Raw genomic sequence first — 72,089 nt, forward strand, 5'->3', positions numbered from 1 at the left:
CCATTTGAGAAAAATTCCCAACACTTCATCTTTGCTCTTCATTGTATACACCCATACTCTTCGGGAAAAATCATCAACAAAGGTTACAAAATAGTGCTTCCCACCCAATGAAGGTGTTTTGGAAGGACCCCAAACATCAGAGTGTACATAATCCAAAATGCCTTTAGTATTATGGATCGTTGTACCAAATTTAACCCTTGTCTGTTTCCCTTTAACACAATGCTCACAAAACTCCAAGTTGCAAGCCTTTACTCCTTTTAACAATCCTTGATCTGATAGAGTTTTCAAGGATTTTCCTCCAGCATGTCCCAAGCGCATGTGCCATAGCTTGGTTGCTTCTGCCTCTTTGTCGTCACTGGATGTCACTGTCGCTGTCCCAATAACTGTACTGCCACGATAGCGGTACATATTATTATTCTTCCGATTAGCCTTCATTACCACTAGTGCACCGGAGCATACTCTCATCACTCCATTTTCTGCAATGATTTTGAACCCTTTTGATTCTAGGGCTCCTACAGAGATGAGATTCTTCTTCAAATCCGGTACAAATCGAACATCTGTTAATGTTCTGATCATTCCATCATGGTTCCTTAATCGTATTGAACCAATGACATATGAGGTAAGAGGGCTGTTATCCGCTGTGTGGATGACTCCATATTCTCCTTCTTGAAATTCCACGAACCAGTCCCTGTTGGGACACATATGATAGCTACAAGCCGAGTCCATCAACCATATGTCTGATGATGTTGATGACTCTGTTGTAACTAATGAGAAGTCTGAATCATCACAATCAGCTACATTTGAATCCATAATGGCCTTTCCATTGTTATGTTTGGCCTTATTCTTCAACTTCGGACAGTCTTTCTTCCAGTGCCCTTTTTCTCGACAAAAGGCACATTCATCTTTGCTGGGTCTGGATCTTGACTTGGATCTTCCCTTCTTTGTCCTCGTTTGATTTTGAGGACGACCCCTCACAAATAGTGCTTCTCCTTCTCCGCCCTTCTGTTTTTCTCGCTTTCTTTGTTCATAGCTGTACAAAGCCGAACAAACTTCTCTGAGAGAAACTTCGTCATTTCCATGGAGTAGAGTAGTTTCAAGGTGCTCGTACTCATCAGGAAGTGACGCCAACAACATCAAGGCCAAGTCACCATCATCATAAGTTGTATCCATATTTTGCAAATCTGTGACCAACTTATTGAAACTGGTGATATGTTCATTCATCGTGGTACCAGGAACATAGGTGAAGTGAAACAGTCTCTTCTTCATGTACAATTTATTTTGACTGTTTTTCTTCAAAAATTTATCCTCCAGTGCTTTCCATAATTTACTTGCAGAAGTTTCCTTTGTGTATGGATATTTCTGCTCTCTAGCAAGGTAGGATCGAATGGTACCGCAAGCAACACGGTTGATAATTCTCCAATCTTCTTCTCCAATAACATCTGGTCTTTTTTCTTCAATGGCAAGATCTAGCCTTGTTGAAAAAGGACATCTAGAACCTCACCTTGCCACATCCCAAAATGTCCTGACCCGTCAAATATTTCGACCGCAAATTTCGCATTTGACACAATTCTTGTCATAAGCGAAGATGCCAATGATGACGTATTGTTGACACTTGATGTAGATTCTTCTTGTTTATTGTCTCCCATCTTTGACACAAATATTATTTAATAGCTGACGACACAAATCAAGATTATTTCCTTTCTGGTGTGGAAGATCAGACTAAGCTGCAACCACAGAGCATACTCAGACAGAACCTTGACTCAGTTACCAAGATAAATCTTTTCTGATGTGGAAGATCAGACTATGCTGCAACCACAGAGCATACTTAGACAGTACCTTGGCTCTGATACCAATTGTTGCGGAAGCCAAATGTATATAGTGTGAATAAGTCACAACTACTATACCAAAAATTATGACAGCCACCAAATAATAAATAAGACAATAAAGCAACAATAAAAGGAACACCAGAATTTACGAGGTTCGGCTAATTTTGCCTACTCCTCGGACACAACCAATATTTTATTCCACTCCAAAAATACAAGTGAAATAATACTAAAGAGAGAAAATACAAATGCCTTAAGAAGATAAGAAGACAAATGAGAGGTGTGTTTAAATTCTAAACATTAGGCCTTCTTTTATAGGGGGAAAATCCCCCCAAACTCAAGAGCCCGCCGATGTGAGACAAAGAATTTGCCAAACTTCAACAGAAGATTTAAGTCAATGGAAAGCTCTTTCTTCAGGGCATTGCTTATGCGTTCTGTCCATCTCCTGGCACTTGAATTTGAGGCAACAATTGGATCCAATGCCATGTTTATTTGCTAGCTATTATTTGGTAAAACAATGACCAAGGTATATGTATATATATAGATGGTGTGTGGGAAGATTTTGATGTCACGTCTTGTTAATGAGTTTTGAAAATTGATGAATAGTACTATATAGTAGATTATCAATGATTAGTTTGTTGCTAATTTAACAAGAAAGGAGCCTAAGAAAAGTAGTGGAGATAGGGAGTTTCTTGCTTTTTTTTCCTTTTGCAAAGTAGATAGATTGTATGTTTCGGTAAGAACTCTGAATTTTAAACAAACTATATATTTCCTTAGATAAACAGGCTTATTTCACATCTGATGTCTCAGCCAACCGAAATCAACCATTTAGGCTTGTCTGCTAGGTTGGTCTACTTTTAGAAATAGGGATAAACGTCGTTTTAGAAAACGTCAAATTTAGGTGTTTGGCAGGAAATAACAGTGTAATTGTAAGTTAATTACGACAAGTCTACCCCTACAGAATATTTATTTAATTTAATTAAAATGTGAGAATATGATACTCCACTATGAATGTAGATATTAGCTAATTGCTTTTCGTCTACCTATGTTAGGATGTAACGACCCGACTGATTATTTTGAGCAATTGCGTTAGATTCGGCAGTTTGAGGTCACGAGTAGCTTTACACAGTGTATTATGACTTGCGTGCATCATCGATTCGGGTTTCTGAGAGGTTCAGAAAGGATTTTTAGGAGTGACTCTCATTTGAGAAGCTTGAAGTTGAAACCAAGGTTTGACTTTTAGGTATTTAACCTCATATTGGAGTTTCGATGGTTCCGATAGGCTTGGATGGTGATTTTGGACTTAAGCGTGCGTCCGAATTTGGATTTGGAGGTCCGTAGGGTAATTTGAAGCATTTCGGCGAAAATTGGAAAGTTGAAGTTTTGAAAGATTGAAAGGTATGACCGAAAGTTGACTTTGGTGATATCGGGGTCGGAATGTGATTCCGAGAGTTGGATTAGCTTCGTTATGTCATTTGGGACTTCCACAAAAAATTTGACGTTATTCCGGATTGATTTGGTATGTTTTGGCACGAGTTTCGGAAGTTGGAAGATTTGAAGGTTCATAAGATCGATTCGTGGTGCGATTCATAGTTTTGACATTGGTTGATGTGATTTGAGACCTCGAGCGGGTCCGTGTTAGGTTAGGGAGCCTGTTGGTATGTTCGGATGGGCTACGAGCCATTTCTTCAGGTTTTAATATTGCTGATTCTGTTATCTGGTTTCCTTCATCATGTTCGCGTCAGTGCATCCACGTTCGTGTAGTGTAATTTGGAGGCAGGCAATATTGTTCTTCGCGTTCATGAAATGAAGCCCGCGATCGCGAAGCTTGGAAACCTTGCCTCCGCGTTCGCATTCTCCCTTTTGCGACCGAGTAGTGTTTTTCCTTGAGGCAGTGATAATTCACCTTACGCGATCGCATTCCTTTATCCGCGATCACGTAGTGTTTTCTCTGGGCAGCTGATCATCTCTTCTTCGCGATTGCATTCGTATTCCGCGATCGCGATGCTTGTTACTTGGGCAGAATATAAAAGTACTCTATTCCGAGGGTTAGCCATTTTTATCATTTTTGGAGTTATAGAGCCCGGTTTTGAGCGATTCTTCGTGGGATTTTCAAGCAAAACATTGGGGTAATTGTTCTTCACCCGAAATTTATTACATTCCATGATTCTATCTTTATTTTTCTCTTATAATTAGTGTTTTAAGTTGAGAAAAATGGGGATTTTTGAAGAAACCTTTTAAAATATAAAATGATGATTTGAGGGACGAATTGGTATTAGAATTTGATAATTTTGGTATGGTTGAACTCGTATTGGAATAATTGTTCGGGTTTTGTGAAAATTTGTCGGGTTCCGAGGTGCAGGCTCGGTGTCACGACCCAAAATCCCTCTGAAGGAGTCGTGATGACACCTAGTCTCTAAAACTAGGTAAGCCTAACATTAACAGGAATAACGACAATGTTTGCTAACATCGAACAATTTTGAAATAGAAATCTTTGTACAATTTACAATCCCAAAATTGGTAATACAAGTCATAAGCCTTTCTAGGAGTAGTTAACATAATAAATACATCACTGTTCCGGAACAAAAGGAAATAATGGAAATAAATACAATAGAATGTGACTTAGGTGCCTGCGAATGCCCAGCGGGTGTACCTTGAAGTCTCTAGTCACACCAAGCATAAGTCTCAAAACCAACCCGATCCGAAGTATCTGGTTCTGTACAAAAAGATGTGCAAAAACGTAGTATGAGTACACCACGATAGTACCCAGTAAGTATCAAGCCTAACCTCGGTAGAGTAGTGACGAGGCCAGATCAAGACACTACTGAATATATTTTCTCATTGATTTCCTACTTGGTTCAGAAACTGTAATTTTATTTTACGATATATAAATAAAATCTCTTGAACATCCTAATTAGCATTAGTCATGGATATTATGTATCGGGTAGCACGTGAATTTTGCCGTGCGAAGTGAGATGGAACATGTGGGCACAAGGTGCCATGTGTGTTAAAGGATTTGAAGTTGTGATTTATGATATGAGATTACAAGAAGTGAGACTGTTGATACCGTGTATTAGAAATGATTTGATTGGTTGAGTTTGAGCACATTTATACTACACCTGTACCCCACTATGTTGCCGTTTAATTCTTTGGTTATTTCTCATTGCCGTTAGTGTCCCAATTATCTTTACTACTGTTTGTCATATGAATTCTTCCTGCTATTGGTGTTATATTGATATTCCTTCCTTGTTAGCTTTATGTCATATCTTGCACGGGTTTATATGTTCGGTAGGTGTCTTGACCTGGCCTCATCACTACTTTACCGAGGTTAGGCTTGATACTTACTGGGTACCACTGTAGTATACTCATGCTACGCTTCTGCATATTTTTGTGCAGAACCAGGTACCTCTGATCGAGTTGGTTTTGAGATTTATGCTTGTGCGGCTGAAGACTTCAAGGTACACCTGCTGGACGTTCGCAAGCTCTGAAGTCATCTTCTATTGTAATTATTTCTATTATTTCCTATTAATCCGGAAGAGTGATATATTCATAATGTATAATTACTCCTAGAAAGGGCTTATAACTTGTACTACCAGTTTTGGAATATTGTATCATGTTGAGATTATTGATTTATTAGAAGTTTTTGATTCATGTTCAATAGCTGCTAGTAGCATTCGTTATAATTCAGTATGTGTTAGGCTTACTTAGTTTTAGAGACTAGGTGGTGTCATCACGACTCCTTCGGAGGAAATTTGGGGTCGTGACATTGGCACTTCTCTCTCTCTCTCTCTCTCTATATATATATATATATATATATATATATATTCTCTTTTTTTTGACTTTTTATTTCATTTTTTCCTTTTAATCTTATTTTAAAAAAGTTCACCTCCCATAACTTACACCTCTTAATGGAGGGTTTCATAAATCATAAATTGGAAAATGAATGCAACAGTTGCAGTCGATGGAATGTTTTTTTTTATTTCTCACCCAGTATCCGGTACTCACATTGGGGCCCGACTAATCCGGATTCGTGCCGGAAAGTCCCACATTGGGAGATAAAGCGCTCCCTAACAAATGTGACTTCATACCCAAGAGCTTGAACTCGAGACCTCTGGTTAAGCACTCGTACTATCATTATTTCCATGATGGAATGTTACCATCATGGAAATAATGATAGTAATTAAAAGTTAGGAACTAATCCTTCTCTCCATCCCATTTTCCGGTATGGGACTTTTTTCTTCATAAATAGCGCAAAAAACATACCTAACTGAGAAGAATTCTCATGCCTTGTGTATTACGAGCAACAAAAAATTTGGCATCCTTTCAATTTTACTTCTCTATATCACCAGATGGTGCTCACTCATGAAACCACATGTATGTGTTTGTTAAATTTTTATTCTTTATCTTTCTATTTCATCATTGTATGATTTTACTGTTTTGGTTTTTTCAAATTTTTAATTGGTTCTATCTTTTATTTTTTAAAAATAATTTTATATCATATGTTTAACATAATATCATAAAATAAAAATTATTAGTATGTGTGTGTGTATATATATATATATATATATATAGTGGAAGTTGTGTTGGATTTTTGTTTGCAATGTATGTATGTATTCCTATATATTTTTAAATAACTGAATATTATAAAATTTTAAAAATGTTGTTTTATATATATCTTAGTTTTTAAGTTTATAAAATACTATAAGATTAAAGATGAGGCTCACAGAGTTTTTTTTTTGTTCTTACAGATATTAGCTTAAGGAATTTGGCTAACAAGTTATGCATGGATGTTATTTTTTAGTTCTTACAAATGTTATCTTAAGGAATTTGGCTAACAGGTTATGCATTGCAATTGCTTTGTTTGTGATCTTACATAACATATCATATATATGCAGATTTGTATACTTCTTTACCTACTGCCAATTGACTAAGGCTTTTGCTTTCCAGGGTTTACTGCTACCTGACTCATGCAGGGGCAGATATCGTGTGGTAATAATGGGTTCAATCGAATCCATAACGATGCGGAATAAAAATTCACATAAGAATTTCTTAAAATTGTAAAAATAGTAGATATGAACCCATAACGTTAAAAATATAATGGGTTCAATGCTAAAACATTAAAAGTTGAACCCAAAGAGTCCAAATCTTGAATCCGCCTTCATATGTGGGTAAACGACTTCAAATATGAAAATTCTTTTATTACCTCGGATACAATTTGACTTCTTATTTTCGTTATGGAGAGGAATTCTTTCTTCTCTGTATTTATTTTTGCTTAACATAATATCATAAAATACAAACTCTTTCTCTCCCTCTCTCTTTCTATATATAGTTGTGTGTGTATATATAAAGAGAAAGAGAGATAAAACTAAAAGTTGTGTTGGATTTTTGTCTGTAATAGAGAACTTCTTGGTTGTTGATAGGGATTAATGATGATAAAACCCAAAAAAAAGGAACAATTAATTGTGTTACGACTAACAGCTTGTATTGTACTATACTATATCGTTTGATGAATATAATATTTGGATAGATTGTATTGTTTGCCGTTGTTTCATGATATCACACACCAGCAATAAACTTGCAATATTATAAAGAAAAATTATAATACTGGATAAATTATTATATAAAAAGTAGGGTAAATGATAAAATTAAATTATTTAATAATAATAAAGGGTGAGATGAGAGAAAAAGATAAGGTAACGACGCGACCACACCAAATCGGTCGTTACATAAAGTGACGCTTTTCGTCGTTACGTAACGACAGATTTAATGATATGATGCAATAAAATTTGAGTAACAATCAAAACAAACATCGTATTTAAAGTAACAATATGATACAATACAATAGGTAGCAACCATCCAAACAAGCTGTAAGAATATGCAAAAGATGAAACTGATCAAAGAGTACTACTTCCACTATCATTCATTTTATGCTCTTGAGAATACATTTTGTTGAAACTCACTTTTGCTATTACATAAAATTTAATATTATTCCTAGAGATAAAATACTAGAATAAGAATGTCACGGCCCAAATCCTAACCTGTCGTGATGGCGCATATCGTGGTATTAGGCAAGTTGACATTTATGAATAACTCAAACACTTTTAACAAAAATAAATTTTTAAAGCAGTTTAAATAGAAACTTTTCATAAACAAGATAGGAAGATCCAAACACAACGTAGAAAACTCCCAAATCGGGGTTTCATAGAGTACATTAGCATTTAAATGTCACAAGTTTGGAATACACTGACTGTTGATACCCAATTTTCCCATAATATTTTAAAACTATGCCTATGCATCAATTAGTATTTTTCATATAATTTCTACATTTTTAAATATTTTAACTAATTTTTTCCAGCATTTATTTTATAAAACAATCACTAAATTATATCATAAAATAGTTTTAGTAACTTTTGTGGCTTAATTTTATCATTTGCATTCGTATTACGTTTCAGTTATTGTACAAATAGCCACATCTGTATTTTTAGGATGCAATTGCAATTATTTTGCAAATATACCCTATGCATGCATTATTTGACCGGAAAATAATCTTTTATATTTTTAAAATATTTCCATGCATGAAAATTATTTTTTATAATTTACTAACCATTTTTAAAATTGTTTTAGCAATTAATTACATATTTAACAAATAGCCCCTTTTTCATTTGAAACGTAGCCTATTAACTAGCCCAATCTTAACCTCTTAAACCTGCCCAGAAACCCCAGGCCCAATACCCATCCGCCTAACCCAATACCCGGCCAAATCCTGGCCGTTGATCATTTTGATCAACGGTCCAGGTTCCCCCTTTCCAAAATTAAACCTAATGACCCCCCCCCCTAAACCTCTCATTTCCCTCACCTCCCCCGCTGTCACCTAATCCCCTCTTCTCTCAAATGCTCTCAAGTCCAAACCCTAATCGGACCTCGCCATCACTCATCTATGGCCATTCATGATGGTTCCTCATCACCCCCAAGCTTCTAATGGCCTCTCCTCTACTGGTATCACCATCTCCAGGGTCCTCAAGGGACCAGGGTTAGTCTGTTTGCATCTATGGCCCTTTATCGCCTGTTTCAGGCTGTTCCGGTTTGATTCTGTGTAAGATCTTCCTATATCGCCTTAGATATATGGGTTTCTAATCTTGCTTCTTCATCTCTGTGTTGTTCTTCTCGAAACCCTAATTTCTTCCTTCTAAACTTCTTAGATCTGTACAGATCTGAGATGGTTTGGGCCTATTTCATATGAGTTTTACAAGAACTTGCTGATTTTTACAAGAACCCTCTGATTTTCGAATGGTTTTTCATTTTTCTAAACTAGGGTTTCCCGGAAATTTCTTTTTCCAAAATATTTGATAATTTTGAGTGTTTAATCTTCTATTTCTTATATGTTTTAACTGATTTCATAAGGTTGCTCTAACTTTAACTCATTTATACTAAGAGCCCTAATTTTTTTGACATTCTTTGTTTGGTTTCTGAGTACTTGTGTACTGACTTTGTTCTTGCCTTGGTTCTTGTGATTTTTCTTTAACCAATTAGATGTCTTGTAATTTTTTATCCTAATATGCTATGTTTATTCTGGCTATATTTTCTCTTTAAATCAGGGTCGTTTTAAATTTTTGATTTACCAATTTGCTTCGTTAAACCTATTTGTTGGGTCCTGAATATTTCTTCCTTATCATTTGAATTGTCTGCGATATTTGCCGACTCTTTTTGTGATTTTCTCTTTTAATTAAACCCTTGACTATTCTGAAGTTCTTATTTTGGTTTGATTTGAACTATTTTCTTTAACAAAACCTTTGATTCTTACTTCTCTACTCGATTTGATTGAACTTCTTGCCTTAATTAGTTTTCTCTTGCCTTATTTGAATCAACGATGTTATTTGCTGATTCTTACTAATTGTTTCCTTAATTGAACTCATGTGCATTCACCCCTAATTACCTACCCTGTACCCAAGTCTTACTTGATTTCCTTCCTTAAATATCTGCCCTGCTTTTACCATTGAGTGATTTATCCCTTGATTAAGGGAAAGACTTACTGATTTTACGTGTATGACTGATTATGTGAATTTCCCTAATTGCTACATAATTAATTCTTTACCTTATTTTGTTTAACTCTTGACTACTATATATGTCTTTACCTATTCTCACTTCTGAATACGAACAATAGTTCAGAAACTACCACTTTTACACTCTAAAAGGCTCTCTCTGCTACTTGTGATCTCTATTATTCTAACCGGCTGCAAGCCAAGGTTGGAAATTGCATAATACCTTTCTCACATCTTGTGTTTTCTTTCTTTAACTAGGTATACTTCTGATTAATTTTAAGAATCTAAACCTATGTGTTTATTTACTGCCTTAGTTCATATGGCCTGAGTCCATTATTGCTTCTGTTTACTGCTTACCCAGCATGCCTAATACTGCCTATTCAAATATGTGATTAGCATGTTTCCACTTTACTTTCTTGTTTGCTATCTTGTGTAACATCTCTACATATCTAGCATGCCTAAACTCTACTTTTGTGTAATTAGCATGCCTTCACTTGTTAATACTTGCCCAACATGCTTATTTAGGTCTTTGCCTGTTCTGCCTCACTCCTGCTAAGTTAGTTAATCTCCTTAGAGTGATTCTAGCTGTGCTGTTTAGATGTCCTCGACATGTTTCTGCTGTGATCTTTGATGCATGACCTGCATTCTATCTAACCCACTAGTTCTATAGAACCCCTCAAAAACTCTATGTATCCTGTTGTTTGTATGCTCCATTAAAGTGTACTCTCTATGTTCCCAACCCCTCTTCCCTTGTGTGAAAGTTGTTTGCCAAAGTACTTCCTAAAGCTGTTTGTTCTATGACTTGTGTTCTCATTGCAAATTGTTTTCATACTTTCCTCAAACTATTTTTTATCACTAAATCAGTATGGGTTTTCAAAAATTCCTTTCCTTCCTAAAACCTTTCTTTACATTGTCTAATAAACTCTTTCAAATCATTATGCACTTTCACTTACTCCTAGATTATTTAAGTCCTGCCCCTCTGGTATGTGTACTGCTTAGATACCCTTGAGATCTCTCTAAACTCTGGCATATCAGGGCTGGCACTTCCACACTGCACAATAATCAGTTATTATTTGAGAAAGTTCTAGGTGTGAGCACTGCTCGGGATCCTTGAGGTCCTTAGGGAACTCTGACACACCTAGACATGAAAATGGCTATGGAACTTTGGGAATTTGAGACTACTGGAAGCTTGGAAATCACTTTGGGCCTACTTCAGGCTCCCTATAGGTTAATTTCTGTTCTATTTATGTAATTCATTCAATTCTTGGTCTGTGTTAATTATAAACAAACAGTGGTGCGATTAGTGAAAAAAGGAGTGTAGTCGTATATTGTGGGTAAAATTGGGTAGATAACCTACCTATAGGGTCTATTTTGATTCAAATGTGTTTGTTAGATAACATGCCTATAGGGTCTGCTTTGGTTTCAATGAATTCTGCTTGCTTTACTTTTATATAATTAGACATCATGCCTATAGGGTCTAAATCAGCTTTAATAAAAATCAGGCCTATAGGGATTTCACTTTGGTCAAATAAATTCTGCTTGCTTCGCCTTGTTCAATTAGAAATCATGCCTATTGGATCTAAAACCAGTTTAGTCAGATTTAAAATCAGCTCAACTCGTTCCTGTAAGTTCTGAATAAAATCGACTAACCTACTCATTTCTTTAATAGTCGCCAACACTACGTTAAATAATATTACTAGAAAGCACGCACATAGGATCTCAAATTGTCCGTTTATAAATTGTTTACTGTTTTACTGCATTCCTGATCAATAATAGATACCATGCTCATAGGACATCAATATTATACGCATAGGCAAGCCTGTAGGGCGATTTAAAAATCCTGCAACTGTAAAAACTATGTTCTATTATTTGTGACTGCTCATATTCAACAGGTCTAAAATCAGTAGGCAAGCTGAATAGGTCTTTGACACTTTGGTCCAACTTAATATTGCATATTCTCTGCTCACCTAGATATCTTGTTTTGGAGTTCCTCTTAAATATCTGAAAACTGTTGCTTGAGACGTGCACTCACTTGTTCTGTTTGTGGAGGTAAAATATGAGCCTTTAATTGTTCCCTCTTTAAATGCAGTCCTAATTGTTTTGGTTGACGCCTAGATTTTCCCCTTCAATTACCTTAGGATGGTCTAGAACTACCTAAATTAGAGGTCCTAAATACCTCCAGGTCCACAAGGGAGGGATAGGTAGTACACGCATAGGATATCTTTCAAGGTTGCTAAAACGCTTTAGGCTATGACCAATGGGAGGGAATTGGGTAGTAAGGATATGATGACTATGCGCTAATGTCATGTGTAGCCCCTCATTGAGGAGTGATTACCGGGCATTGTGTGGATATGATCTTGTAGGCTAACCAACCTAGGACCCCTCTTTCCCAACTCCCATTGTTTAAATGAATTTACTTTTCTTTATATATGTGCAACTTGTTCAAACCTTTTCCCTTGTTTTCATTACTTGAATCAGACATGTGTTTAGAATGTGAAAACATGCCTCTATTTGAGAATAGGTGTTGAAATCGTTTATTTGTTAAAATGACTAATTCACATAGATTAAGTTCGGCTGAGACCCACCATTGTGGACCGCGAAGGGTGCCTAACACCTTCCACTCAAGGTTATTTAGAGCCTTACCCTAATCTCTGGTGATGCAAACTAGTTATACGAGTTAATTACTCTAGGTGCCCTAACACACCATAATCCGTTAGGTGAAAACTCTTCAAATACCCAATTCCCAAAAGGAAACGAGTTATTTTCCCCATGAATATCGAAAACCGTACTCCCCGCAAGGGAAAAGGGGGCGCGACAATGACTAAGAAAACCCGAAACTAAATACAAAGAAGGAACGATATGGAAGGAGAAACAAGGACTGCGAGCGTCGGGCAACAACCTCGAAGTCTCCAAAGGTCAATTGGGCAAACTATCAACACCCACCGTATTTGAAAACACCTGGATCTGCACACAAAGTGTAGGGTGTAGCGTGAGTACAACCAACTTAGTAAGTAACAAGACTAAATAAAGAACTGAAGATAGTGACAAGCTACACAGTTATAGTTCAATTTCAGTAGTCTCAACAAAAGAGAGTAGACATGCTTTCAAATCCGGCAATTTAAGTCAAATCAGTTTAGACGTGTCAAGTTCAAGTAAAATCGGATATAATATCTCTTAGAAATTTCAAAGCAGTGATATATGGCAATTAAGTGCAACAATAAGGAAATCAAATGCATCATCTCAGAGCAATAGTCACTCAGTCCTCCCATTCACCCCAAGCTCACAATCACTCATTCCCTCACAGTCACTCATTCCTCTCACTCGCTCGACACTCGGCTCTCGCACTCACTAGGTACCTACGCTCACTGGGGGTATGTACAGACTCCGGAGGGGCTCCTTCAGCCTAAGGGCTATATCAAGCCAATCATGGCGTAAATCAATGAAACATGCTGCGGCATGCAGCCCGATCCCATAAATATCCTCGCAATGAGGCCCTGGCCTCACTCAATCATCAACCTCTCCAGTTTCTCGGGCTCTCAGAAATCATAAAAATCAGCCGAAACATCAATGATATAGTGTATCAATAGGGAATAATAGAGACTGAGGTATGATATGTGAGTAAAAACGAGACTAGGTACAAATGGCAATTAGCAAGTAAATTCAACATGTAACACGGCCTCTGTGGGTCCCAACAGTACCAACATATAGCCTAAACATGATTTCTAACATGATTTACAGTCAAATTTCTATAACACATGGAGAGCATATAGCAAACAACAAGTTATTCAACTTTATAGTTCCATGGAATGGGCCAAGTCACAATTCCTATAGTGAACACGCCCGTCACCTAGCATGTGCGTCACCTCCAAACCAGTCACATAACACAAAATCCAGGGTTTCATACCCTCAGAACCAGATTTAGAACTGTTACTTACCTCAATCCGTGCCAATCTCTACTCCAATACACCTTTGCCTTGTGAATCGGTGTCCAAATGTCTCGAATCTAACCACAAACAGTACGGTACAATCAACACGTGCTAAAGGAATAAATTCCACAAGAAAATACGAAATTATAAATAAAAAATCTGAAATCGGCTCCAAGTCGGCCCCGGGCCCACGTCTCAAAAACTAACAAAAGTCACAAAACCCGAAAGCCCATTCAACCACGAGTCTAACCATACCAAATTCATCAAAATCCGACACCAAATCATCACCCAAATCCCTCAAATCAACTCTCCAAATCCCTAGCCTCAAACCCCCAAATTTCACCTCAAGACCATACAATAAATTAATGGGGAAACAAGATTATTGATCAAAGACGAGTACAAGGAGCTTACCTCAAGAATCCCCTCGAATATCCTCTCAAGAATCGCCAAAACCTGATCTCAAAATGTTAGAAATGGTGAAACTCTCAGAACCCTCGTTTTAAATAGTCTGTCCAGCAATCTCTCTTCTGCGACCATCTTAGCCGCTTCTGCGGCTTCGCAGGAGAGACTCAAAGTCCGTTTCTGCGTCTTCTTCTGCACCTGCAACCCAACCTTCCACTTCTGCTAACTCGCTTATGTGAGCAACGCTACGCTTCTGCGGAGCCTAGCTCCACTGCCCTATTTTGCTTCTGTGGTCCTATTGCCGCATCTGCAGTCACACAGGTGCGGGAAAGCCTTCGCACCTGCGACCACCTGCTCACGTCCCTTCAAACTCCGCATCTGCAGACCTCACCCACACTTGCGAGCTCGTATCTGCGTTCAAGGCTTCACAGGTGCGGTTATACCAGCAGTCCTCAACTTCAGCAACTTCTCCAATTCAACTCATGATCCGTTAACCACCCGAAATCAACCCGAGGCCCCAGAGACCTCAACCAAACATACCAAGAAGTCTTAAAACATCATACAAATTAGTCGACCCTTCAAATCACCTCAAACAACATCAAAAACACGAATCACACATAGATTCAAGCCTAATGAACTTTGGAATTTCAATTTCTACAACCGACGGCAAAACCTATCAAATCACGTTCGATTGGCCCCTTAAATCCCCAATTTAAACTCCCAATTTCAAGCCCTAATCTCCCAATTTCTTCTCAAATTTTCCCACTAATATCATGATTAAGGAAGGGAATAACTGCCATAAACATAAGATACAAGGTCCAAGTAGCTTACCTCACTAAAAACATTTGATTCCCCCTTGAAATCACTGTTTGGAGCTCCAAAATCGACCAAAAATGATGGAAGAATGACCAAAATTCGTGAAGGGGAGCTTATATACTTTCTGCCCCAGGGATTCTGCACCTGCGATCCCATAAGCGCACCTGCGCTTTCGCTTCTACAGAAAATATCCGCTTCTGCGGATTTCACCTAACAACACAGCCCTCGTATCTGCAGTCGCCTTACCGCTCATGCGGCATCGCAGATGCAGTTTACCAAGCCGCACATGCGGTCCTCCACCCACCTGTGCCTCTTTTTTTCTCCTACGGAGCTCGCACGTGCGGTCCCTAATCCGCAAGTGCGGATATGACAGAAGCAACAACACTAGCTGCAATTTCTCAAGTTCAAACTTTCCGAAATCATCCCGAGGCTCCCGGGAGCTCAACCAAAAATACGAACAAGTCACTTATCACCATTCAACCTTATTCCAACCCTCGGAACACTCAAAACAACATCAAAACACCAAATCACCCTCGGATTCAAGCTTAAGGATTTCTAAACTTCCGAATTCCACAACCGATCCAAATACCTCTCAAACCTCATCCGAATGGCCTAGAATTTTGTACACACATCACAAATGACACAACGGACCTATTCAAATTTTCGAAATTCCATTCCGACCTCGATATCAAGATTTCTACTGCCGACCGAAAATGCCAAATTTCTAACCAAACATTGTTTTGAATTTTCTTTTTTTCATAACCAAACATTGTTTTGAATTTTTTTTTTTTTTGAAAAAAAGGAAATTTCTTATGTCCAAACGGTCTCTAAATTGCCAACACTTACTTCTTTCTTATTTTTTATTGATTGTCTGGTTCATATTATTATACTACATAATAAGTGGCTTTGGATGCATATGTATATATGTAACTGGGGGTGGCAATTTGAGCCTAAACCCATTTAATTCGTCCAATCCGTCCAGAAATTAATGGGTTGGATTACAAATATTTTAGCTCATGGGTTAATTTGGGCTGTGCCTAAGTTAACTCATTATATTTTATAGCTCATTCTGACTCATTAAGCAGCCCAAATACAACATTTGACACTCACCCAAAACAAAAGGTATCTCAACCCAACTTATATAGAAATTTATTTAGTTGCCCCAATTTTACTTTTTTTTTCAATTTTATGTTCTTTATTTTTCTACACCATCCACCCACCCTGCATCCCCTCCCCTCAAAATTTTTTTTTTTTACTTTTTTTTGTATTTTTAATTTTCTATTTTTTTTCTGCACCCCCCAGCAAAACCCCCTCTCCCCTCAAAATTTTTTTTTTTTGTATTTTCAATTTTCTGTTTTTTTCTGTACCCCCACCCCCCACCCTTACCCCCTGCGAGCCTCCCACCCTCCCCTCAAAAAAAGTATTTTTTTTGTATTTTTAATTTTCTATTTTTTTCTGTCCCCCCTCCCACCCCCACCCCACGACAAACCCCTAAAAAAAATTATTATTTTTTTAATTTTTAATTTTCTATTTTTTTTCGTTTTTTCTGCATTACCCACCCTTCCTACCCCCAACCCACCCCCAAATTTTTTTTAGATTATGCATTTTAAGGTAAAAGACTTTTATTTTTATGCAAGATGATCATGGTTCTAAAATATGGGTTAAATTGGGCGGGTTGGGTTATTACCCATTGTTTAGCCCATCTTGACCCAACCCATCTTAGCCCAAGTACACTTTGGGTTGGGTTGGGCAATGACCCATTTATTAACCTAACACATCTTGACCCGCCCAAATTCAGCCCAACCCGCCCATTTGCCACCCCTATATGTAACCTTACAAATTACTCCCTTCATTTTAATTTAGATAAGATAGTTTGGAGTTTAAGAAGGCGAAATGACTTCCTGGCCACTTAAACTTGCATCAGTTTGTAAAGCCGATATATAAACTCTTGAGTTTTCCATTTGAACACCTTTACTTGAAAAAATGGCTACTAATAAACACTTTTGATGGTGCGTGTTGTTCAATTGCTGCTGACATAGATTTAATTTAATATTTTATATAGCCACGTCATCCATGTAGACACATGATTTTTGACCCTCCCCGAGAATTTTTACATTTTTAGTTTAAATATTTAATTTAGGACCAATATAGCTATTTGGACTATTTTACTTTATTTCGTCGCAAAAGAGAAAATTACAAAAAATATATATATAAATTTTAGTTTATGTATTTCTCATAAACTTGAAAAGATACAAAAAAATTGTACTTTATTTTTGTACTTTATATAATTTCGAAAATTACCAAAAAATATAGTTCTATTAATGTTTTGTAGTCATTTTAATTTTGAAAAAATATAAAAAATATTACTTCATATTTTTATTTTTTATATAAAAACGAAAATTACAAAAAATAGTTTTATTAATATTTTGTAGCTATTTTAATCTTGAAAAAATATTAAAAAAGATCTAGTTTTGTTTTAAATATTAGTCTTATTTTTGTAGTTATTTCATTTATATAGGACTAGTTGAGCAACGTCGTGTTCTTATTCTCGGGTCCGGGCAAAAGAATAATATTCGGGTTCAAACTACTCCGTTTTAGGCCTAATTTCGGACCTAGCCCATAATAATCCGAGTCCACCACACATGGGGGGACACGCGTAGGGAACACGGACGGAACACCGTACACGGGGAACCCCACCGCGCATGGGGGACACAAACCTTGGACCCCTACACACGTGGGGTCCATTTTCCTTGGCAAGGGGTACTAAATACACGGACTTGAAAAATTTGAAGGGGAGTTTTGGTCTGAAAATTTTGGAGGACTATTCATCTCCTTCCTCCTTTAGAAGAAAAAACAGAAGAAAAACCTACAGCAACCCTACTCAAAATACCACCACCAACACCCCAAAACCATCCATCAACAAACACCACCTCCGTCAACAACCCTCCCAGCAGCCCCCGATGCCGGAACCACCACTTGACGTCCCGTCCACCATCCATCACCTTCCCACCGCGAAACCACCAGTCCGGACTCCCTCACGTCCAAACACCACCTCCCAAACAGTCCGTCACCTTCCCGTCTTAATCCAAAAAAAAAACCAGACGCACCCCTCAACCCCACGGACCAGCAGCAAACGCCACCACCAAACAGTCCGTCAACCACCCTATCCCCCAGCTCGCTAGCTGCAACTCCACCAAGACAGCCATGGCTGCTGCATCATCTTGCCCAAACGACCCACCATAGCTTCCTCCTCGCCCCCAGCAACGAACCAGTAACGCCATATCAGGCGACTATCCCGTTGCCACTCGCATGCCCAGTTGCTGCGTTGTCGCGTTGTTGAGCATCTGCGGCAGCGTTTCTTCTCCTTCCCAAGTCCAGCTACGACTGCGTTTCTACTGCTTCACCAACAGAAGCGTGGTGTCCTTCCCCATCTCCACGTCCAGCATACAGTAACTTCCGTTTAGCCCCATCGCGTTCAAAGGACCTCTCGAAAAAAAACCCAGTAGCATCCACGATTCATCCTCAGTCCGTTCGCGCTCGAGTTTCTGGCGCGAGCTGTTCCGTTTGAGCTTGGATGACTATTTCCATGGGTTCCCATTCGAGGTTCTCCGTTGAGGTCGAGTTTGAGGGCTGGTCCATGGCTCTGTCCGTCTCTGTTTGTTCAGGTTAGTAAACCTCAAGTATTAGATAAGGAAATGTTACGTTAAATGTTCGAAGATGCAATATAGAAATTCGTATGATAATTCTCTGCTTATGTTTTCACCGTATGCATTTTTGTTCATTTTCCGTTACGTTATTCTTGTTTATTTGATGTCATTTAATTAAGTTGGGTTAGTTGTTCTATGACACAAGTTTGATGTTAATTTGTTCGTCCCTTCCTTTGCTTAGTTCATTCGGACAAAATTAGCATTAGTACTTGTTGTTACTACCTCCGAAACACTCATTCACTAAACTCATTTTATTAAATTTCTGACGAGTTATGAGATTTTAGTTGTAAAGGAGCTGTAAGGTTTAGTATTGTTAAAGGCATAAAAATGGCATCCTTTTTTTTAAAAAGAAAAAAACGAGACGAGCTTCGCCAAATAAAAATGTACAGATTGCGGAGCCCTCACAAAATATATGTATTAAATACTTAGATTCCGGGAAGGGCTGTTTAGCAAATTTCACGGCCTACCCAAAAATAATAATGCGCTAGTTGCTTTAGGCGCGCCTTTAATAATTTATTCTCCCTAACTCGGGTGCACATTTATGTGACCCAAATCCAAATCCCAGCGGAGTTGAAATGTGTCTCTAAATCGCGGGTACATTGATTGTAACGTGGTTCGAGATGCATGTCCACAACGTTGCAAATTCCTTTAAAAAATAAGAATGAGATGAGTCTTGCCGAATAAAAATACAAATTGCGGGGCCCTCAGTAAATACTTGTTTTAAAATTACTTAGAGTTCAGGAGGGCCGTTTAGCGAATTTCACGGCCTTCCCAAAATAATAACACGATAGTCTCTTTAGGTGCGTGTTTAATAATCTACTTTCTTAAACTTGGGTGTGCATTTCATGCGACCCAAATCCAAATCCCAAAACGTCAAATAAAATATGTTCCGGATTGTGGGTGCATTTCATGTGACGCAGTCCAAAGACATGTTTTAAGCGATGTTCACATTCTTAATAATAATAATTATGAAAGCGGTAAAAAGTTAAAATTTGCACATAAGTTCATAGTTGTGTACAATCAGATAATCAAGCCGAATATAACAGTTGAGCGACCGTGCTAGAACCACGGAACTCGGGAATGCCTAATACCTTCTCCCGGGTTAACATAATTCCTTATCCAGATTTCTGGTACGCAGACTGTAATATGGAGTCATTCTTTTCCTCGATTCGGGATTGAAATTGGTGACTTGGGACACCCTAAATCTCCCAAGTGGCGACTCTGAAATAAATAAATAAATCTCGTTTCGATTGTCCTTTAATTGGAAAAAACTCCCTTGTACCCTATCGGGTGCGGAAAAAGGAGGTGTGACAGCTCTGGCGACTCTGCTGGGAAAAACACCCAGAACCACTGGTTCAGGGTTAGAAATTCGAGCTTAGAATAAATTGTTATGTTCAGCTTTATCTGATTTTGTTACATGATTTGTGCTTAATGTGCTAATTGGTTGCCTTTTACCGCTTTGATATTACGTGAACTGTATATAAACTGTACCGAAACCCATATCCTTTCTGAGTCTTCTAAATCATGAAGAAGGGCGTACTTCGTACGACTTCTTTTCTGTATAGTGTCAAATCCCAATTTAGAACGAGGTTCGGATAAGTTGCTAAGCCGGTGAAGCTTCTGTATTCCCGGTACGCTGCCCCCCCTCGGCTCGAGCTGTCCGCTCGGGTAAGCCAGGTCTAGAACAAACACCCAGGTTTTGAACCTAGAATAACTCAGCTTCATGCCGGATCCCTAGTAGGAACGTTTATTTGCATCATGTGCATTTGACTTAGGGGACTCAACACAGGGGTTGGGTCCGTCTAGGACAAGCAACCTGAAAATAATAGACCATCTTTTGGCATCCTATGTGCTACATGTTGTATTTATTCAAGGGTGAATGAGTCATTTGGCGGATCAATGATATTTGCGGACAAATGACACTCCTTATCATGCTGATCACGTTAAATAAGAAAGTGGCAAGATTTTTTAGATAAGCATGCTATTATGTTAATTAAGCACATGGGGAACATTGTGGAATTCAAGAAGCCTTGGTATTCCATATGTCTCCCATGCTTCATTTTTGGGAAAAGCACATAGGGACCATTTGTGGAATCCAAGAAGTCTTGGAATTCTCGATGTCCCCCACGCTTCATTTTTGGGAAAAAGCACATGGGGAACATTTGTGGAATCCAAGAAGTCTTGGAATTCCCTATGTCCCCCATGCTTCACATGTTGGGAAAAGCGCATGGGGAACATTTGCGAAATCCAAGATGTCTTGGAAATCCTTATGTTTCCCATGCCACATTTTTGAAAAATAATAATAAATATAAAAAATAAAAATAAAAAAAATCATGAAAATTCAAAAGATTTTGTATGTTTTCATCATTTTCCACAGATTAAAAAAAATCGTGAAAAGAAAATAACAGTGTAGAGATATAACTACTTATTTTTAGAAAAAAAAATCAATATCCAAGTAGTGTTGAAACTCTGCCGAAATTTTGAAAAAAAAGGAATGTTTTATGTTTTTTGTTAGTTTGTTATGAATGAAAAATAATAGTTTGTTTGTTTGTTGTAAAAAAAAAAAAGATAAAAAAAATATATATATAGAAAATGGAAAAGGGTCTTCTCAAAAATAGTTTATTTGCCCGAACTACGCGGGTTTGATTCTCACCGGATGTGAGATACGTAGGCAACCCTCATCGGGTCCAACCCCACCTTTCGCTAAAATAGCCAAAAACAAATAAACAAAAAAAGAAACATGTCAAAATTTTAATTTTGTCATAAATAAGTCGGGTGATATCCAACTTCCCCTTTTACAAAAAAAAAAAGCAAAATATATATGTCAAATTTCTAAGAAGTCGGGTGACGTTGTTTTATCAAGACATAGCCGAATGTTTCCGAAAGGGACGCCGGAAGGCTGACTTTGCATAAACAGCCACCTTCGGGTCATTTTTAAGATTTGGTCCAGTTGACCCACACAGCCTTAAAAATCTTCGTCCCCGAGGCGTTGAAAGGCCGTGTTTGCAATATTGAGTTTTCCATTTTTGCAAAATGATAAAAAGAGTCATAAAGAAGTCGGGTGACGCTGTTTTATCAAGACATAGCCGAATGTTCCCGAAAGGGACGCCGGAAGGCTGACTTTGCATAAATAGCCACCTTTTGGGTCATATTTAGGATTTTTGGTCCATTTGACCCACACAGCCTAAAAAAAATCTTCGTCCCCGAGGCACTGAAGGGCCGTGTTTGCAACACCGCGTTTTCATTGTAATTTGAAGAAAAAAAATCAGCGGTCACGTGAATATCGTTTGAAGTTTTAGTCAAAATAAGCCGAGCCAGCTTCGGCAGTGTCTTAAGTCGTTCTTGACAAAATAGCCTTAGAGTATCTTTTAGTTGTCGAAAGGTTATTTTCGTAAAAGAATGGACAAGTGTGTAAAGTGTCATAAAATAATCCTCCCCGGCCTCAAAATTCATGTGAAATCTAGAAGGGGCCACATTTGCAAAAATAACCGTTTGGTTGCATTTGTCAAACAGAGAAAGGGAGCTGACCTTTTATTTTTGAGTTTTGTAAAGCTTTTGATTAGAATATGTGGGTTGTTTGATTTTCGAGGTTGTAGGTCATCTTCAAACCTTTGAAACCCAGTTTGTTCTAATATGAAAAAAAATGTTTAGTATTGTTTATCTTTTAGTGGTCCGAACTACGCAAGGTCTGATTCATGCGGGGTCATGATACGTAGGCAATCTCCATAAGATTCGACCACAACAAAAGAAAAGCAAAAAAAAAAAAGAAATGAAAAAAAGAAAAAAATTAAAAAATCGAGAAAAAAGAAGAAGAAAAAAAAAACAAAGAAAAGAAAAAGATGTTGTTAATAATGAGGACCGACTGAGTCCATCCTAACCCGTTTTGAATCACAAAGAAAGAAGGTGGTTGATTTGTGGTAAGCCAGACAATGACGCCCAGAATCCTTTGCTCGCACATCATGATGCACACTTTGCGGGGATCAAGCCTGATAGCAGAAGCACTTGAATCCTATTGGGAACTTGTTGACTAAGGTTGATGATGTTGAAGCTGGTAATGGTCTTGGCAGTATTGATGCAAAGCTCAGTGGCTAAGATACCAGTTTTTTTTTATAAAGTGGGAGGACACTTTGTTCCTTGGTTAGCAAGAGAGAAGCTTGTGGTGGCTTATTTTGTTGTCATTTCTGGTGTTCGAATTATTAGGGTTGTAATTCAGATATTGTCTTGTGTCAAACTGTCTTATCTTTCCGTTTTGTCATTACGGTTTGTTTAAGTTTGTCCAGGCTGTGTTAGGATTTTATTCTGGTTATTTTGTTTGTTTTGACATTCAAACCATTTCACCGGTAGTCTAATGAAAAATCCGGTCTTTTTTTTATTTCCAGACAGCTTTTTGTTTAGTCCTTTTATCATTTTGTTCAATGCCGATTCTAGGGACATGACATGCGCACACAGTTTGGGCCTAACCCTAAAAGTTAATCATAAAACCCTGGGAAGGTGATCAAAGCATTTAAAGGAAATAAGAACGGTTTGAGATTATTTGGAGCCCGAGTCATGTGGAACTGGGGCAAGTTAAACACAAAGAAAACCGTTAAAAGCAAGATTCGCCAAATTGGCATGAGGGTCGTTCATGATAACGAGAGTGAGAGTGTCGCCCAACGGTGCGACAAATTGGCAAATGTTGAATATAATTGTCAAGTCTAGCACCCTCAGAAGAGACTATAAATCTATGTTCAATGTGTTGTTTTCACTTGGCATGTTTTGAAGACAGGAATGACGAAGACATTTTGTTCTGTTACCTAAACACTTTATCCTTCGTTACCCCTTTTTAGCCTTATTTATTTTCTTTCATACCCCTCGTTCGGAATCAGTAGCAACGAAAAAAAAAAAGAAAACAACAAAACGAGAAAAAGCGAAAAAAAAGAAAAGAAAAGAAAAGAAATGATAACAAAAAAAAACAAAAAAAAGAAAGTCAGAATAGGAATTGGGAACTACGTTTGACCTGATTCCTCAAAGAGGATACGTAGGCTCTTCACGGCTCGGTCATAGTTTTGAAAAATGAAAAAAAAATCAATTAAAATATCCCCAAGCAAGAAACTGGGGCAAAGGTTGCGTTGTAAATAAATCTAATTCCGAAGGTTGTAACTAATAACCCAAAATTAATGCATTTTTTGAGCCTTTAGTACCCTTTTTTTTCTAGCCCTATCCAAAAACCCACATTACGGTCCAAAGAAAGACCTTCTGATTAGTCTTCAAAAGATGCCAAGTCAGACAAATGAAGAGTCTTACCGGCGAACATAACATTCTGTTCCACAGCAGAAAGGACTCTAATCTCCAACAGAAAGAGTCATATCGGCAACACTCCAAATCCCCAGCTGGAGAGAGATATAAAACGAGAGAGTCTTATTGGTGAAAACCTTCACAGGCACCATAAGGCGATGAAAGTTGAGAGAAAAACCAAAATGAGAGAGGCTTGATAGTGAAAACCTTCGGGCACTACAAGTCGAATAAGATTGAGAATCAGATGGGAAATTGCCAATTGAAGGTCTTGAAAGATGATTGACGGCGGAAGATAGGCCACATATGCATGTCATGACCATTAGGGTCGGTATTTGCGTATTGACAGGTTTTTATTTATAGTTTCTTTTGTTAAGGAGTCATCTTTTTCCTTTGTCTTTTTATTCTGTTCCCTTTTATCTTTTTCCCTTCATAGAAAAATTCCCCAATAGAGTCTGTTTGGTCAGAACAAGTGAGAATTGACTTCAAAATATGCCATCAGCTTTCCAATTATACAAAATGAGATCTGACTAGTACATCCAAATGGTATAGTCAGCAAGGAACAAGCGCGAGGCCGGTGTCAAGAAAGATATCCCCAGCAAAAGGGAATTGACAAAAGGATTGACGAGTGTCAAGAGGGATATCCTTGCCAAAACCAAGGTTATAAATCTCAAGGTCAAGGCCCATGAACAAAGCAAGGAAAGCAGTAAGCATGATTTGGGGAAATTCATGCGAGACTAAAAGGTCGGAAAAATGCCAGTTTCCGAGCTATGCCACAAAAGAAGAGGGATATCCCCAGCAGAAAGGGATTATCCCCAGCAAATAATATCATCCCCAACAAGTTGTATCACAACGCAGAGCAGGGAAGGAGAAAGGGAAAAGCCATCCCAGTAGGAGTATCACAACCAACCACCATGTTTTAAACTAACAAATTTTGTTCGATTTGAAGCAGGTAAAGGAAATGGCATTGAGGCCAGAAATGCATGCCACAAGAGATATTATCAAACTGGGGCAGAAAATTTTCTTTCCCTTTAGAAAATTTTCTGTAAGTCAGGTACCCATTCGGGGAAGAATAAAGATAACGCCAGTCTCAAGGGAACTGATCTTTGAACCAGTGTTATCCCCAAGTTTTAATAAAGGAAGCTGAATCCTCAGCAAACCGAACAAAAAGATTGAAACTTGTGTTTAGAAAGGCAAAGGGCCAGTGTCTCTCCCAGCAGGTTTCAGAAGAGGGGATCACCAATTTTGAAGGAACGCAAATCCCCCAGCAGTGTTATCCTCAACAGCGTTATCCCCAGCTCATAACACTTATCCCCCAGCAGGTAAGTAAATAATCCCCAGCAAGTGTTGAGGTAAGACATTTTCAAGTTTTAAGGATATATTGGGTTCATCCGCCCTCGAATAGGATATTTTGGGTTCATCCGCCCTCGAATAGGATATGTTGGGTTCATCCGCCCTCGAATAGGATATGCCGGGTTCATCCGCCCTCAAATAGGATATGTCGGGTTCATCCGCCCTCAGATAGGATATGTTGGGTTCATCCGCCCTCGAATAGGATATGTCGGGTTCATCCGCCCTCAAATAGGATATGTCGGGTTTATCCACCCTCGAATAGGATATGTTGGGTTCATCCGCCCTCGAATAGGATATATTGGGTTCATCCGCCCTCGAATAGGATATTTTGGGTTCATCCGCCCTCGAATAGGATATGTTGGGTTCATCCGCCCTCGAATAGGATATGTTGGGTTCATCTGCCCTCGAATAGTTTATTTTACCCAGAGGAGACGCACTTCCTGAATTAAGATTTCACGCATAGGAGACGCACTTCCTAAGTTAAAGATTTCACGCATAGGAGACGCACTTCCTAAGTTAAAGATTTCATTAATAGGAGACGCACTTCCTAAGTTTAGTTTTACCGATAGGAGAAGCACTTCCTAAGTTCATTTTACCCATAGGAGATGCATTTCCTCCTAAGTTTACTTTTACCCATAGGAGATGCATTTCCTCCTAAGTTTAGTTTTACCCATAGGAGACGCATTTCCTCCTAAGTTTACTTTTACCCATAGGAATACATTTGCGGGAATACTTTCTGTTCTAGGTCGCCCACCAGTAAAATGCGGGAATACATTCTGTTCTAGGTCGCCCACCAGTAAAATGCGGGAATACTTTCTGTTCTAGGTCGCCCACCAGTAAAATGCGGGAATACATTCTGTTCTAGGTCGCCCACCAGTAAAATGCGGGAATACTTTCTGTTCTAGGTCGCCCACTAGTAAAATGCAGGAATACATTCTGTTCTAGGTCGCCCACCAGTAAAATGCGGGAATACTTTCTGTTCTAGGTCTCCCACCAGTAAAATGCGGGAATACTTTCTGTTCTAGGTCGCCCACCAGTAAAATGCGGGAATACTTTCTGTTCTAGGTCGCCCACCAGTAAAATGCGGGAATACTTTTTGTTCTAGGTCGCCCACCAGTAAAATGCGGGAATACATTCTGTTCTAGGTCGCCCACCAGTAAAATGCGGGAATACTTTATGTTCTAGGTCGCCCACCAGTAAAATGCGGGAATACTTTCTGTTCTAGGTCGCCCACCAGTAAAATGCGGGAATACTTTCTGTTCTAGGTCGCCCACCAGTAAAATGCGGGAATACATTCTGTTCTAGGTCGCCCACTAGTAAAATGCGGGAATACTTTCTGTTCTAGGTCGCCCACCAGTAAAATGCGGGAATACATTCTGTTCTAGGTCGCCCACCAGTAAAATGCGGGAATACATTCTGTTCTAGGTCGCCCACCAGTAAAATGCGGGAATACTTTCTGTTCTAGGTCGCCCACCAGTAAAATGCGGAAATACATTCTGTTCTAGGTCGCCCACCAGTAAAATGCGGGAATACTTTCATGTTCTAGGTCGCCCACCAGTATAATGCGGGAATACATTTCATGTTCTAGGTCGCCCACCAGTATAATCCGGGAACACATTTATGTCTTTTATGTCATATTCTAGGTCACCCACCAGTATAATGCGGGCATACATATCATATTTTTGCATTCAGGCGCCCACCTGTATAACAAGAGGAATACTTTTTAGCCTTATACTGCAGATTTTGGAAATCAGTAACCCCACCGGGAGGTAGAAGGTTACAACAGGATTCCCCAGCAGGGAACAATAAAAAATCCCCAACACCGGGAAGCAGAAGGCTACAACAAAAATCCCCAGCATTCAACCAAGTTATAAATAGCAGAAGCTCACCTCAAGAATGCGAGTCAACAGTCTGAGATGGTCAACAAAAGCTGGACACAAAAAAAAAAGAACAAGAAAAGAAAAAAAAAAGAGAAAAATACGGAAGTGGAGAACAAATGTGGTTTGCTCAAGAACTGACACCTACAACTAGCAAGTATCAAGGTTCAAATCCAAAGCCTGTATGAAGCACCATTCAAGACTCAAGACCAAGTTTCAGAAGACTTAAAGATAGGAATCCTTGTAACTAGTAGTTGATAGGCTTAGTTAGTCTTTTTTCAGTTTTCATTTTTGATGTAATGACAGGACCGCGGACCGGAACCTCAACGGAACGGCACCTCGATCGGCTCTTCACCTCGGTACCGCCTACCATCTCTCATTCCCGAACTACACGTGGCCTGATTCCTGTATAACCAAGGATATGTAGGCAGCTCAGATACTAGGGCTCGGTCACATCCCCTTCCTTTCCTTAGTGTAGTCCCTCCAAATAATGGTCGGGTCAAAAACATGTCTAGTCGTTCTTTGTCGGAAAACTCTTCGTGTTTCCAGTCAAAGAGGGGCAGCTGTAGACACGTGATTTTTGACCCTCCCCGGGAATTTTTACATTTTTAGCTTAAATATTTAATTTAGGTCCAATATAGCTATTTGGACTATTTTACTTTATTTCGTCGCAAAAGAGAAAATTACAAAAAATATATATATAAATTAAAGTTTATGTATTTCTCATAAACTTGAAAAGATACAAAAAAATTGTACTTTATTTTTGTACTTTATATAATTTCGAAAATTACCAAAAAATATAGTTCTATTAATGTTTTGTAGTCATTTTAATTTTGAAAAAATATAAACAATATTACTTTATATTTTTATTTTTTATATAAAAACGAAAATTACAAAAAATAGTTTTATTAATATTTTGTAGCTATTTTAATCTTGAAAAAATATTAAAAAAGATCTAGTTTTGTTTTAAATATTAGTCTTATTTTTGTAGTTACTTCATTTATATAGGACTAGTTGAGCAACGTCGTGTTCTTATTCTCGGGTCCGGGCAAAAGAATAATATTCGGGTTCAAACTACTCGGTTTTAGGCCTAATTTCGGACCTAGCCCATAATAATTCGAGTCCACCACACATGGGGGGACACGCGTGGGGAACACGGACGGAACACCGTACACGGGGAACCCCACCGCGCATGGGGGACACAAACCTTGGACCCCTACACACGTGGGGTCCATTTTCCTTGGCAAGGGGTACTAAATACACGGACTTGGAAAATTTGAAGGGGAGTTTTGGTCTGAAAATTTTGGAGGAGGACTATTCATCTCCTTCCTCCTTTAGAAGAAAAAACAGAAGAAAAACCTACATCAACCCTACTCAAAATACCACCACCAACACCCCAAAACCATCCATCAACAAACACCACCTCCGTCAACAACCCTCCCAGCAGCCCCCGACGCCGGAACCACCACCTAACGTCCCGTCCACCATCCATCACCTTCCCACCGCGAAACCACCAGTCCGGACTCCCTCACGTCCAAACACCACCTCCCAAACAGTCCGTCACCTTCCCGTCTTGACCCAAAACAAAAACCAGACGCACCCCTCAACCCCACGGACCAGCAGCAAACGCCACCACCAAACAATCCGTCAACCACCTTATCCCCCAGTTCGCTAGCCGCAGCTCAACCAAGACAGCCATGGCTGCTGCATCATCTTGCCCAAACGACCCACCATAGCTGCCTCCTCGCCCCCAACAACGAACCAGTAACGTCATATCAGACGACTATCCCGTTGCCACTCGCATGCCCAGTTGCTGCGTTGTCGCGTTGTTGAGCAGCTGCGGCTGCGTTTCTTCTCCTTCCCAAGTCCATCTACGGCTGCGTTTCTACTGCTTCACCAACAGAAGCGTGGTGTCCTTCCCCATCTCCACGTCCAGCATACAGTAACTTCCGTTCAGCCCCCTCGCGTTCAAAGGACCTCTCGAAAAAAAACCCAGTAGCATCCACGATTCATCCTCAGCCCGTTCGCGCTCGAGTTTCTGGCGCGAGCTGTTCCGTTTGAGCTTGGATGACTATTTCCATGGGTTCCCGTTCGAGGTTCTCCGTTGAGGTCGAGTTTGAGGGCTGGTCCATGGCTCTGTCTGTCTCTGTTTGTTCAGGTTAGTAAACCTCAAGTATTAGATAAGGAAATGTTACGTTAAATGTTCGAAGATGCAATATAAAAATTTGTATGATAATTCTCTGCTTATGTTTTCACCGTATGCATTTTTGTTCATTTTGCGTTACGTTATTCTTGTTTATTTGATGTCATTTAATTAAGTTGGGTTAGTTGTTCTATGATACAAGTTTGATGTTAATTTGTTCGTCCCTTCCTTTGCTTAGTTCATTCGGACAAAATTAGCATTAGTACTTGTTGTTACTACCTCCGAAACACTCATTCACTAAACTCATTTTATTAAATTTCTGACGAGTTATGAGATTTTAGTTGTAAAGGAGCTGTAAGGTTTAGTATTGTTAAAGGCATAAAAATGGCATCCTTTTTTTTAAAAAGAAAAAAACGAGACGAGCTTCGCCAAATAAAAATGTACAGATTGCGGAGCCCTCACAAAATATATGTATTAAATACTTAGATTCCGGGACGGGCCGTTTAGCAAATTTCACGGCCCTACCCAAAAATAATAATGCGCTAGTTGCTTTAGGCGCGCCTTTAATAATTTATTCTCCCTAACTCGGGTGCACATTTATGTGACCCAAATCCAAATCCCAGCGGAGTTGAAATGTGTCTCTAAATCGCGGGTACATTGATTGTAACGTGGTTCGAGATGCATGTCCACAACGTTGCAAATTCCTTTAAAAAATAAGAATGAGATGAGTCTTGCCGAATAAAAATACAAATTGCGGGGCCCTCAGTAAATACTTGTTTTAAAATTACTTAGAGTTCAGGAGGGCCGTTTAGCGAATTTCACGGCCTTCCCAAAATAATAACACGATAGTCTCTTTAGGTGCGTGTTTAATAATCTACTTTCTTAAACTTGGGTGTGCATTTCATGCGACCCAAATCCAAATCCCAAAACGTCAAATAAAATATGTTCCGGATTGTGGGTGCATTTCATGTGACGCAGTCCAAAGACATGTTTTAAGCGATGTTCACATTCTTAATAATAATAATTATGAAAGCGGTAAAAAGTTAAAATTTGCACATAAGTTCATAGTTGTGTACAATCAGATAATCAAGCCGAATATAACAGTTGAGCGACCGTGCTAGAACCACGGAACTCGGGAATGCCTAACACCTTCTCCTGGGTTAACATAATTCCTTATCCAGATTTCTGGTACGCATACTGTAATATGGAGTCATTCTTTTCCTCGATTCGGGATTAAAATTGGTAACTTGGGACACCCTAAATCTCCCAAGTGGCGACTCTGAAATAAATAAATAAATCCCGTTTCGATTGTCCTTTAATTGGAAAAAACTCCCTTGTACCCTATCGGGTGCGGAAAAAGGAGGTGTGACAATCCATTGATTCACATTTGTTGACACCTGTATATTCAAGGTCCCAATTTGTGGGCCCTTTACTTTTCATCTCTTTTCCAACATCATCCTCCTCTTCATCATCAAACTCACTCTCTTCATCTTCTTCTTCGTCTTCATTCTCCTCAAACTCAACTACTACACCAACATCATAATCAAGAGCTTCATCACCATTATCGCGACCATCTAATTGGTAGTTAGTGATGAGTCACCCAATCGATACCGACTTATCAAACACCTGGTCTGAAATAAGCTTTAACAGCTTTTCAATTTCTAATTTCTAATTTCTAACAACTTTTCAATTTCTAATGAAGCTTATTGGTCAGAAGAAGGGAATGCCTATGAGGCCTAACTCCGATTTGAACATATACGTGTTTGCCTTGTTTAACGAGAACCTCAAACCTGGTCCTAGCTCGGACATGAATTATGACCTCTTCAAACCCGACCAATCTCAGGCCTACCCGTTAGGTTTTCCGTCCGTCGACGCCGTCAGTACTAATAACAGCAGCTCAAGTGGTCATTCTGGATTTGGTAGGGAAGACTGTTGTCATTTCCTAATTAATTTCCAAAAAGGGATCCTGATGCTCTTTGGTTTATGATGGATCCGGACTGAAATAATCTTGAAGATCTAATTACGGACTGGAAGTTAAAATACCTTCAAAATGGCCTCTTCCTCCTCCTAATCATCACCATCCTCATTATTCTTTGTGACTATCTTAATAGAATAGCAAGTGGATGCACCTTGACATTGCTCTTCAAGGAGACATTTGCCAAATATTGTACACATGCTTTGTCAGACAGCATGAGGGGAAAATAGAAAAGAAGGAGAAAGGTCTCTTTTTTCTTTTCTTTTTTTCTTTTTTAATAAAAGTAATTACTGTCCACGCGCCTTTGTAGCGTGATATGCACACAATTAGCCATGTCAGCTGCGCCGCCTCCACATAGGCATAGTCAACGGTCAAATGTGTTTATTAGTTTTTGTTGCATCAAGTTGGAGTGTTCAAATGGAAAAAGTGCAAGTTCATGTATCGGCTTTACAAACTGATGCAAGTTTAAGTGGCCAGGAACCATTACGCCGTTTAAGAAAAAAAAGTAACTTTTGAAACTTGTGGTCTTAAAAGCTTAAGAGGTAAAAATTTTGTAGGACCATGATTTTGTGTGGTTATAAAATTTTTCATTATGAGTAAATGAGTAAAATGAAGAGTTTAAAGTTGAATTATTTTCAAATTTAAAAATGTGTCATTTATTTTGAAAAAAATTAAAAAGAAAAGTATCTCATCTAATTTGAAACGGAGGAAATACAACAATTATGCTTACTGATAAAATTATGAGAATAGTACGCATTAAACTCACAAAAACTATTGCTAAAGTTTATATGCTTATATTCTCGAAGTGCTTTAGCACGAAATAACTAACTCTTAAAGGAACCATCTTATTTCTTCATTTCCACGGTAAATGTCACTCTTCCGGTCAAGTTAGAAGTATTTTTTTGATTGACAACCGATATTCACTTCAAATCATATTAATTTTAAAAAGGTTAAGTGATAAAATAAAATAAAATATATACTAAATACTATAAAATAAATATGTCATACATTTATAGGTATACATAACGAGCATCATTGAGCTGTATTATTGTCTATTGTTATTGAAGGTTATAAATATTGCATCTTTTCATGTTTACATGTTTATGTCTTGACTTTCTAAATGAAACAGTAACACTTATTTTCTAATTTCTACTAAATATTGCATTTTTTTTCAATACTTAAATCAATAAATATAAGCGCTCATGGAAAGATACCTCCGGGAAGATAAAGTAAACTATTTTGACGATCAACATAATTTGACTTGTTATATAAGGTTATCTACCTTTTTTCATGTTACCGATTAATGCTACATATAAAAAGAGTAAATTACAATTATTTTAAAGTAATTTAATTATGTAAGTGTGAGTATATATACAATGGCGAAACCAGGAATTTTATTTAGGATGTTCAAACTTGAAATAAGTAAAAAAATTCCTAATAAAGGATGTTCAATATATGTTATATACCAATAAATCTAATATTTTACCTATATCTACAGTGTATGATCAGTTGACCACTCTTAGGGCCATGTATCTTTGCCCCTGAGTGCATAAGTGGGCGTTTGGGCATAAGAATTATGAAATTCCGGGGAAAAAAGTAAAAAAAAAATTAAGAAAAAAATAATATTTAAAAATTAGAGTTGTGTTTGGACGTGAATACAAATTGGAGATGTTTTTGAATTTTTGCGAGTAATTTGAAGTGAAGATTTTGAAAAATAGCTTTTTGGAGTTCACTAAATTTTCGAAAAATTCTAAAATTTAACTTCACGTGAAATTTGAAATTTTAATGGCCAAATATTAATTTCGAAGAAAGTTAATAAAAAAAAACGAAATTTTTTTATGGCCAAATGGTCATAAAAAATATAGGAAGGTTCTATTTTATGTTCCTTATTTCTTGTCATTGTGGCCCCACATTCTTGTCTTGCGAGAATAGAGGCAAATCAGGCAAATAGGGAAATGGAATGACTAAAAATATACTCAGAGCAAAAGCCCTTATAGATCGGAAGAAAATCAGAATGCCGTATTACTTTCCTCCATATGGCATCTTCTTCTTTACCTCCTAAGAAGAAAAACAACAACCGCTATACTCTTTCAACAATTTTCCTTCTCCTTTTGTTCCTCTCAAGTCTCTTCTATTTCAGCAAAAGAGCTCTTGAACCTAAACTCTCTCTCTACAAAGACGTCTTTTCTCAACCCCCTTCAGTATTTTCTCCAAGATCTGCTGATACTGAACTTCTTGATAATACACTAACAACTCCATATGGTGATACCAAAGTCCTAAAGACAAAATCTGAGACACCCATTTTGTCAAAATCTGATTTTGATGATAGTTTGGATCAGAAAGTAACACCAATTTCATCAGAATTTAAAGATACTGAAGGCTTAAAAGTTTTTAAGAAAACACCCATTTCTGATTTCAATGATAATTTAGTTGAGAAAAGCTCAGCACCTGTTTCATCAGAGTATGAGGATGCATCCAATGCAACAAAAAAACAAGTGGTTGATTCGGAAAGAAATGAGGAGAAGGTGGTCGACTCTGATTTTAAAGTAGGAGGACAAAGTTGTGATCTTTACAAGGGAAGATGGGTGAAAGATGAGAAGCACCCAATATATAAAGCAGGGTCTTGCCCTTATGTTGATGAGGCTTTTGATTGCCAGAGCAATGGTAGGCCTGACTCAGAGTATCTTAATTGGAGATGGAAGCCACATGGATGTGATCTTCCTAGGTAAATTGCTGCTGCTTGTTTGTTGTTGTTCTCTAAATGGATATATATTATGTGTATAAATGATGATCTGGTCTGCTATATCTTTTGTCTTATTGTGTAATTTTGTGTCATATGTTTATTATTGTCAACATCCAAGTGATCACGAGGTCACGGGTTTGAGCCGTGGAACCGACCCCTGTGGCCCTTTCCATGAAAATAAATGAACTTTGCTTCCAGAGTATCTTCCTTAAATGATAGCAATATTGAGATTGGGATTGCTATAGCATTTATAGCTCTTTCCTTAAACCAATTTGCTGTAACTTTTCACACGTTACACCTTTCTTTGATTCCCCTAAAGGCCTGCCCTTAATGTCCTCCAGCTGTTATGCTTAAATAGAAAGCTAGATTATATTTCTTACAATAGGATCTTTTACGTTGCTAAAGAGGAACAGTGGACATGATCTTAGAAAGAGTAACTTAAAACTCTTTATCTTTGGTGATAGGGCGTTGCCAGCTCTGATGATATTTTCCTGTTTCTGCATTTCCATTTCTGATATAGTCTAGGGTCATTACTAATTATCAATGTTATTTTGCTACTCTTGAACAACTCATCTTACAACTCCTAGATAGAAGAAAAAATCCCCCCAAAAAAGGCAAAAAGGATATTAAGTAGTTATACTTTTCATATTTGATTTCATTATGCTTAGTTACCAACTTGATCACGATATATAGTCTTATCTGTGTGTAGAGGTGCTTTAAACTGAAAATTATCTGTCAACTTTCATTTTACTTTGTGCGAATTACTTATTATAACCAGAAAACATTAACAGATTTTGAGTCTCTGCGTTAGCTTTTAAGTCTCTTAGTGGGATAGATGATTGCTTGTATTTCTTGTTCCTTTTTTTGTTATGTCAAAACAGAAAACTGAATCTTTTGAATTTCAAAGTCTTTCTTGTCTATATACAAAAAAGTTCAGTTGTGACGAACATTTTTTTTTGTGGTGTTGGAGGAAAACACTATAAGGAAGTTTGCAATTTGCTCATGTTGTTAATTAAAGTGGAATGAAATTTCAACAATTCTTACTCTTTTAGCAAAGACTATCTATCAATCCACCTAATTTCTTGTTAATACGTATAAAAAAAAAAGTTTCTACTATTATAAGTCTTTCCATTTGACATTCAGACTAGACCATAGCCGTGGAGGCATTCCCGAGGATGTATTCTTGTTTCTGTGTTGTGTTTTCCGGTCTATAATCCTGTTTGTGTAATAGTCTTCTTCTCTTCGTTTTTTTAAGGTTAATTATAGTTAAAAATATTAAGGGTGGAGTTTCAATTTAGTAAAAGTTGTTTTCAATGGTGTGCTCTGCATATTAACCAAAACTAATTAAGAGTTACCTGGCTTTGTTCAATCAAGCGATCTGACTGAAACATATGTACGAGAGGCTAGCTATGAGAAAATTATTTTTTCCTAAGCTTATGTTGTCTTAAACTCTTAATGTTCATCTTCATAAAAAAATGTTGTCATTTGTTCATAACATTTGTTTTCGCTACTGGAGAAGCTATGGCTGTCTCACCAATCTCCTGTATTCTCTATGGGTTTTTAACTCGCTATCAACTATTCTGCTGATTCATATTACTTGCATCTCGTTGCTGAATCGGATTTCATGAAAATCTGGTCGTTTGTTGATTCAGGAGAGTACTTATAGATCCTTAAACCAGTTCTATATTTGTAGGTTTAGTGCAACAGATTTTTTGAAGAGATTGAAAGGAAAGAGGCTGATGCTGGTTGGAGACTCAATGAACCGGAACCAGTTTGAATCTCTCCTTTGCCTTCTTCGTGAAGGCCTCGTTAATAAGAGTAAAATGTACGAGATCCATGGATATAAGATAACAAAAGGAAGAGGCTACTATGTTTTCAAATTTGAGGTGATTTTACATTAAAATTTATTGAAATTTCATTCCACCAAAATTGACAGCATTTGTATCAATTGAAGATCTCTTCTGTATATGTATGTGTGTGTGTATGTAGAGAGAGAAAAAGATAGAGTTTGTGTACTTGAGTCAGTTGTTATCTCTGTGGTCAATTATTTGATGGCAAGAGAATTGAGTTATCCTTCTGTCTGGTAGATTTTCTACAACTTAAAATGATGAAATGTTGCAAAAGCTTCTTCTAGGAAAGAGAGCAGTGAGGACTAAAATATTGTGATTTTGCAGGATTATAACTGCACAGTAGAATTCGTGCGCTCTCATTTCCTTGTTAGAGAAGGAGTACGTATCAATGCTCAAGGGAACTCGAATCCAACTCTATCAATAGATCGCATCGACAAATCATCTAACCGTTGGAAGAAAGCTGACATTGTGGTCTTCAATACGGGGCATTGGTGGACACATGGAAAGACTGCCAGAGGGTGTGTGAGCTTTACATTTTCTCTCTGCTGAGATGCAACATAGATGCTACATTGCAATTAGAACATAATTGTCTCTTTTCTTTAGCTTCCGCCACTTCTTGTTTTTGGATGAGATAGTTTGGAAACGTTATGAGCGAGTGAATCAACTTACTTATCCTTGTTATGTGATAAGAGAGCATTATGCTTACTTCAAGGTTCTCGAGCCTATGGTTGATTTCTACTGTATGTAAAACTTATTACTAGCTATCTTGAAAACTAATTAAGTACTAGCGTGCAGCTGCCATAAAATAAATTATCTCAGCTTTATTATTTTTGTTCGACTAAACGGAGATTTGACTCTGCAGGAAAAATTACTACAAAGAAGGTGATCATGTTTACCCTAAATTTGATGCCCTTGAAGCTTACAGGAGAGCGTTGAAGACGTGGGCTAAGTGGATTGATGAAAATATGAGTCATGAAAAGTTGATTATATATCGTGGATACTCTTCAGCTCACTTCAGGTACTTGTGCTTTAAGATATGATCGTGTTTGTGAATGATAATATTGGCCTTCACTAGCATTTCCATTTGGTTGTCTGATCTCAAGTGGATTGATCTGCACTGTTTCTGTAATTCTACATTCATGCAATTCGGGAAGTCATATTTTTCAAAATTTGGCTAGCATGGTTTAAGTTTATTTCAATTTAATTCCTTGTAAGCAGAGGCGGAGATTGGGATTCGGGTGGCTCCTGTAATAAAGAGACTGAACCAGTTTCGACTGGATCCATCCTTGGTAACTACCCTTTGAAAATGAAGATTGTCGAGGAGGTAATCAAGGAAATGCAGCTTCCTGTTGTCCTCTTGAATGTAACACAGTTAACAAATTTTCGCAAGGATGGGCACCCATCAGTATATGGTAAGGTTGCTAGTGGTGGTAGAAAGGTGAAGCAAGATTGTAGCCATTGGTGTCTCCCCGGAGTCCCTGATGCATGGAATGAGCTAATCTATGCCACTTTGGTCTTGCAACAACAATCATCTGTCAACCAACAATGAGCTTAGCATTTTCATCCTTTGGTTCTTGAACAAGCAGGTGATTCAACCCCCCCCCCCCCCCAAGGGAGGACATCACAGGCTGATCAGACTGTTTTCAGTACAACAACTACTACTACTACGTCAAATCCCAAGTTAGTTTGGGAACAGTGTAGAATAGACGCACAGATAAAAGAGGCTGATTACACAATATGTACACCAATTGTAGCAGTGCCCCGCCGCAATGGTGTAACATTGTAAAAAAGAGATGAACATAGTTATGGCGGAACTTGCATCTTTTCATTTTATCAAGTTTCTGTACCAAAAATAGCAGTAATATTGTATTCTTATTTCCGGGATCCACTGTAAGTCAGGTGATGATGCAATTTGTGCAATTTTTTCATACTCATAGTTAATATCCCAAATTCCCAATTGGTAAATGAGAATAGCTTATTAGGCAAAGTGGTTTCCTGATGTTATATTTCAGATGTTTTTTGTAGTCCCTGAGGATATCTATCTTTATTTTTCATGCTAGTTCTAACAAGTTATAGGTAAGCAAGAGAAGTCAATGTATTTCTTTTTATTTTGAACTACCAGTAAAGTGCATCCATTTTTATTCTTGTTAATAAAGATACAGTGGCCCATAGCCGATGGTCTCTGAAAACAGTTTCTCTACCTACATAAGTTACGAGTAAGGAATGCGTATACACTACCCTCTCTCCTACATGTAGGAATATACTGGACATGTTATTATTGTTATAACTTGTGGCCCATGTCATGTTCAAGCCTCTAATCAACCAATTCTATTGCTCCAACTAGAAGTACCAACAAGATCCATAGCAACAACAAGAATTCTGCCAACAACCTAATCCAAATCCTATTATGTTTTTTAATTAAGTTGTAAACTGTATACATTTTTCTATGTTATATCATAAATGCAAGGGTTGAGATTTGAAGCAAGGTGAAGAGCATGTTTTTTCAATTGTATCGTGAAAGAAGCACACTAGACGGACGTGCTTCACCACAAGTCCGCCCTCGTCCTTCAAATGATCAACTGCTTTCTTTTCTTAGTTAAAAATATGAGTTATCTAGCTAGTGGCGATAAAATGTATAAAAAAAATAATATCTAAAAAAAATTAAAAATTTTAGACATATTTTGAAGTTAAAACCTCATTTGCACTCAAAATATCTAAAGGTGGTCCTACAACAAATAACGACCTACTTGACCTAATCACTTAAAACAGTGGACACAACACATTAATTAAGGATAAGCTTTAGCCTTCAAATCTCAATCGCTTTCTCTTTTTATGATTGTGTTCAACTGTCCTGTCGGTGCATGCCCGTGATTTTCTCCTAAACAATTCTCAACAGTGTCAATTCTCAACGGTGTGAAAACTGCAGTACCCGACGCTTTATTGGTTGTACATCCCCCAGTACAATGGTACTTCTACGCATTGCCAGTTGCACCTAACTCCCTACTTGGGGAATATTCTTTTAACTGGTTTTACCTCAATCACTCCGCTTAACGTGCCTTCCCCGACAAAACCCTCCTTCCCTGTGTCCCTAAATATAAGTTTTTAAAAAAATATATATTTGACATTCCCACTTTACTTTTGAAAATCTTGAACAAGAATTAAAAGAAAAAACTGTTATTTTGAGCTCACTCTTCAGTGAAGCAGAGATTTTGGGTGCATGCTGATTCAGTGCATGAGTTGAAAATTAGGTGTAGAAGAGTGTGTGTGTGTGTGTGTGTGTGTGAGAGAGAGAGAGAGAGAGAGAGAGAGAGAGAGAGAGAGAGAGAGAGATGCTGGGGTTTTTGATGAGCAAAAATGTGAGGAAAATACTAAAGAGGAAGGACAGTGATGCTGGGGAAAAAGGTACACCTCTTCCCTTATTGCATTCCCATTCTTTCTTCTTCTAATTTGAAGATTTATTTATCCAAGATTGCATTTTTATTTATTTTATTTTTCCTTATGGGGCTTTAGTGTTGGGGATTTAGCATTTAGCTAAAATGTGTATTCTTTTGCTGCTGCCTATTTTTATTGTTTTTGGTTAATATTTTGAATTTAATGATTGCTTAGGATTTATATAGTTAGAATTTGTGAAATTTTTTCTGGCTCTTTCTTTTGTAGTGTTGACAAAAGTTCTGGCATTCTGTTATTGAGGGATTTGGTTCTCTTTGAGTGGTATATTTACACTTGATGAAGCTTTAGTTGTTGAAAGTCTTATCATTTCTGTTGACATGTGTTGATCATTCTTCTGTTGCTTATCTGTAATCATTATGTTATTGGTTGTGATTCAAATTGGAGTTAAAGCTACTTTGTATTTTAAAAAGAAGGAACTTTTGTTTGGTAATTGAGGTAGCAATGAATCTGATGGGCGGCACTTTATGGTGGTTTGTAGAGAGGGAGAGAGAGGAAAAAGAAATACCATAGCAACATTTTATTGTGGTTTAGTAAACCTCGTTTCTTTTTGCTATTTGGTTGTTTAGGATTTTGAAATTTCAATTTAAGTAGGGGCCAATATGGTGCTAGCAATTGGAGGCGAAGCTCAAAACATTTGCTGCCATGAACCATGAGCAATAGGCATGGACACACTTCTAATACTGATGAATGACATGCGAATGATTTATAAAGCGCAGCCCAGTGCACTAAGCTCCTCCTATGCTCGGGGTTCGGGGAAGGGCCGGACCTCAAAGGTGTATTGTACGTAGCCTTACCCCGCATTTCTGCAAGAGGCTGTTTTAAATGAAACAAGCAGTAAAACTGCTAATATATCAAAACACCTCAGCTTTGTTCCTGTACAGTGTCATGTATTCATAAATTTTTCAAGGTGTCAAAGTAGCTGTTCTAATATTTATGAACAGTTTCCCTCTTCAGTTAAAATGTTATAAGATACAAAAGCTTTTTCTTCTACAAGAGATTTGTTGTTGATGGTCTAGTCCATTTCAACAATCTGTTTCTGTTTCTTTTTCTTTGATGCAGGAAGAGCATTGGAGGAGGTACGAGCCTCTTTGTTTAGCAAGTTTCGATTATTTGGAGGTGGAAAGCGTCAACAAGCTACCTTATGGGGGCCTACTGTTGCTCTGACATTCAACTTTTTTGTTTCTGTTAGTATTATATTAATGAACAAATTGGTCAGTCTACTTAACCTTACTCTAATTCGAAGTAGATATTACATCTTTTGGAGATTGTAACATTTGCTTTTCCCTTTTCCCCTCCCAGGTTCTTGTTACAGTTGGATTTAATTATCCGATTTTCCTCTCTTTCCTACATTATGTCTGTAGCTGGTTGATAATGGCTATTCTTAATGCTCTATCCATCCTTTCCTTGTCGACCCCATCAAAATCAACAAAATATTCATCATTGTTGTCTCTTGGTATAGTTATGTCACTTTCTACTGGGCTTGCAAATGTCAGCTTGAAGTATAATAGGTGAGACCTACAGCATCTACTCCATCGCTTTCTCCTCGAAAATCTTAAAAGGTCTTGTTTCCTTATAGTTAACAAGCGCAATATATTTCCAGTGTAGGATTTTACCAGATGGCGAAAATTGCAGTAACACCGGCTATTGTTTTAGCTGAATTTGTTCTCTTTCGGAAGAAAATTTCTTTCCTGAAGGTAATTGCTGCTTGCTGTTAAAAATTCAGTTTATGCTGGTAGTCTAGTGGAGAGCTAGGTTTTAGTTGCTTTATGCATTGTTTTTCTTTCCATATATCATTAATATTCTTGGAAAAACTTCCTACTTTTTGCTTTGATTTGCTGTTACATTACTCCGTCGTGGTCTTGAGTCTGGCCTCCATATTGTGCAAACCTGACTCTGCCAAATCTCTCCATACATGCAATTCTGCCTTTTCTATTTGATTTCCTTATGTGGAACAATTTTATTCCAAGGGGGTTGCCAACCTCTTCAAAGCTAACAATAATGCAAATGAAATTCCCAGTAGATTTCATTTCATCGATACTTCCCATATTAATTTTTCACATCCCAGCTCCTAAAAATTGATGAATTCAGGGTCTAGCCAATACCAATGGTTGTACAAGTTTCTTCTTAAAGTGACTTTATTAATCAATGCCAACTAGTACTGAACTAAACTGTTTCAGTCCACTGAAATGGAGAACTAACTCGATAGATATTACTATCTTATGTAACTATGCATTACTCATTGAAGTGCACGAGTAATTCCAATTATCGAACATCTATTTCCCCTTGTTTTGCACATTAATCGATAACCCGGAGTTGATGACTTTATGTAAACTGGACATCATTAAGAAGAGGGAAGAGGAGAAAAGGTTACCGAAAATGAAGTATTAGATTAAGTGCATTAACTTATAATATGATAGATGGATAATTCAGTAGCAGTTTCATGTTAAATTGCGGAATAAGCAACACAAGTTGAAATAAAGAAAGGATATCTTGATTGATGTCCTGTATGTGAACTAGATGGCAAAATGGTTCGTCACTTCAACATAAGGGCTGCTACTCATGTGCATTAAAATTTGTTCTCTTTGGGTGTGTTTGGTGCGAACGAAAACATTTTCCGGAAAATGTTTTTCAATTTTCCCATGTTTGGTTGGCTTAAATGTTTTGGAAAACATTTTCCTCCAATTAGAGGAAAATGTTTTCCCTATCAAGAGAAGGGAAAACATTTTCCAATATTCTTTTTCAACCTTCCTCACTCTATTTTCCATCTCCCCCCCCCCACACCCCCCACACCACAATCCACCCCACACCCACCCACCCCCCACCCCATCCTAAATAACAATATTATTAAGAGTATTTTTTTTTCATTTCAATAAACTGAATACTTTCTTTTCATGATGTAAAAAAGTATTTTCTTTCATTTTAACAAAAAAGTACTTTATTTTCGTGATGTAGAAAAAGTAATCTTCTTTTATTTCAACAAAATAATATAGTAGAAAGTATTTTCTTTTATTTCAACAAAATGAGAGCGTATTTTCTTTTCATGTTATAGAAAGAGTGCTTTCTTTTTCAACAAAAAAAAAGAGTGTTTTCTTTTTAGTTATGGAGCACAAATTTCAACATTGCTTTTACATGAAAAAGTAAAGCAGCACATTATTTTTTTTGGGTTTGTGTGAAATTTTAAGAGAATAATTAAACTCTTGAAAAAAATAAAGCCTTAAAAATGTTGGGGTTTTTTTTTTTTGGGGGGTGGGGGGGGGTGGGGGGGCAGAAACATGGGGATTTGGGGGAAGGGGGTGAGGAGAGTAACATAAAAAATTATTTTTCCTAAAAAATATTTTCTACTCTCTAACCAAATACTAGAAAGTTTTCACTCACCAACCAAACAAGGGAAAATAAGTGATAAAACCACTCATTTTCAAGGAAAACATTTTCCATGAAAAATATTTTCCTTCATATCAAACACACCCTTTCTCTCTGAAAGGTTTCATGCTTCCATGGACCATGATATTTCAAACAGTCTTAGAGTTTGTTGACAAGGACAAGGGCTTCTGTAGAGATGAGGTGAAGGATGTGGCCATAGTGTTAGCTTGTATACTTCGAAATATGATGTAATATTTGCGAACATCTCAACTCAGAAACCATCTATTAACCATGTAATACAATCTGTGCCAAATTGGTCCATTTTTCTGCCTGTCTGCTGTATGGCCCTTGAGCACTGCAGATTAATATGAGAATATAGAATTTGATACTCTCCCTTAACCTAAGAATATGTCATATTGATCTTTTGGATGTGTAGGAATGTATGAGTAAGATTTCATTTAAACCCTTTGATTGCTACTTTAGAATAGATGAGATATGCTGCTAGGTGAGACTTGTTTTTTATGTTGTGTTTTCATCAAAAGAAAAAGGAAAAATATACACCATAGAAGCTCCTAGTCTATCACAAGCTGAGACAGAGATTTGAATCTCATCTATTTACCTGCTTGGCTTTACAATCTATAGATGTGCTTCAATTGCTAGTTATCCTGCTTTGATACGGCATATCCAATGATTTCTCTTTGATCTGCATCTCCCTTGAAAAGAGAAATGATCTTTAACCTGTATGTTTCAGGTGCTTGCACTCACTGTTGTATCTGTAGGTGTTGCTGTTGCTACGGTGACAGATTTGCAGTTTCACTTCTTTGGTGCTTGCATTGCAGTAGCATGGATAGTGCCAAGTGCAGTTAATAAAATACTATGGTCCAATCTCCAGCAGCAGGAGAATTGGACTGCCCTGGCGTATGTAGCTAACCTATTGTGAATCGTTATTATTTTTAATCAGTTAATTGTATCTTGGTAGATATTACATCTGTAGCACCTAATGTCAAATTTGCAATTCTGGTCACAGGCTAATGTGGAAGACCACACCAATTACATTGTTCTTTCTAGTGATGTTGATGCCATCACTTGATCCTCCAGGCGTCCTTTCATTTAATTGGAATTTTTACAACTCCACAATCATTGGTGCCTCGGCTGTTCTTGGCTTCTTGCTTCAGTGGTCAGGTGCTCTAGCACTTGGGTATGTGCTTAGGGGGCTTCTGCTCTCACTTGGTGTCCTTAGTTCTAACCTTCTGAACTTGTCTTTTGTTTTATTGAAGTTTTGGGTTTTTCATTTCAACTGATCTACTAGTGTTTTAGATTTAGAGAAGCAAACAAAGGAAATAATCCAAATTAATTAGTCAAATATAGATCAAACATTAGCTTAAGTTTCTTATATGTATTCTGCCGTAAAACACTCTGGCTTAAAATTTCCTACAAGTAGTAAATGAAGTCGTGTTGACTGTAGAGCCATCTTACAAGTGGATAGAACTACTAGATAAAAGATTTTGTTGGTCGTACTATGTCGTTGTGCTTGCTTGGTACAATAAAAGATTATTGGAATATGCTCTTCATATGCATTGCTTAGTACTTTCCAGATTTCCTTATTATGCTTCTAATTCTGTGCCTCTTTTTCTTTGTTTTCCACTAGGGCAACATCTGCAACAACCCATGTTGTACTTGGACAGTTCAAAACCTGTGTCATTCTTCTTGGGGGTTTTCTTCTCTTTGGTTCAAATCCCGGTCCTACTAGCATATTGGGGGCCACTACGGCTCTTGTTGGAATGTCTTTCTACACTTACCTTAACTTGCATTCACAGCAGCAGTCATCGAAAACATCCTCCAGACAATCTCCATTCTCTCTATCCAAGTCAAAGCTCGGCAAAGAAAGTGCAGATGGTCGGGATGGAACTCGTGCTGCTGATGAATCTGTGTAGTTAACTCCATATCAACAGAGTAAGTTTTGTGACTGGAGAGCAAAATTCACTAACCACGGTTCAGTTGTAACATTATTTGTGTGAAAAATTTTCCTGGTAACAAATGATAGCTAACATGAGCATTCTATGTAACACCTGTGTTAAGCCTTATGAAAAAGTTGTACATTGAAATCTTTTGTTCTGCAGAAGCAATGTGTATCACATGGTTCTTTCTTATTCTGATAAGTGTGGATGACACTTCGTTTTGTTTGAAAAGTACTCCCTTGATCTATGTTGCTCGGATTCTCCGAAAATGTTGCCGAGTGTGTCGGATCCTCCAAAAGTAGTGCATTTTTGTAGGATCCGACACGGGTGCGGCAATATTTTATAGAGTCCGCGCAACATAGCCCTTTATCTCAGGCAGTGTTATGGAGTTGTAAATCACACAACCGGTCGCATGACCTCCTCATAGCAACACTACTACTTTTGGTTCTACTTGCAGTTGGCCCAAAAAACCAAGAAAGAAAAAAAGAGGATTGTTGTCAAATGTTAAACTTAGTTATATATAAAATGGACTGGATTGTACAGTAATATCAGTATCATATGAAGGTACTACGAATTGATCAACTTTAAGTTTATTGTATTATTCCATGAACCGACGTCTACTATGTCTGCTGGTGAAGAAGCAACTCCAATATGGAGAAAGGAAGAGGCCTGAAGTTCAAATCATAACAATTGAACTTCAGGACACAGTATCTTGAAAGAGTCAAACTTCATAACGCAGTGTCCTGAAATTTGCACGACAGACTTCGAAATTCAGGACATAGTATCCTGAAGTTCGCACTGTGAAGTTTGAACTTCAGGATACTATGTGAAGTTTGTCACTGCGTCCTAAAGTTTGCATTATTATAAGTAAACTTCGGGATATTATGTTCTGAAGTTTGCACTACTACACGTGAACTTTAGGATATTGTGTCCTAAAGTTTGTACTGCTGCACATGAGCTTTAGGACTGAACTTTGCACTGTTACAGTTCGAACTTCAGGACATTCAGTTCTAACTTCAGGATGCTTAAAAAAATTATATTGCCAAGATCACAGAAGTCTCTAACTTATTTCTATTCAGTCACATTTTAATGCGTAGCTATCTATCATAATGAAAAAAGGAAAACAAAGCAAAAAAAAAAAAAAAAACGAAATATAACGTACAAGGAAGTAAAAGTACCATAACAGCTTCCCAATCAAACATCTTTACATAATTAAAATAGTATTCTTTTCAACAATTTCAAGTTCTTACTCCAGTTTTTTCAAGAGTTCACCTTGAAGGAACCCTGAGATTTTTCAAAAGTTTCAAGCTCAAGAGTTCATGATCCCCACTTATTGACTTTTGGAAAACTTAGGTGGATTTTGAGATTCTAGGCAAATATTATATTACTCGTATAATTTTTCGGCAAAAGGTGTCAGTTGTTCTGAGCCCATTGAGTACGGTTTTAAAAGGAACTTAAAATTTAAGTCCAGTATACAACAATCATGAATATACATTAGTAGAATTTCATAGACAGCCTATGTGTACTTATTACACAAACTGTAATTTCCTTGAATAACTAATTAAGAAACTTCTCCATTCAAGGTGTGTATTTAACCACATGGCCAAGAGGTCCTGCTGTCTGCTCTCCTGTTTACACAAACTCTCTTCTCCTTTGAGTTTATTCAAGACATGTCTCAGAGTTTGCAGGAACTGGTTAATTAAATTTCAATCTGAATACACTGCGTTTTCCTTTTAGAATATTCAAAGACAATATTTTTTTAATAAACAAATCTTTATTCAAGCTATAATCTTAAGCCTTTCTTTCGCTGTCCACGTGAGGCTGTAAAATACTACTGTGATAATATAAATATATTGCAATTTCAAATGGAATATAAAAGATTCTTTCCATTTGATATATTTTTCCGATGAAGTGGTGTTGCTTCCAATAAGGTGGATATTTTTTTTTGGCAATCCGCTAGGCAAGCGCCTAGGGCTAATTTTTTATTAATGAAAGAAAAGAAAAATACAACAATTAGGAACAGTACAAATAAGGGGGACAATAGCACCAGTATTGTTACCCATATGCCTTGGCTATATAATCACTCATCTGCGCCTCACATTGCCTTATGATGACAGCCTCATGTAGAGGATTCATGGTGTAGCTGCCGGCAAAGTCTCACGAGGACATATAATCTCATAGCCGTGTGGATATTTTTCCAAAGGCATAGTACCAAGGCAACTCAAACCGAGCTAAACCTTACACTGGATATGGCTCTGCCCCAGTGTGCACAAATATTGTATAAATATTTTATACAATCAATTTATATTAACCAACTACATGTAACTCTTCATATATAACAAACTAGTAGTACTATACTCTACATAATAATATAATAACCTGCTATTGCCTGTTAAATAATTAAATTAATGGTAAAATAAGTATATTTTTACAGTGTTAATATATATAACTTAATTTCCTTGTTTAAGTTAAAAGGGAACAATGCATCCTTTTCTTCTAACGGCTACAAGATCTTAAAGAGTTTTTATAAAAGTGCGCTGTTGTCGTGCTGGTAAGATCCATTTTGTTCAGACTTGGAGGAACATTATCACATGCATTGTTTGTACGCAATTGATAATAGATTAAATTGCTACATAATTTGATTCAGAAAACGCCTTGCATGTTCTTTGTACTAATTCAGAAGAATTGATTAAGCCAATGGCAAAGCATTATTCAGTGTTTTTTCTGTCAGTATCAATAATTCAAACATTTCTTGATCGATACGGTAATTAACAAGAAGTAACAATGACACCAAAATTTTTACGTGGAAAACCCTTGTAATAAGGGGAAAACCACGCCCCGAGAGGAGCAACTGATATCACTATAGTAAGGAATTTTACACTTTTTAGGTCGGAGATAAATACTCCAAAGACCACTACAACACTCAAAAGAAATAACCCTCTTTTGATATTCCCATCCCACTACAATATCGCTCACTCTCTATTTTCCTCACAGACTATTTTCTTATACCTTGTTTGTGAAACCTCACTCTTTCTTTCTCTCTTTGTTGGTGTGAAGAAATGAGAGTTGAAGCTCTCCTTTTATAGCCAAAGTTTCACCCTCTAAAGCCTACAATATTTGACAATTTACACACACTTTTCACAATTCAACAAAATTGGCTACCAAACCAAAGAAATTCAACAAGGTTGGCTACCAAACCAAACTAATTCAACAAGGTTGGCTATCTAACCAAACCAAGTCAACAAGGTTGATTACCAAACCAAAGAAACTTTTATTAGGCACATGCCTAATACTTCTTCAATGAGATGGACCTCATCAATTTCATAACTCCGTTTTCGTTTATGATTGAAACTTAAATTTTTTAATATAGATTTTTATATAATTCGGTTTATCGTTAAATTACTCCGTTAGTTTCGAAATAAATGTTTCCTTTTGCGACAGCATACGTTTAACTCTTCGCTTAATAAGCATATTATCTTATCATTTTTGCAGTTACTTAAATGTATTCGGTCCAAAAAAAAAAAAAAATGAAAATGCATGCATGTCAAAGTGCACCAAGTATAATTAGTTAATTATCACTGCAATGAATTTTGTGCCATGAACGTACAATATTCGGTGATTGACGTGTATATACGCAAGGTAAATATTTATTTGCATATCCAATTGACTTTAACGGAGTAAAATGAAATTTCGATCTTGGAAAACACCTCTAAGAAAATTGATATTTTGGTTATAAAATTAAAAAATAATAGACAGTCCGATGCACACGGTATCTTACATTCACGTAGGGTCCAGGAAAATACCGCATCCCAAGGGGTATATAGACAACATACCTTATTACCAGCATTAGTGGTTGCTAGCTTCCACGACTTGAACCCGTAACTTCAGATCACACAAAAATAACTTTACCGTTTTCCTTTCATTTCGGTTATAATGAATTAAAAAAGAGTGTTCAGTTGAGTGTACAGGTTTAGATTCAAAAGTGTTCAACTGTCTCTTTCCTATTAAAGGTGTCACATGATACAACAAATTAAAAAATTATCAAGATGCTTGAAACTCAGAACAACAAGTTTTTTAAGAGGCAAATCTTGGAACAATGCTCTAAGCTAAATTTCTCTTCTCCCTAGTATGATTATCCTTTATTATTGAATTTAAGCTTTCACGTGCATGTAGAAATTTTACGAACTCAGATGGTCAAATAAAGCCAACATAGCCGGAATAAAATAAATTGAATAAATTTCCGTAGAAATAAAATAGAATCCACCTCGTTTGACTTTTATTTTATAATAAATTTTTGTCATGATTGAACTGTACAAAAAGTAGAACAATCGTATTTTTTCTTTAGTTCAAATTTTCACAATTTGTTACTTTTAGTAGAAACTGTCTTCACCATACAAACCGTCTATTCATTTTTTTTTTTTTTTTTTTTTTTTTTTGTGAATTTGAGGGAATCTCTTTATTAAAGAAGTAGAAACTTCCACTTCATTTTATTCGTTTAGCTTGTGTGAAAAGAGAACATCTTTTACTTTCTTGAATTTACAAAATTAGTTGACTTTGTTGCACCCACACACATCAATGTATCTTTGCTTTTGTTCACAATTCGACTTAAATAGGAGCAAGTAATTTTACCCTTGAAAGCAAATGAAGAAAAATATACAAGGTAGAAACTTTTTTCATTTTAATATATTTATAGAAAATGAAAAAGGAAAAAGAACACAATCCCTTTTCTTTCTCCATTGTGTATAAGAAAACGTAGGTTGTGATTTAATTAAAAGTTTGATCTAGCCTATATACCATAGAAATTTGGCAAGCTAGAGTTCTTCCCGGTCCTCTCGTACTAGGGAAAGGTCCTTTTAATGCTCTAACACCCACATCGGATATGGACCGAACTGTCTCACGAAGTTCTCTAAATCCAACTCACGTACCGATTTAATGGACGAACATCCTAACCCTTGGAATATACTATAGCTCCAGGTGGCGAAGAGCCGACATCGAGGTGCCAAACATTCCGATCAATGTGAGCTCTTGGGGATCGAGTAACTTTATTCCTATAGTAACTTTTATTCGTTGAGTGACAACCCTTCCTCTCAGCACCGTCGGATCAGTAAGGCCGACTTTCGTACCTGCTTGACGGGTGGGTCTTGCAGTCAAGCTCCCTTCTGCTTTTGCACTCAAGGGCTAATTTCCGTCCGGCTCGAGGAAACCTTTGCACTCCTACATTAACTTTTTGGGGGCGTAGACACTTGCCGAATAATCGATCTGCCCCTTCTATCTTTCTACATTTAAATATTAGGCTTTTGGAAAACTTTTTTTTATTTCTTCTTAATGAACAGGTTAACAACATTTGAGCAAGACAATAGTGTCAAATGTTTAGATCTAAACTAAAACTTTGATATTAGTAAATGAAGTAATAATACATCAATAATTCTACTATTGACCAGTTCCTCTTCCTAAGCTAACTATGGTAACAACAATTAAATTACAACTATAAAATGAAAAAAAAAAAGAATTAAAATAAATTAATGCAGTTTTTGTATAAGAATAAGTCCCAATAGTCACATGCAGGGGGGCACATAGTTGTTTCCTGTTGTCTTTCTTCCCTGAATCCATTGCCTTAATTATTTCTTGGATTCATTAAACTTGTCTGTCTCTGTTCCCCATGTCTTCACCAAAAACTTAAAGCCCAAGAAGCACGTAATAGAGTATTGTAATGGGCAAGGCAACTAGCATTCCAAATATAACCCTGCCAAAGACCAAAGAAAAATGAGAATTTGAATAATTTCGTATAGATTTTCAAAGCTATAACTATTATTTTATGTAGCTTTGTAGTTCTATTATGCTCTCTTGACTTTTGAAAGTTGAATACAAACATCTTTGCTTTACATTTGGAAGCCAAAAAGGAAAAAAAAAAATTGTCCTATATAAAATGATTCTCTAGTTCATATTCAGATAATGTGCAGTCCGGTGCACTAAGCTTCTGCTATGCACGGGTTCAGGGAAGGGCGGACCACAAGAGTTTATTGCATGCAGCCTTACCCTGCATTTCTGCAAGAGGCTATTTTCACGGCTCGAAACCGTGATCTTCTAAGTCACATGACAACAACTTTACCAGTTACGCCAATACGCCCCTTCATGTCTAACATAACAATATTTTGATATAATTAATTGTAGAAACTTACGCAGTGCTAAGGATGTCAGGGTGGACGTTGTATTCTTTTGCAAACACAAAGGGAACAATGCCTTGGGGAAGAGCAGCCTGCAAGTTATAACAATGGCAATATTAATTTGAAACGTTCTTATCATCAGTTTAGACTATCAGTGCATAAAAGTTAAACTCGTAATGTACCTGAACAATGGCAACATGTAGTAATACACCGCGAAGACCAATAGCGATTGAAGTAGCTGCAATGACTGCAGGTCCTGTTAAGAACCTTACTGCCATTGAAAATGTGGCAACAGATTTCCCACAGGCTATGATCTTTGGTTGTAAAGCCATGAACAAACCTATATATTAAACCAATTAGTATATATAATGTAAAGTTTATTAAGAGTGTGTATGTTATATTTGTTTGAAAGGAAAAAAAAATTATACCTAGACTGAACATAGCCATTCCAAGACCAGCATCTGATAGAATTGAGATTGATCCTTTCACTATGGAAGGCATTTGAATATTCCATCTGCACATTTTGGACACCAACATTTAAATTTTAATCACTAATAGTCCTTAAGGTTGTACTCCCTCCGTCCCAATTGATGTGGCAGAGTTCTAATTTCAAGAGTCAAAGGAGTTTTTCTTTGACCGCAATTTCTTTATTAAAAATACTTTGGATAGTTAGTTATTGTGACTTACATACTCTTTACGTAGTTTCCAAATATACAATTTTTGTTTCGAAAATTTAAAAATTTTATGTCCGAATTCACGGTCAAAAATAAGAAGTTTGACTCTCGAAATCTAAGTTCCGTCAGATAAATTGGGACAAAGGGAGTAATATTTTCTTTTGTTTTAAATGGATTATTATAAGTCTAGACAACTTGGAACTATTAAGTCATGAAGTGGATTAGAGACACCCTTAGGTGGCCAAAGTCATTCCAGCAATACAAAATAAATGCAATTCACTATATGAAGACAATTCAGATGGTTTGAATTATTTCATTCATTAAAATATGTAGAAACATTTGAATTAATTGGTAGAAGAAGGAGAAAGAAGTAGACCTGAATGAGACCAGAGACCAAATGAGACCTAACAAACTTGAATATGTGTTTGGATTTCTTATCAATTTCCTCCACACCATAATAAGTATAAGCCTTGTCATAACACTAGCAGGAGGCATCTGTTGTTTCTTCTCTCCTTCTAATTCCATGTCCATTTTCTTCTGCCCAGGGAAAGGAGAGCCATTTCCTGAATACTTGGAACCTTCCTCAATCTCTATTTCTTTATCTCCAATTGATTTCCCTACTGGACTTGCATTCTCTATCAAATAAGAAAAAAGACAATGAAAAAATTAAAGAGGATAAAATTAAAGAAATCTTTAGTCCAACATATATGTATAAAATGTTTTGTTGCCCAAGCTAAGCGATTATAAGGGGAGCCACGGAGCAACGTTAAAGTTGTTTCCATGTGACCACGGTTTGAGCCGTGGAATCAGCCACTGACGCTTGTATTAGGGTAGGTTGCCCACATTACACCCTTTGGGGTGCGGCTCTTCCCTAGACCCTGAATGCGGGATGCTTCGCGTATCGACTATCCTTTTAAGCTAAGTGGTTAGATTCAGTAAGCAAGAGGGATAGCCTCCTTCAATCTCAAATTTTACATTATTAGATCACCTAAAAACTACTACAAGTAGATATGTGTTCTTAGAAAGTGGAATTAGTAACATACAAAATATAACATATTACCTGCTGCAACTTATTAAAATATGTAATAGTATAAAATATTTTTACTGTATTATAAGGTAAATCCTTGATGATTGAAGGTGGTCAACTAAGAAAAAGTGAAGAAGAAAGGACTAAATAGGAGCCAAATATGTCAAAAAGGACAGAAAATAATTAATTGTATGTATGCACTAGAGACAAATTTTGAAGATTAAAAAAAGACTTTAATTTACCTCTAGCTGCAGCTATCTCTTGTTGAAGAACAGCCTTAGATGCATCAAGAATCCCAAGTTCAGTTGATCCAGATTTGTTAACTGCATTTCTATGATTACCTTCAGATGTAGGAGATGCACTTGAACTCCAAACAAACATATGAAGTTCTTTATTATTATTATTATTATTATTATTATTGTTATTGTTATTATTCGGCATCGGCATTGGCACAGGCACCCCACTCCCACTTCCCACTTCCTTTTTCCTTTGCCCAGCAAACATTGGATTTGGTGGTGGATATAAAGGTGGTGCTCCTAATCCATTAGCAGAAGCAGTACTAGCACTATTGAATAACTCCCCGCTCATACTCCTACCTGTCGACATAATATGAATAAATTAACTAAAAGTATAATATTTTTAAACGAGATGGTCACACAATTTAATACTACGTACCTCCCCTAATCTTCTTGTTCTTCAACATGTCCTCTTCAAAATTTGAAGTTCTTGGAGTTGGACCTTTAGATGATTGCAAAGAAAACACATCTCCACCAAAACTATTTGTATAACCATGTTTTGGACTTGCTGTTTTACTAGCAAACATAGCATAAAAATCAGTCTGATTAAAACTAGATGCCCTCGGGGTCGGACCTCGAGACGATTGAACAGAATAAATCTCAACACCAGTTAAATTCGAAGCTCTTGGAGTCATATTATTTGACGGTAAATGTGACTTGTTATATGATGAAATAATAGAAGAAGCAGAAGATCTTCTAACAATAACATGCAATTTCCCATCATCTCCTATTTCAGCATCAGCTTGTAATGGTTCACGACCATTAAGTGAAACAACATCTGATTCAACACGAAATGAAGTTATAGAAGCAGCTGTTTCAGGAAATTGTTCACCAATTAATAACTTAGCACCTCTATACTCAAACATAAAAAGCATAAGTGTATACCAAATTACACTTTGCATAACCACAATTTGAACCATAAGATTTCCTGAGAAATCACCGTACATAGCTTTAAGCAAAGGAATTCCCATAACTAAAGTATTTGGTAAAGTTGACAAGGAAAAAAGTGTGATCATCCATTCTAAACTTCCATTTTTGGTCACGGCTTGCCATACAAAAAGTGCGCTAAGAATCACAACTTTTTGAAGTGAATCAGCAGCAATGAAATGGTAGTTCATAGCATAAGGATCATTGGTAGAAATGAAGTGAAAACCAAGCAATGGAACGGCGAAAACCGCCACGAATCGATTAATTCCAGAGCATTGATCTGGTGTAAAGATTTTCCACCAACGGACTGAGCCATAAGCTAAGATCATAGCAACATATAATGGTATAATTGCAGCAAGAACATCATATATGTCTTTCCCATTAATCATGGCTACTAGCAAAAATTAATCTCAAACTAAGATAGAGAAAGAAAGAAGAAAAGGGATATATGAAAGTGACATAAAAGATATAAGAGAGATGAAATGAATAGATGGTCAAGAAGGTTGGGATATAGACTAATTAATGAATTAATTAACTGCTCGAAATAGAGAGAGAATCTTATTAAATGAGTCTTCACTTAATCTTCCTCTTCATGGGATTGTTGCAATCGAAAATCAATGCAAACGTTGACTAAGTATTTCCTTCTGTAAGTGGCGGTGTAAATTTGTTTTATACTCTTTTTGAGAGGAATTTAACTTATATATACTGACTTGTTTTGTTCTCACTAGTGTAAAAGTGAGAACCTTAAAGACTATCATATCCGTGTTCACATCTAGTATGTCATAGTATAATGCAACGTAAAAATAATTTGAGTTTAATTAATATACTCCGACGATGATATGTGCAGGTTATCCTTCTTAAAAAGTAGGAATATATATATATTGTGATGATCCAAAAGGTCATCACTTGTTTTACAAGTTAATTCTGTGTTCCGAAACCTTAAAATCTCCTTTTGTCTCACCTCGATTTGCGTGCGCATTCCGGGCGTATATCCGAAAAGCTTTTATGTGAAAAATTTGAGGAAAATGTTAATTTTGCCTTTAAAATTGAATTTAAGTTGACTTCAGTCAACATTTTGGGTAAACGGACCCGGATCCGTAATTTGACGGTCCTGGAGCTCCACAAGAAAATATGGGACTTGGGTGTATGCCCGGAATTTAATTCCGAGGTCCCTAGCCCGGGAAATGAATTTTTGAAAGAAATTGTTTAACTGAAAAAATAAAAGTTTTTGGAAATTTAAAGATGTTTGAATTTGATGGTATCGGGCCCGTATTTTGGTTTCGGAGCCCGGTAAAGGTTTAATATGGTATTTAAGTTGTGCCTGTAAATTTTGGTAAGAAATGGAATTCATATGACGTGAATCGGACCCTCGGTTGTGAAAATGGAACTTTAAGAGTTCTTGAGATTTTTCTTTGATTTTGATGCTAAACTTGTAGTTCTAGGTGTTATTTTGGCGATTTGATCGCACGAGTAAGTCCATATGATATTTTTAGGTTAGTATGCATGTTTGGTTCGGATAGGTATCAGGATGTTTTGGACTTAAGATCTTCAACTGTCTTTGCTATTTCTGGTGTGCAGGAAATTTATGCTTCGCGGTCGCAAAACCACTCTCGCGATCGCGAAGTGTACTCAGGACTGGGGCTAACTTTTGTTCATCGTGAACGCATAGCCACAGTCGCAAACGCGGAACGCTGGGGGACTGCTCATCGCGAACGCGGCTGGTGTCACGCGAACGCGAGTGTAAAATGGAGGTGGGCTGGGAATTGGTCATTTCTTCTACGCGTACGCGTACATTGGTCTGCGAACGCGAAGGACATGGGGCATACCCTTCACGAACGCGTGGAAGAACTCGCGATCGCATAAGCCTGAGGAAGGAAGCTCTTCGGGAACGCGGCAGGCCCTTTGCGAACGCGAAGAAGGCCTGCCCAGTCTTTTTAAAACAGAACCAAAACGGGATTTGACCCAAATTTTCATATCTCCTTTCCTAAAATCAGACCATAGGCGATTTTTGAAGAGAAGTTTCAACACCAAATCATAGCTATGTGTTCTTAAACCCATTTTCTTTATTTTCCATCAATACCCATAAGATTTCTAGACCTAAATCTTGTTCTTTAAGGGTAGAAATTAGAGGTTTTAGGAGAATTAGGGATTTTAGGAGAATTGGGGATTTTACAAATTTGGGGATTTAGACCTCGATTTGGAGTCGGATTCCGAAACTATTGCATATTTGGGCTCGTGGGTGAGTGGGTGAACAGGTTTTGGTTCGAACCTCGAGTTTTGACCAAGTGGGCCCAGGGTCGGGTTTTGACTTTTTTGGAAGAATGTTGGAAAATCTATAATTTTTCATTTAAATTGGTTTCTTGAGCTTCAATTAATGTTAATGAGTTAATATTGACTAGATACAATTGAATTGGAAGTAGAATCAAAAGGGAAAGCGGTATTAGAGGCTTGAGTTTGGCCGTAGAATCCGAGGTAAGTATTTGGCCTAACCTTAGCTTGAGGGAATAGGTGTTGTGTCTTATTTGCTACGTGTTAGTGTAGAGTACGACGTATAGGTGAGGTGACGAGTATTTATACGTTGGTGTCAAGCATGCCCGTGAGTCTTATATTAAGATTGTTGTGATTTTATTTTGTATTGTTCATGCTTAAGTTGATGATTAGCACTGTGGAACAAGGCTTATAATAAATTCTTGGTAATTGATCATTGTCGAGCATTGGCTCAAGTTGAGGTTTATTTTGTGAAGTAACTATTGAAACTAGATTGGTTATAGCTGATTCCCTTGCCGGGATGATATGGTTTATATTGTTGACTCCCTTGCCGGGACGGTATTGTTTCTGTTGTTGATTCTATTGTTGATTCCTTGCCGGAATATTATTATTTCATTTGTCTGGGTGAGGAAGAGTGTAAAGCACGAAGGGTGATGCCGTGCATGATATTGTGAGAGAGTGTTAATGCACAAAGGGTGATGCCGTGTCGATATTGTGAGTGTTAATGCACGAAGGGTGATGTTGTGCCATATTATTAAGAGTAAAAGCACGAAGGGTGATGTCGTGCCATGATTATGAAAGAGTAAAAGCACAAAGAATGATGTCGTGCCATTTTTATTAATTTCTATGGTGAGGACCAGAGTAAAAGCACGAAGAGTGATGTCGTGCACTTGTTGTTGTGTTATTATTTCCGTTGCTTCAAGTTTGATAGATGTTTTGTTGCTTTACTTCATTATTGTCATAACCTGATATCCCCCCAGTATGTTTCCCCTTTTCCCGCTTTATTCTGTTCCATCCTTGTTATTATTGCTTCTCGTATATGATAAAATTGCACAGGTTTATATAATTGTCGTGTACTAGCCTCGTCACTACTTCGCCGAGGTTAGGCTCGACACTTACCAGTACATGGGTCGGTTGTATTGATACTACACTCTGCACTCTTTTATGCAGATCCCAGTCTGGACCCTACAGACCGTAGTTCGAGGTTGCTGCCTTCAGTCCAGTGGAGACCCGAGGTAGTCCTGCAGGCATCCGCAGGCCTTGGCATCTCCTTCTATCCTAGTTTCATTCTGTTTTACTTATTTCTGAGACAAACGTGTATTTTCTTCTTCAGACCACTATTTGTAGTATTCTTAGACAGTCCGTGAGATTGTAGCTCTAGTTATGGGTAGAACTCTATTATGGATTCGTATTTGTATTAAGTTAAATTGTTAATTCCATTCTTCCGCATTATTATTCCGCTGTTTATATTATGTTAACTTGTAAATTGTTAAAAGACAAAAATGAAAAGGGTAAAATAATTGGAGTAGTTGGCTTGCCTAGATTTCACTAGTAGACGCCATCACGATCCCGCAAGTAAAAAATCCGGGTCGTGACATATATATATATATATATATATATATATATATATATATATATAATTATTGGTTAAAAAAATAATATGGAGTCAAGTCACTTGGCAATTTAGAATAATATTTGTAATAGCATTTAATTTAAATTAAAATATAAGATTATTTTTTAATTTAAATAAAAAGATAGTAAATAAAATTCTTTTCAATCTGAATGGAAAGAAAATGAATATTTTTCTAAAGATATAACCTACTGCCATATCTTAACTAATATATTTTTTTAAAAAAATGAATTGAAAAATAAATATAACACCCCTATCTTAACTAATTATAAAAATACAGATGGAGGTACGATCAACTACTACTACTACTATTACTACTACTACTACTACTACTATTGTCACGACCCATTTCCATACTAGGTCATGATGGCACCCAACACCATTGTCGGCAAGCCAACACGGAAAATACCAAATGAGTCCTTATTTTACTTTTACCAAACAATTTCAATAATTCCTTAAGTTAAGATTAGAACGAGTAATAACCAGTAAAGTAATTATATAATTCCCAAAAGAATAGTCTACTAATGTGTGTGCCAAGACCCGGTGTCACAAGTTGTGGGCAACTAGTAGAATATACAAAAGAATTAATCTATCCTACTGTCTGAATATAATAGACAGCAAAAATAAATAAGAGAGATTTCATCAAGCTGCTGACGGCACAAGAAATGGAGCAGCTCACCGTAGAAGTCTCGAAATGTGCTCAGGGATGCGCACCAGACTGATAGTCAGAGGTACCTGCCTCAGATCTTGTACAATTAAGTACAGAAGTGTAGTGTGAGTACATAAACAATATGTATCCAGTAAGTATCTCGTCTAATCTCGAAGAAGTAGAGACGAGAGGTCGACTTGATACTTACTAGGGTCAAATAATATGAGAAAGAATTTATACTAAGCATGGATAGTACAATTTATTTAAAATTTTATGGCAAGAAATAACAGTTCCTCTTTCCAGATAATATCATGGTTAACAATTTACATTTCAAGGCATGTACGAAGTTCAGTCCACAGAAAAATACTAAGTGAAGCATGCGCAAGTAGTGCCGAGGGTCGTACGGCCCGATCCAACATAAAAGTAAATTGTGCACTTCCGAGGGTCGAACGACGAACCATAGATGCATCTATTACCCCGCTCGCGAATCAAACATGCGACACGGTCAAATATAAATAAACACAACAACAAGCAGACAATAGTGTATGTCTAGGGAGCAGTTACTCACAGAAATAATCAGTTCCTCTTTAAAAGGCCAAGAAAGATAATGTTCCTCTAACTAGTCTCATTTACCCTAATCAACACGATTTATACAAATCCGAATTAAACATAAAGTTACAAGAATGTCACATAGAGCATGCTTTTGGGTCCTAAACTACTCGGACTTAGCATAATAGTAGCTACGCACGGACTCTCGTCACCTAGTGCGTACGTAGCCTCCGCATATAGTAGCAATTTATTCAATTATTACACCTATGGGGACATTTCCCTCTTACAAGGTTAGAAAGGAGACTTACCTCGCTCCAAAATGTACTTCCAATACCAAGAACGAGCCCCAACCCTCAATTCAGAGCCGAACGATCCAAAACTAGTTAAATGGGGTAGGAACTAGTCAATATAAGCTCACAAGATCGTATTCTAGCTATTTAAGCAATTTTTCAACCCTTAACACAAGTTTCCTAAAATTCGACCTCGGGCCCACGTGCCCGGATTCCAAAATATTTTGAAGAAAGTTGTTCTTTATAACCCAAGGATCAATAATATATGATTTCTAATTCATTTCATAACAAAATTCGCGGTTAAATCTAACTTTTATCAAAACCCCAAGTTTTCGCTCAAATTCCATGATTTTCACTAATTTTAGTGTGTTAATCTACCCAAAACCCAAGTATTAAACTCACATTAAGTAGGAATAACTTACCTCACAATGTTAGGTCGAAATCCTCTCTTTGAAAGCTCCCAAATCGCCCAAGCGTAGAAGTGAAATGAAATAAATGGCCTATGTCCCGTTTTAAAAGTTGTGCCGAGGCCTCTGATGTCGCATTTGCGACACCAGGTTCACAAATGCGAAGTCGCAATTGCGACAATTTGTTCGCAAATGCGAATTGGGCCTCCCTCTGCCTTGATCGCAATTGCGATAGAGGGGTTGCAAATGCGGACCCTGCTGGGTTCGCAAATGCGAAGCAAAAGTCGCAAATGCGACCACTGCCCCCCAGCCGGCCTCATCCCAAATGAGATGTTATCCTCGCAATTGCGATCCATATCTCGCAATTGCGAGATCTACAGCAGCAGCAAAAACACCAAAAAATTGGTGTGCTTTTCTACTCTCAACCCATGCCCGAAACTCACCCGAGCCTCACTCCGAATACTCACACAAGTCCAACAATATTGTACAAACTTGCTCGCGCGATCACATCGCCGAAATAACACCTAAAACCACGGATTCAACACCAAAATGCATGAAATCCTTAAGAACATTCAAATTCCTAACCTTACAACCGGACATCCGAATCGCGTCAACTCAGTCCTGTTTCTCACCAAATTTCTCAGACAAGATTAAAATATTATATTGGATCAGTACCGGGCTCCGGAACCAACATACGGGCCCGATACCAACATGATCAAGCATTATTCCTTTTCATTAAATCCTTAGAATTTCAGTTTAACAATTTCTAATAAAAATTCATTACTCGGGATAGGGACCTCGGAATTCGATTCCGGGCATACGCACAGGTCCCATATTTCCCACGGACCCTTCGGGATAGTCAAAATACGAATCCGGGTCCGTTTGCTAAAAATGTTGACCAAAGTCAAATTTAGCCTTTTAAGAAATTCTTAAGGAATCAAATGAGCATATTTCAACCCAAACTTTTCCAAATTCCGAATCAACCATCCTCGCAGGTCGTAAATTAGTTAAAGTAAGCGCGAAAAGTTTTATTTAAGGGGACGGGGTTCTAAAAAGCAAAACGACCAGTCGGGTCGTTATAACTACGCTACTACTACTACTACTACTATATATATATATATATTAAAGAAATAAAGTTTTCATTGTGATTAAGTCAAGTGGCTAACTACTATAAAATCACTTGGTAATTTAAGATAATATTTAATTTAAATTAAAAGATAAGATTTTTATTAATTTAAATAGAAAGATAATAGATAATATTTCTTTTAAATCTGAATGGAAAGAAAATAAATATTCTTCTAAAGATACAATCTATTGCCATATCTTAACCGATATATTTAATAAAAAATTGAATTGTAAGATAACTATAATACCCCTATCTTAACTAATTATAAAGATACAGATGGAAGTACTATCAACACATACTACTACTATTATTATTAATAACAATAATAATAATAAGAAGAAGAAACATAATTTATATATCATCTTATTTAATTGTTTAAATCAAATCAACTCAAATATTATCCAAGCTTTTGAATTGATAAACAAAAACAAATCAAGTTTCGGCTAAGCCTTTGAATAGGAAAAGAAAACTACAAGGATAAAAAAGATACCTTGAGTTTTTGGTGACGTATAAGGTATGAGCATATGTATTTTTATTTTTTTATCTATTATTGAATTAATACTAAATAGTTAATTATATAAATAATTATAGTAGGAAAATAATATATAAAAAGGGGTAGAGATAGTGTGAAAATATTTATATTTTGAATTAAGTTTTAAAATAAAATAAAAATAGTGAATAATACTCAAAAATATGATTAATTTAAACATTAATCAGAGCAATAGAATAAAAGAATAAAAAATATAAAAAATTTATTATAAAAAACCACATTTATCTATAATATATTATAATGGGAATAGCTGACAAGGATATGAATAATTCTATGTTATGCGTAACACAATAACATGGATAAGAAATTAAAAAAAAGGAACAAATATGTAAATAAATAAGTTTAATGTAGAGATGTATAGAAGGATAAGGCTTATCTGATTTTTGAGAAGAGGAATTTTGTAAATAATAACGAGAGAAGTCATACTATATGGATAAGATATGTATTTGAAAATAATATAAAAGATAAAAGTAAAATAATAAACATAGACAATTGACACAATTCTAAGAAACAAACTAAAAGACAATTATCATTATTCCAAGACACAAATTAAAAATATAAGTATATAGATTTGAATTTTTATGCAATTAATTTTAATAAAAATTAATTAAACTTCCATATAGATAAAATAATTATATAAAATTTTATAGTAGGGAAATTAATATTGGGGGGGAGGGGGGTAGTGATAGTGTGAGAAAAGTTATACTTTGAATTAATTTGAAAATAAATTATATCTCTTGCTCAATTAGCATTTCAAAATTTGATAATTAAGATGAGTGATGTATATAGTTTGAATTCGAACAATTTAAAGTGATTCTCAAAAGAAAATGATCATGCTCATACAGTTTGATAAGATTCGTTGTAAAGCAAATCCAATGATGTTGAAAGAGAGTTAAATCAATTATAGATGCATAGAAAAATAAGAAGAATTGATGGAAAGACATACATCAATGTATTTTATCGGGTTAATATTTTAAAGTATGAAGCCACTCAGATATCAAATGAAATCAATGTCAATTACGTTACCTTACAGTGAAACTAATTATATAAAATTTTATAGTTTGTCTTATAGCTCAATTATTTGGAAGCAATACATATTCTTTTTAGTTTTCCCTATTTATTTTGTAGTTACTATATGCTAAAATAGATAGTAATAGGAGTATGGATTCTTCTCTAATGGGTCAGGTATGGACCGTGACTTTGTAATCCTTGTTGGTATTTATGTTCTCCAATATTATTTGAGCCAATCGATTAAGCAGTTGTTGGGATCCGTATATACATGTAAATTAAAATGAAATAGATTTGAGCGAGGTAAGCATATAGAGGAGTATAATTGCACTATCTGAGATTGCTATTTACACAAAATAAAGCTAATTACAAAAATCAAAGATAAGATTTATTTAATTAAGAATTACCATTCAAGCATTAGGAACACATCTTTGTTTAAGATATGTGCATGATAGAAGAAAAAAATTAGAAGTACGTGTTTATCTAATTGGAAAAATGATTGATTCTTCTAACATAAATTGTTAGGTAAAATTGACACCCATAAAATTGAAGAGTTTTATCGATTATTCTTACTTACAAATAGTGATTGAACAGTCCACCATGTGTAATGATCCGACCGGTCGTTTTGAGCTTTAGCGCGTCGTTCGGCAGTTTGAGGCCATAAGTAGCTTCACTTTAGGTATTATGACTTGTACGCATGGTTGGAATTGAATTCCGGAAAATTCGGAGTTGATTTGGAAAGAGAAATCCCATTTTGAAAGCTTTAAGTTGGAAGAATTGACTAAGATTGGATTTTTGAGTAAACAACCTCGGAATCGGGATTCGAAGGTTCCAACAGATTCATATGATGATTTCGGACTTGGGCGTATGTCCGGATTGGGTTTTGAAAAACCCGGGAACGTTTCGGCACCTATTGTGGAAGTTGGCATTTTTTAAAGAATTTCATAAGTTTGATTTGAAGTACATTCAATGTTATCGATGTCTGTTTGGGATTTCGGTCTGGGAATAGCTCCGTAGGGAGATTCTGGTGTTGGGAGCGCGATCGGAAGTGAATTCGAAGGTCCGTGGGTCATTTGGCTAAAGATAGAAATTTGAAGGTTTTTGAGGAGTTTGACCGGAAGTGGACTTTTTGATATCGGGGTCGGATTTCGATTTCGAAAGTTAAAGAAGGTCTGTAATGTCGAATAGGACTTGTGTGCAAAATTTGAGGTCAATCGGACGTGATTTGATAGGTTTCAGCATCGAATATAGAAGTTTGAAATTCTAAAGTTCATTATTCTTGGATTGGAGTGCGATTCATAGTTTTAGTGTTGTTTGATGTGATTTGAGGCCTTGAGCAGGTCTGTGTTATGTTATGGGACTTGTTGGTATGTTTGGACGGGGCCCTGGGGGCCTCGGGTGTGTTTCGGGGGAGGGGGGGAGAGGGGGTTTCAGATCATTTCGAGCTGTTTTGCAATGGCTGATGCTGGTGTCTGGTGTTGTTCTTCGCGTCCGCGAGGGTCCTCTCGCGTTCGCGAAAAAGGATTTGGCTTCTGGGATTTTGTTCTTTGTGTTCACGAAGGGAGTCTCGCGTTCGCGAAGAAGAAGAATTTTCGTTGCACAGGTCTTACTTTGGAGGCTCATATCTCACAATATACAAGGAATTTTAAGATGCTCCAAAAATATAAGTTGTATCTCTTTGTGTCTAGTTTTCAAAAAGGTAAAATATGTAGCATTTGGATTTTTTTACAGAAAGTTATGGCTGTTAGACTACAGTCTGTCCGGGAAGATGAAGAAAATATTTGTATTGCACAGGGCTGACTTTGGAAGCTTATATCTCAAAATCTATAAGGAATTAGGAGATGACCAAAACATAAAAGTTGTAGATCTTGGTGTCTAATTGTCAAAACATTAAACTATTTGTCATTTGGAGTTTTGTACAAAATGCTACAGACATTATACTAGAGGCTGTCTGAGAAGAGTTTGAAAAATAGTTTTTGGAATTTTCTTCTTCGCGAACGTGATGAGGGTCTTGAGAACGCGAAGAAGAGTCGTATGGGCGGAGTATAAGTGTAAAGAAATTGGTTTGGCTCATTTCATCTTATTTCCTCCATGGGAGCCGACCTAGGAGCGATTTTGGAGCTCCATTTTCATCATCCATGTCGAGGTAAGTGATTCTCATCTATTGCAAGTTAATTACTTGGATTAATCTAGATTTTAACGTGGAAAATCATGTGAAATTAGTAAAAATTGGGGGTTTTGAAGAAAAACCTAGAAATTTGATATTATTGGATTTTGACCACGATTTTGGGCACGAGATTGGGAGTAAATTATATATTTGAGTTCGTGAGGTTATGGGTAGACTTTATCTTCGGAAAATTTTCAGAATCCGGGCTCGTGGGCCCCAAGGAGATTTTGTCAACTTTTCGAGTGGAGTTGGGAATTATATAAAATGAATTGTTATAAGTATTAGGGTATATTTTCATTGATTTGTCCATTATTTGGCTAGTTTTGGAGCGTTGGGCATCGGTTTGAGTCATCGGAAGTGCTTGGAAGCCGGTTATAGAACTTCGAAGCGAGTTAAGTCTCTTTTCTAACCTTGTAAGAAGGAATTATCCCCATAGGTGAACTAATTATTATGTGCTTCTAATTGTGGGGGCTACGTATGAATGAGGTGACGAGAGTCCGTACGAGCTACTAGCTATGCCTATCTCCGAAAAGTTTTAGGCTTACATCATGCTTTGTTGATATTGTTTTTAATTTATGTTATTGTGTTCTTGAGAGAAACAAGATTAGGGTTGCGTAATAATTGTGTTGAAAGGAATTTGAATTGACGAAATTAAGGTTTTAAGGGTTTCCATGAAATTTCGTATTTTCGAAAGAATTGAGAAATATTATAATGACTTAAGAAATCTATGTGTAACCGCATCGCATGTGTATTTCGCGAGCGGGGAAAATCTCTTTAAAGCTTCACGTTGAATTTTCCTTATTTTGAAAGGAATCAAGAAAAAGGATTTTGATTTATCAATAAATTATATTTGACCGCGTAGCATATATGATTCGCGAGCGGGAAAATTCCTTAAATTATATTTGGCAGTGTCGCATGTATGATTCGAAAGCGGGGAAATTCCTTAAATTATATTTGACCGCGTCGCACGTATGACTGACGGGCGGTATATTTCCTTCTACTACTCTTATGGGATCGGGCCGTTCGCCTAGGTAGGATTTATGTACCACACTCTCATGGAAGCGGGCCATTCGCCTCAGCAGGTTAATAGATGCATCTATGGTTCGTGTCATTCACCCCTCGACAGTGCACATTTTACTTTTATGTTGGATCGAGCCGTACGCCTTGGCATTTCCTATATAAATACATTATTCTTATGGAATTCGTGCATACTATTTGGCTAAAAGCCAGTGTATCTTAGGATTTTCCCCTGATTTGAATCATGACAACCTCTTGATGATATCCACTATATCTTTATATATATGCTCCGGTTATAGAGGGAAGTTGCTGGTTGACAGCTTGAGAAAAATTGTAAAGAAAATTGTACCACGTATTTTATACATGTTTATTTTATGTATTTACTCTGCTACATATTTATTCACTTCTTTACTGTATTTTGTATAATTGAACCACTAGTAAGTGTCAAAGTCGACCTCTCGTCACTATTTCTTCAAGGTTAGACCGGATACTTACTAGGTACGCGTTATTTTCGTACTCATACTACACTTGCTGTGCATTTTGTTGCACAAGTACATGTATGTCTAGTGGCCTATTTGAGTGCAGCGGCATGGTTGATACGGAGACTTAGGTGAGCTGCATCCCTCGAGACGATCCGCAGCCAGCAGAGTCTCCTTCAGAGTATTGTATTTTCTTTTCTGTCCGATTTTTATTCCGGACAGTTATTGTATTACATTTTAAATTCCTAGAATTTTATTCATGCACTTATGACACCGGGTTCTGAGATGATTATGGGGTATTCAGTATTAAATTGTAATCATTTTTACTTATTTTGTAAAGATTATATTTTACTAGTTAAATTGAAGGAAAATCATAGTTTTCAAGATACTAAAACAAGGACTAAATTAAGTATTTATGGTTGGTGTCACGACCCTGAACCTGGACCCAGTCGTGATGGTGCCTCTCGTGAAGACAAGGCTAGCCGACACTTCCCATATCCAATTATTAACAGTTAAACCATAAGAAATAAATCTAAAGCATGATAAGATAATCCAAAGTTAATAGGTAATAGCATAATTCGCGGAAAATAACCCAACACAACCCGATACCGGGGTGTCACTAGTCATGAGCATCTAAACAATCCGGAATACTCCAAATCAAACTACAGAGTTTAATACAGAAACTAAGAACATGAAGAAGTAAGATAGGGAAGAGCTCCGGGCTGTGAACGCCAACACCTACCTAGAGACTCCTCGGATTCCCCTGAGTCGGAATGATCAGCACTCGGGAGTGGGACCAGATATGCCTGAATCTGTACACAGGATGCAGGGAGTAAAGTGAGTACTCCAACTCAGTGAGTAATAATCACAAATAAAGACTGAAGGCAGGAAATCACGTAAAGCACAAAACATGCTATAATGAAGCAGTAAAACCATTACAAATAGTAAAACCAGTGAAAGATAAGTAAAATCCTTTAACTCTAATTTAACTTCATGAAAAGACTTTTTCAACAATTAAGCAGGTAATTGACAGTCAATTATGAAAAATAAACACATAAAGGTTCGCCCCTTGGGCATAGTATCAACAAATCCGCCCCTCGGGCAACATCTCAGAACAGTACCAGCCCCTTGTGCAATATCTCAGAACAATAACAGCCCCTCGGGCTCAATCTCACATCACAATGGGTACCCACTCTCACTGGGGTGTACAGACTCCTGGAGGGGACCCTTACGGCCCAAGCGGAATATCAAGCCACCCCGTGGCATCATCATTAGGCCCTCGACCTCAAATCAATCAAGTCATCTCATGGCGTACATATCTCCGGCCCTCGGCCTCATAATCAGTATCAAATGTTTCCTCACAACATAGGCCATCGGCCTTACTCAGTCAAAATCCTCACAAGCCACTCAGGCAATAGTAAAACATAATTTATCAGCCCAAAATATTATTTGAAAGATCATTTAAGTGTTAAAATAGAGTAAACGTGGCTGAGTACGAAAAAGTAAAATATAACATGACTGAGTTCAAGTATAAAGTCAAAATAGTGAGGAAATATCAATAAAAATTCCGGAAGGGTTCAAATAGTTGGCACAAGGCCCAAATATGGCATTCAGCCCAAATCATGATGATAGCAAATAGATTTCATTCAAATACGTGGTAAAATAGTCATTCGGGACGAACTGAGTCACAATCCCCAACAGTGCACGACCCTACGCTCCTCATGAAGCGTGTGTGTCACCTCAATATAGCACAACGATGTGCAAGTCTGGAGTTTCATACCCTCAGAACATCTTTTACAGTTATTACTCACCTCGAACCAGTCAAATCTCTAGCTCGCGATGCCTTTGCCCCTCGAAACGGCCTCCACTCACGTCGAATTTATCCAATATCAGAACGAGAACGTCAAAATATGCTAAGGGAATGAAGCCCAAGCGAAAATAATCAAAATACGACACAAATCCTGAAATTACCAAAACCCGACCCCGGTCCCACGTCTCGAAATTCAATAATTTTTACATCAATAGATTCTTTATCTCCCCACGAGTTCATACATATCAAAAGTTCGGAAATCCGACCCCAAATGGTCCTTCAAATCCTCAAGCAAAGGTCTACGTTTCCAAGCCCTAGTCTCCCCAATTTTAACCCTTAAATTCCATAGTTTCTAGCTCAAATCCGTGAAATAATAGCATAGGAATGAGTTTTAGGTCCAAATTCCTTACCTCAATGAAGTTCCCTTGAAATCCCTCTTTCAAATCGTCCAAAAGGCTCCCAAGCCGAGATAGAAATGGTGAAAATAGCTCAAAATCGCGAAGGACACAATTTATACTTTCTGCCGAGACATTTTTGCATCTGCGGCCCAAATTCCGCTTCTGCGGTACCGCATTTGCGATCAAGGCCACTGCATCTGCGGTCCTCACTTAAATTACCATTTTCGCGTCTGCGATACTTTTCCTGCATCTGCACCTTCGCAGGTGCGATCCCACAACAACATCTGCGGTTCCTGACAATTCCTCAATAATACACTTCTGCGACTCCTATTCCGCATATGTGGCGTCGCACCTGCGGTCCCCAATCCGCAGGTGCGGAAATACCAGAGGCAGCAAAAATCTGCAGCTGCAAAAATTTCCCAAACTCCTCGTCAACCATCCGAAATCACCCCGAGGCCCCCAGGACCTCAACCAAAAGTATCAACATATCCTAAAACCCTATTCAAACTTATTCCAATCTTCAAAACACCTCAAACAACATCAAATCATCCAAAACACATCAGATTCAAGCCTAACTTTCCAAAATCTTCCGAATTACGTTGTTGATCAAAAACCCAACCAAACCACGTCCGAATTACCTGATATTTTTCACCCACATCCTAAATGACACAACGGAACTACTACAACTCTCGGAATTCCATTCCTACACCTATACCAAAATCTCACCTACCAACCGGAAATTGCCAAAATCTCAACTTCGCCAATTCAAGCCTAAATCTACTCCGAACCTCCAAAACTCATTCCGATCACGCTCCTAAGTCCCAAATCACCTCCTAAAGCTAACCGAATCATCGGAACTCATACCGATCCCTATAACACATAAGTCAACATCTGGTTGACTTTTCCAACTTAAGCTTCCTCAAAAGAGACTAAATGTCTCTATCCTTACCAAAATCATTCCGGATTAGATCCTACCAACCCGATACCACATAACATGGATAAACAAAGCATAAAGAAGCAAAAAATAGGGGAAACGGAGCGGTAACTCATGAGACGAATGGTCGGGTCATCACATCCTCCCCAACTTAAACAAATGTTCGTCCTCGAACGAGTCAAAAAACATACCTGAAGCCTCAAAGAGGTGAGGATATCTTCTCTACATCTCCCGCTCGGTCTCCCAGGTAGCCTCTTCCACGGGCCGACCTCTCTATTGCACTTTTATTGAAGCTATATCCTTTGACCTCAACTTTCGAACCTGACGACCCAAAATAGCTACTGGCTCCACATCATAAGTCAAATCATCATTCAACTGAACCGTACTGAAATCCAAAACATGAAACGAATCCCCAATATACTTCCGGAGCATAGAAACATGAAATACCGGATACACACTCGACAAGCTGGGTGGCAAACCAAGCTCACAAACCACCTCCCTAATCCTCTGAAGCACCTCAAAAGGCCCAATGAACCGAGGACTCAATTTACCTTCTTCCCAAATCTCATAACACCCTTCATGGGTGATACCTTCAACATAACCTTCTCGCCAACCATGTAGGACACATCTCGAACCTTCCTATCAGCATAACTCTTTTGCCTCGACTGCGTCGTACGAAGCCTCTCCTGAATCACCTTCACCTTCTCCAAAGCATCCTGCACCAAATCTATCCCCAATAACCTAGCCTCACCGGGCTCGAACCAACCAACTAGAGATCTACACCGCCTCTCATACAAAGCCTCATATTGAGCCATCTGAATACTCGACTGGTAGCTATTGTTATAAGAAAACTCTGCAAGCGGTAGAAACTGATCCCATGACCCTCCGAAATCAATGACACAAGCATGCAACATATCCTCTAATATCTGAATAGTGCGCTCAGACTGCCCGTTCGTCTGAGGGTGAAAAGTTGAGCTCAACTCAACCTGAGTACCCAACTCTCGCTGCACAGACCTCTAAAACTGCGATGTAAACTGAGTGCCCTTATCTGGAATGATAGAAACTGGGACACCATGCAACCGAACAATCTCCCGGATATAGATCTCTGCCAACCGCTCTGAAGAATAAGTAGTACACACAGGAATGAAGTACGCGGACTTGGTCAGCCGATCCACAATCACCCAAATAGCATCGAACTTCCTTAGAGTTCGTGGAAGTCCAACAACAAAGTCAATAGTGATCCTCTCCCACTTCCACTCTGGAATATCTATCCACTGAAGCAAGCCACTCGGTCTCTGATGCTCATATTTCACCTGCTGACAATTGAGACACCAAGCTACAAATTCCACAATGTCTTTTTTCATTCTCCTCCACCAATAGTGTTGCCTCAAATCCTGATACATCTTCGCGGCACCCGGATGAATGGAATACTCGAGCTATGGGACTCTTCCAGAATCCACTCCCGAAGCCCATCCACATTGAGCACACAAATCCGGCCCTGCATCCTCAACACCCCATCATCACCAATGGTCACATCTCTGGCATCATCGTGCTGAACTCTGTCTTTAAGGACAAGCAAATGTGGATCATCATACTGGTGCTCTCTGATGCGATCATATAAGGAAGACCGAGAAACCACACAGGCCAATACCCGATTAGGCTCCGAAATATCTAACCTCACGAACTGATTGGCCAAGGCCTGAACATCAACGGCAAGAGGTCTCTCCCCAACTGGGATATATGCCAAACTCCCCATCCTCAACGCCTTTCGGCTCAAAGCATCGGCCACCACATTGGCCTTTCCCGGATGGTACAATATAGTGATATCGTAATCCTTAAGCAACTCCAACCACCTCCGCTTCCTCAAATTGAGATCCTTCTGTTTGAACAAGTGTTAGAGGCTATGTTGATCAGTAAACACCTCACAAGACACACCATACAAGTAATGCCTCCAAATCTTCAATGTGTGAACTGTGGCAGCCAACTCTAAATCATGAACGTGGTAATTCTTCTCATGGGTTTTCAACCGACGAGAAGCATAAGCAATAACTCTACCCTCCTACATCAATACACAACTAATAACAACTCTCGAAGCATCACAATACATGGTATATGAACCTGAAGCTAATGGCAAAACTAATACTGGAGCTGTGGTCAAAGCTATCTTGGGCTTCTGAAAGCTCTCCTCACACTCGTCCGACCATACAAATGAAGAACCCTTCTGAGTCAACTTGGTCAAGGGATAGATGAGAATCCCTAAACAAAATGGCGATAATAACCCGCCAAACCAAGAAAGTTGTGAATATCTGTGGCTGAGGATGGTCTGGGCCAACTATGAACCGCCTCTATCTTCTTTGGATCAACCTGAATACCCTTGCTGGACACCACGTTCCCTAAGAAAGTCACCTAACTAAGCCAAAACTCACACTTGGAGAATTTTGCATAAAGCTTCTCCTCTCTCAATCTCTGCAACACAACTCTCAAATGCTCCACGTACTCCTCCTGTCTATGCGAATACACCAGAATGTCATCAATGAAGACTATGAAAAATGAGTCAAGATAAGGCTGGAACACACTGTTCATCAAATGCATGAACGCTACTAGGGCATTGGTCAGCCCAAAAGACATTACCAAGAACTCATAATGACCATATCAGGTCCTGAAAGCTGTCTTAAGAATATCCGAGTCCCTGATCTTCAACTGGTGATAACCTGAACGGAGATCAATCTTGGAGAACACTCTCGCTCCCTGAAGCTGGTCGAATAAATCATCAATGCAAGGCAAAGGATACTTGTTCTTAATTGTTACCTTGTTCAATTGCCTATAATGAATGCACATCCTCATAGTGCCATCCTTCTTCTTCACAAATAGAACCGGCACACCCCAAAGTGATACACTAGGCCGAATAAACCCTTTATCAAGGAGTTCCTGAAGCTGCTCCGTTAATTCCTTCAACTCCACTGGTGCCATACGATACGGCGGAATAGAAAAGGGATGAGTGTCCGGCACCAAGTCAATACCAAAAT

At 37.5% G+C, this 72,089-nt stretch overlaps 3 protein-coding genes across 3 annotated transcripts; 2 read left to right on the forward strand and 1 right to left on the reverse strand.

Moving 5' to 3' along the window:
* The first annotated feature begins 33,294 nt into the window (after positions 1-33,294).
* On the forward strand, positions 33,295-37,853 carry LOC104215568 (protein trichome birefringence-like 5). The gene is made up of 5 exons (XM_009765409.2): positions 33,295-34,057; positions 35,769-35,961; positions 36,250-36,443; positions 36,788-36,943; positions 37,144-37,853. Exons 1-5 carry the CDS (start codon positions 33,369-33,371, stop codon positions 37,472-37,474), a joined length of 1,563 nt encoding a protein of 520 aa, XP_009763711.1. The 5' UTR covers positions 33,295-33,368; the 3' UTR covers positions 37,475-37,853.
* Positions 37,854-39,045: 1,192 nt separating this feature from the next.
* LOC104215569 (nucleotide-sugar uncharacterized transporter 1-like) lies at positions 39,046-44,885 on the forward strand. Its single transcript, XM_009765410.2, has 7 exons — positions 39,046-39,327; positions 40,435-40,586; positions 40,675-40,883; positions 40,976-41,069; positions 43,487-43,653; positions 43,763-43,933; positions 44,384-44,885. The coding sequence occupies exons 1-7, from the start codon at positions 39,255-39,257 to the stop codon at positions 44,667-44,669; spliced, it is 1,152 nt and encodes a 383-aa protein (XP_009763712.1). The 5' UTR covers positions 39,046-39,254; the 3' UTR covers positions 44,670-44,885.
* A 5,195-nt stretch (positions 44,886-50,080) lies between these two features.
* LOC104215571 (auxin efflux carrier component 2) lies at positions 50,081-54,367 on the reverse strand. The gene is made up of 7 exons (XM_009765414.2): positions 53,234-54,367; positions 52,801-53,154; positions 51,908-52,166; positions 51,286-51,371; positions 51,040-51,197; positions 50,873-50,949; positions 50,081-50,436 (listed from the first exon to the last, which is right to left on the reverse strand). The coding sequence occupies exons 1-7, from the start codon at positions 54,168-54,170 to the stop codon at positions 50,370-50,372; spliced, it is 1,938 nt and encodes a 645-aa protein (XP_009763716.2). The 5' UTR covers positions 54,171-54,367; the 3' UTR covers positions 50,081-50,369.
* Positions 54,368-72,089: the final 17,722 nt, after the last annotated feature.

The sequence above is a fragment of the Nicotiana sylvestris genome, chromosome 11 (assembly GCF_000393655.2).
Source record: "Nicotiana sylvestris chromosome 11, ASM39365v2, whole genome shotgun sequence".
Lineage (NCBI taxonomy): Eukaryota > Viridiplantae > Streptophyta > Magnoliopsida > Solanales > Solanaceae > Nicotiana > Nicotiana sylvestris.

Excerpts from the sequence above, each read along its gene's own strand:
- LOC104215568 (XM_009765409.2), top strand. The coding sequence starts at position 33,369 with ATGGCATCTTCTTCTTTACCTCCTAAGAAGAAAAACAACAACCGCTAT. Across the intron at positions 35,962-36,249 it reads ACTATGTTTTCAAATTTGAG|GATTATAACTGCACAGTAGA; the intron begins GTGATTTTACAT and ends GTGATTTTGCAG. Across the intron at positions 36,944-37,143 it reads TACTCTTCAGCTCACTTCAG|AGGCGGAGATTGGGATTCGG; the intron begins GTACTTGTGCTT and ends CCTTGTAAGCAG.
- LOC104215569 (XM_009765410.2), top strand. The coding sequence starts at position 39,255 with ATGCTGGGGTTTTTGATGAGCAAAAATGTGAGGAAAATACTAAAGAGG. Across the intron at positions 40,884-40,975 it reads GTCAGCTTGAAGTATAATAG|TGTAGGATTTTACCAGATGG; the intron begins GTGAGACCTACA and ends ATATATTTCCAG. Across the intron at positions 43,934-44,383 it reads TCAGGTGCTCTAGCACTTGG|GGCAACATCTGCAACAACCC; the intron begins GTATGTGCTTAG and ends GTTTTCCACTAG.
- LOC104215571 (XM_009765414.2), bottom strand. The coding sequence starts at position 54,170 with ATGATTAATGGGAAAGACATATATGATGTTCTTGCTGCAATTATACCA. Across the intron at positions 52,167-52,800 it reads AGAGATAGCTGCAGCTAGAG|AGAATGCAAGTCCAGTAGGG; the intron begins GTAAATTAAAGT and ends CTTATTTGATAG. Across the intron at positions 51,372-51,907 it reads TGGTCTCTGGTCTCATTCAG|ATGGAATATTCAAATGCCTT; the intron begins GTCTACTTCTTT and ends CAAAATGTGCAG.